This window comes from Rhamphochromis sp. 'chilingali' (genome assembly GCF_963969265.1).
Source record: "Rhamphochromis sp. 'chilingali' genome assembly, chromosome: 13".
Taxonomy (NCBI): domain Eukaryota; kingdom Metazoa; phylum Chordata; class Actinopteri; order Cichliformes; family Cichlidae; genus Rhamphochromis; species Rhamphochromis sp. 'chilingali'.
Window position 1 is genome coordinate 31,135,362 of NC_137940.1, and position 72,089 is coordinate 31,207,450.

Sequence of the window (72,089 nt, forward strand, 5' to 3'; positions counted from 1 at the left end):
AAAACCAAGTATCTATTTCACTACTGATGTACTATACCCCATGTTTCTGGGTTTGTAGCCTCTATAATTACCCACATCCTCACCCAGTAAGACTTACTTACTTTTAACCTTGTGGTTTATATCTTATGGGGACCAGTCTTAAATTCCGGTTAATATTAAATCATTAACCTTTATGATATTGAGTATGGCCATATAAAACTAAAATGTGACTACACCCCCCAGTGGTTGAGTTAAAATACAACATCACTGATACTGATTATTCTTCAAAACACTTTTAACTTGCGTTTTTGTAATGATATCACGAGGACTTACGTTATTGCAAGATGTTTTAAACCTTTTTTTTTTTCATATCTGACTATTTTATTTAATGAGATTAGAAATACAATATTTATAAATATATACTATAAATACTTAAAATTTACTGGTAATTCACAAAAATACCATGTTTAATGGTTTTATATAATAATTGTAATATGTTATAGTTAAAAATCTATGACACATTAAATTTCATCAACACAAACGTAACAGACGCCTCTTATTGAAAAGGGCTTTGTGAAAGCTTTGCTTTAAACACAGGATAGGACCTGGTTGCTTGAATGCAGTTGTTATTGTCGTACAGAGGAAGGAAATTATCAGGAGTTTCCTTCAAAAGAGGAAAGTGCCCCTTTCCTTTCTGGAGAAGCAAACAATTCTGTAGTGAAAGAGTTTGAGCAGTCATGAGGATCATCCCTGTTGGCCATTCATTTTAAAAGATCCTTCCACCATTGGAATGTTGAGGAATATACTTCAAATCAGTTTCTCAGGTAAGAAGAAAGATTACTAAATATTACTGTTTTGTAGATATTTGCTGTAATTTAACTCACACTGTCCCTTTTGCCAGATGATCGTTTTGCCAAACAATATAAACTGAAAGCATAAATTAGTTTAGATGCAAGAAGGGCCAATCATAAACAAGACGTATATTGCAAATATATGTTTTATGAAGTTAAATATATTTGTGATGAACATATGGAAAGGTAAAATATGTGAAGTGAATGTTGAAGAAATGAAATTATTCACAGACTGCCTATTGAAAGACCTTTGTCTTTCCTTTGCCAGACAGAACTAAATACTGTGTTCAAACCTGTCTAATAATTTCCTAAATAGTATGCCATAGTCCATATGTTTGCTATACAGCAGTCTTGTCTGCTTCTTCAGCCATAAAATCACACACTAAACACAATTTTCTGGCTTTCATAGTAAGTTGACAACCGAATTTCCTTTCTACATAAACTGAGTTAAGAATGTAATAGCAAACTATTAGGTAGTCTTCTGTTTTAAAGGTTGAAATCTCTATTGTGTGGAAAATCGAAGTGGCTTTTGGTGTGTGCACGTATAAGTGTACTTTCATGATTGTCATTTGAGTGCTTGTAATGAAGAGAGAACATAGTGTGTTAGTGTGTGTTTTTTTATGTTTTGATGGCATTTTCTTTGATTGGATCTTGGTAGTCTCTGCCCAACAAATCACATCACACATGTTGAGATACAAGCTCGTTCTTACATTTTCAAAATAAATAATTAGCTAGCATTCGTGATACATAATTAGATAGCAACAAACAAAAACAAGCAAACAAAGGAAAAGATCAAGGGATTTCAAGGAAGGCATTACATTAATTTAGTAGTTTGAATTTTTACACAATTTAATGTAATATATATCATTTAAGACATTTGACTGTCTGATCTTAATGTGACTGCTGCTCTAAACCGACCGCTTACATTCAGTGACTGACTAGGCATGCAGCTATGGTATGTGTAGTAGGGAGACAGATGTTGGACGATAATATAGTTGACCACGCCAATCTGGCATCTCACATTTCATGTGTTGTGCAGTGTACAGCTAGACTGTGCCCTTGACTTCTGTGCAAACAAAAGCAATGACCCATTGCGATGTCACTGTGCATTATAGCATACTTGGACTTTCTAATGTATTTTTTCATTAAGAATCCATTCTGTTGTCATGATGCATTATTGGTAGCATTTTGAAAAACTGTTGGATTGGATGTTTTATGAGACTTTTTTTTTCACACAACTGTTTTAATATTCCTTTAACACATCTAGTCAGGATACAATTCCCCACATCTGCACCTTGATTTTAAAAAAAATATCTTATAAAACATTAAATCCAGCTTCTAGACTAAGATGAATTAATATGTGGAGAATATATTTGCAGTGGAAAAGGGAAAATTTAAAGTTTCACTGAGTCCTGTCTAAGCTTCTGCATTCAAATTAGGAGAAAATCACTGTCTGATGTATTCAAGTAAGAAACTGTCTTGGAGAAAGTTGCATAGTGTTTTGAAAGCTTCATCTGTAAGGATATATGGTAGAGGGTGATGAAGAAGAGTGCCGCAGGTAGTTCTAGCTTGCATGCTAGTTCGCTTTCATGTTAAACTGCAAAGGAGAACATTCATTTCCAGCACTGTTTTGCTACTGAAACACACAATTGCACAATGTAGTTTTTGTTGGTACACATCAAAAGTTGTTTTTTCTTATAAAAATGACTCTTGTCTTGTAAAGTACATTAAAGGGTAGTGAAAACCTGGAAATTTGAATATACTGATGCAAATCTGACAACATATTTAAGGAACTTTTAATCCACAAAACCTTAATTTTAACTAGAGATGGACTGATCCGATATTACGTATCGGTATCGGTCCGATACTGACGTAAATGACTGTATCGGATATCGGAGAAAAATAAAAAATGTAATCCGATCCATTAAATATCAAAAAAGCACCTCACAAAACTTTCGACAAGGCGTAACTCTCCTCATAACCGTAGCACGTGGGAGCAGTGTGGTGATAGAGCGGCTACCAATCCGGCATTTCATCTCCGAGGAAGTGATCCCAGAGAGAAGTAAAGCAAGTGTGTAAGTTCATCTCTGAATGTTTGTAAAGCATTCCCGCGTTAAGCTTAACAACCGATATATGGAGCGACTGCCTCTTCTCTCCCCCTCCGTCTTCTGCTGCTACTTCAATCATGAAACTGATCAGTGATCAGCTGATCGGCTTTTCTGTCGCGAGTCCGTCTCTCTTGTTTGTTTATCTCCCAGAAAGAGGACACCAGCGGCTGAATAACAGAAGCACGTTTAAGCTTGATAATCTGTTGCTAGAATTTATTTAATATTACTTTCTAGACCAGGATTCTTTTCTACGTAGCTGACGGCTGGTAACTGTGCAGGGGCGGATCTAGCAAAGTTTAGCCAGGGGGGCCGATAGGGCATTAACAGGGAGAAGGGGGCACAAAGACATACTTTTCTTTCTTATTCTCATTTAAAATGTTGAGCTTTTATTAAATAATTATCTGAATCTTACACCCAAAGTTTTACTCTGATGTAAAATGAATAGAAGTCCATTACTGTATATAGTAACTATTAAGTCTAATATACCCTAGTAAGCTATAGTACTTTTTCCTTTGGGAAGGTACCATCTGTGCAGTCTGCAGTTCTGTTGAAGAACGATGTTGAATCTATTTAATTATTCTTGAAAAATAATTTATTTCTGTGCAATTATTTTCACACTGCATCAAATTAAATTTGATTACTTCGATTAAGCATCATGAGGTGGAGGGTGGGGGGTGGTTCCTTATTTTTTCGTTTTTATTTTTTTTTTGCTGGGAGTTTTAGAGCCCTATTAGTTAGGTTGCTTACTCTTTAAAATACCAGAATAGGGAGGATGGAGTAGGTTTAAGTTTATTAGATTGATCAGTATTGCTGAACTATGAAATATTTTGGGTGCAGTGCATTTTTTGCATACAGGTATAACAGAATAGCTTTAGTGTTTTGTTTTGTTTTTTTGTTGTTGTTTTTTTTAACTTGAGTATGAACTTATACAAAAAGCAGCAAGATATTAAAAAAACAGTTTTATTGATTAAAAAACACACTATATCGGATTCATATCGGTATCGGCCGATATCCAAATTTATGATATCGGTATTGGTATCGGACATAAAAAAGTGGTATTGTGCCATCTCTAATTTTAACAGATGAAAAGGTTTGGAGAAATCATTTTGCAAGTTAACTTTAGTGTATGGCTGTATGTTTGATCAGAGAAAATGCCAAAGCAATTAAGAAAAACTAATACAATATTGTACATGGCAGACCTCTGTTTTGTTTCTGCAATACATGTATTTTCCTTGTAAAGGTACATTTAGCTGTGTGCACTGATGGTAACTGACAGTGGAATTTTATGGTAGATTTAAAGACTCAAAGAGCTTGTTTTGAAATAGACAAAGGAAACAGACTAGAATTCTTAATCCTTTGATAATGTCATTGGCAATGCACAACCTCCTAGAGCAATATATTTAAGCATATTTTAGAGGTAAAAAGAAATTTAATATATGTGCAACTGCCCCAACAAATAACCCATATTTTAGCTCGAGCTGATCAAGGAGGATAAAGGCATTTTGAGAGGGTTTCCTCTCACTTTTTTGAGTGAAGTAAATATTGGGCATAAATACACAAAGACATTGCTGCATTATCATTTTCATCTATTTCACAGTAGTAAAAGTGAAACTTGTTGTAACTTTGTAATACAGCAATAAAATCTGTGAAAATAGTAGTGGGAAGCTAAGGTGCAAAACATTAAATCTGACTGAGCTATTCCATTGCAGAAATACATAAAACATCCTGATCCTATTCAGATAAAAAAAAAGGTGTTATAAAGTATTCACCACTAATTTTCCTAGTTTACAATGGGTAACAAATGAAATAAAAAATCTATAAATGCTGTCCAAACATATACACTGTTGTTCTGTCACTTTTACTTTGAAATATGTTCAAGTATATGTTAGAAAGGAACAGTAAAATATAATGCCTGACTGCGGAAGAAGGTTTGTAATGACCTTGAAGGCTCATCAGTATGTAGTCTTTTCACTTGTAATTATAGGGGGCTTTCAAGACAGTGAAGGGGAATATATTTTTTCTGCATGGGCACCTACATTGACACATTCTCCCATGAGATTCTGTTTGATGTGAAAATGGCAGACTGCATAAATGTGTGTATTAGTGTGAAATTAATTTCTCTGCCATTTAACAGCGTGAGGTGATATGTGGTGCTTATTTGTTTGAGATTAATGTATCTCATATTTTCTGTTTATAGACAAGCATGAATGTGCATCCACGTAGATTAATGTAATAAGAGCCCCTGCAAATGATCCTAGCATGTAGAACTAGTATATAGTAGTTAGCTAGCTTCCTGTGTTCCTCATTCAACAAGCAGTGATTTACTTTGTTATGGTGTGACCTCATCATCTAGGTTCTACGATACCCCACCTCCACCTCACAGCAAGAGCAGCCAGCTCACATACACATACAGAGAACATACTCATGGTCACACACAGAACAGAATCGAAGGGGTCTATGCAGAGCTGGAGAGAAAGAGAGAGAGAGAAAGAGCGAGAGAGAAAGCGAAACAGACGAGGCGAAGGGGAGGGAGTGTGGATCATGCATGTGCATTAACTCAGCACAGCAGCAGCAGCAGCAGCAGCAGCAGCAGCAACAAACAGAAACAGCAGCACAGGAGGAAAAAAGAGAAAGAAAGACAGAGAGGGGGAACTGGAGGGAGGGTTGTAGTCTAAGGCACAAGAACAATAGCTGCAGAGGACTGCTTTCCATCTCCACTAAAAGAACAACGGAGGAGTAATAGAAGGAGGAGGGGGTGGTCATGATAGTAATGAGACAATAACGGAAGAGAAGAGGCACACTGTAGTCAGTGAGGACTGAAACCAAGGCTCTTCTCTTCTCTGCTCTCCATGTTTTTGGGGACTCAACGTTCCCTTGCCTTATTCTCCAAACCCAGAGGAGGATGTCTGTGTCAGGGAAGAAGGAATTTGACGTGAAACAGATCCTCAGGCTTCGCTGGCGCTGGTTCAGCCATTCATCCCAAGGTTCGGCTGGTGGAGGAGGCGGTGGGGTTGGTGGTGGAGGAGGTTACATTCAGCAGGATGGCCTGGACCACAGAGGAACGCCTGTCCAGGGACGACTGAAAAGTCACTCGCGGGAAAGAGGTGTTGGAGGTCTCCGGAAGACTAACAGCCCAGTACACAGCATCTTGGCACCAACGCCAGGCCCCACACCTGTCTATGTCAGAGCAGGTCATCAATCATGGCATCATCAGCAGAGCACCATCCAAGGTTCCCAGGCCAGCGAAGATTCTTCAAAGAACAGTTCTTCTCCCAGTACAACAAGGAAAGATGACACAAACACTGGCCAAGAAGATGTAAAGAGTTCCACAGAAGACCCTGCAGAGCTGGAGGCCAGAGAAAGGTATGACTGTTATTAGGTGTTAGAAATTAGGAGACTGTGTAAAGTGCTATAACGGTCACTTTTGATCATATACTCAGTTAGCAGACACTGGTTATGGGATGCTCTTTTATAAATACATGATTTCTTCAGGTTTCACAGTGAAAATATAGCTACTGAATAAAATAAGCAACTGAAAAAAAAAGAAATATTACACATTAGGCAGTATCCCCTTGATTAAATTTTTAAAAAGTGTTTGTTGTTATCAGTAAAAAAAAGAGAACAACCCAACTTTAAATAATAAAGATATAACAGTCATACTTAAAAATGGCTAAACATTGTGAAACTGCATTTTAACTTAAATATTAGCTGTGCCATTATGCATGTAGATCCTCTAATTATGCAAAGATTAAATGAACTGCACAGCCATCATTTTCCAGTTTACTCAGGCTATTCAGCTTCTACCATGGCTCACCTGGGGACAGCTCACTCTCATTGTCCACAGCATGTTAGGCAGGATGAACCAATAAAACATCCTTTTAATTATTCATTGAACTGAAAGCTGAGGCTTTTCCTGCTCCTCTGACTGTGTTGTGGTCCAGGTTACATGCACAGTATTCCTTTGAAAGAGTGTTTTTGTTTTAACAAGGCACACTATGGCATTCTACTATAGAAATATAAAAGGATAGCCGGAAGGAGTGATTACATCACATAACAAGTACTGGACCTATAAAAAGAAGAAGCAGTGCAATCGCATGAATTATCTAGACTGCCGAGCACAACTACATCCACTTTATGAGCTAAAAGCTATTCAAGCTAGTGGCTGGTATATGATGTTTGATTTATTTTCTAGCAGAATGTTATTACAAATCCTATACTGAAGTGAGTTTTACAGCTATAAATCCTTCCCCCTGCCTTTTCATGTTGTGTTTTTCCTCTGACTTCCATGTGATCCTACAGCTTCTTCCAGGAAGTAAATAGGTTAGAGTTCTATATGTGTGTTGCTGTGTGTGTGTGTGTGTGTGTTTGCACGCGTGCACACACTGTCTGGCAGAAGACTAAAAGCACGTCATATTAAAGATGAAAAGACCAAGTTTCCTTTTATCTCGGCTGTGACATTCTAAGGTGAATTGGTCCTTAAGCATTGCTGATTTCTGTACGCTTTTGTTCTGTACACCTGGTGAGGAAGTGAACAATGAAAGTAAACCTTCCCCTATGTTTTTGTACAGAGCTCAGTGAGAAAAAAGCACCTAATTCCCAATACATAGTCTCTACCTACAGCCAAAAACGTGTCAATATGAATTGAATAGATATCACAGTCAGTGGATGGTTTGGTTCTCGGGGAAGAACATGAATAATTCTCAGCTAAGGTACAGTTTTGGAATCAATTCAACATCCTGCACTGTGTGTTGGCATAATTGGCAGATGTTCATATTTTTTGAGTCCCTATGTGTGAAAAGTGCATGCATAAAAGATGTGACTCACAGTAAAAATGTGTAACGGTCTGGCTCTCGGGGACCTTGAGTTCATGCTGGTCATGTAAAATACAGCACAGTCGTCACATTCACACGATTTTGAAATATTAAAATGGTTCTGTTTTTGTTGGAGCATATACTCTGCTCTTATGTGTTTGATTGTAGCCTTATTCATTTAAGACATTATCATGACTTATTTTACATTTTGTTTTGCCAGCCTAACCTGTGAAAAATCGAAACAGAACACGACTCTTCAGTACTGACAGACATTTCATCATTTCCCATGTTAAAATTCGCCCTGTGAGCAAATGCTTTATATGATGACGAGTCCAATATTTTTTGATCATTCAGTACAATAAATAGTTGGAAAGTAAAATTTAGTCGTGAGCAGTTATTGCAGAAATAAATAGGTGCATTGCATAATGCCACTTTTCAGTCACGGCTGTGCTTAATGGAAATACACCAACTCAATAACTGTGAAGGAGTACTTGCTGGAAATGACTTTGGGATGGATGTACGATGTAGCCTGGTGAATTACACCAGTGGCTGTGTCACACATCATGGCTCACATGTTCATCTGCAGCTAAGCAGATGTATGGATGTCACTGAGATATGCACATTCATTTACTCTACCAGCTGGGTGGCCTTATTATGTCTCACATCATAAATCCTTGACACATAATTTGTGACAATCCCTCAGGCTGAATCTCACAAATGAGTTCTGCTGGCAGTGAAAAACACAAAAGTTTGGCCTTTTGCTACAGCTAGGAAATACCTGTCAGTCATTTTGAGATATATGCCACTCAGTGACTAGTTTTCATTCATATAATGTCTTCGTCCCACCATTTTCTTTCATTCATAGTAGAATTCAACTCAGATTACTGTCAAACTGAATTATCTGGGAAATTCAATGAAAACTGTGCACCTCTTGTGGCTGTATATTTACAAGATTATATGTAATGTTGTTATACCAAAACATATAGAAAGACAAAAAAAACTGACACATGCAATGAGTATTTAGATAATAACACAAAAAGTCAGTGACACATTTATGCTGTGGTTACAAAACATTTGCTGTCCAAGTTACTTCTACATACTGTGTGTGGAAGCTATTGAATCAAATGTAGTGTAGTAAATGGGTTGCTGTTTCCCACACTTGCTCTTAATGCCCCAAATGCTGCATCTACATACTATATATTTGCTCTGTCCTCGTGACTCTCATCCAAATAGCTTCTTTCTACAGTTGACAGAAAATATATGGCAGAAGTTAACCTGAATGGAATGGAAACCCTGACCTTTCCCACATAAACACTAACAGTGGCTTGAGTCAGCGTGCTGTTACTATGAATGATATCTCAATTCCCTCTCCACCACCTTGGAAAAGAAATACCACCACCTTACCCCCTGTCAGCAGCAGTAATTCAGATATTTGTCCAGTTCTTCATAATGGCACAAGGCTTATTAGGTCTATGTGTGACACATCCAGTTGATGCATCCTTAAGATATTTGTAAACTGCAAAACACAAACTTTCTGTTGTAATCTTTAAATTACACCCGGAGGGTTTAGGTGATTGTGTTATTGCCTGTAATAAATTGTGAATGTTGTTTGCCCAATCAGCGTTCTGTATGCCAAAGGCAATCTTAGATGGAAGCTAAAGATGAAGCCAGAATTAACATAAAAAATTTCTTTGTGCTTTGAGCAATACTGAGAAGACACGCATTATGTGCCGCCCACATTTGGTAATTTCTGTTCAAATGAGACATGAATTTTTATGAATTTTCCGTGGATACCATAGAAGGGGCCATGACTTGGTTCAGCAGTTTCACTCATAGCACTTTGCACTGAAATAGATTAAGGAGGTGCAGACTGCGATCAGTTTTATAATTATGACAGACTAAAATATAAATCAATCACAATATGCACAATTACATAGCATTGGTAAGATTTAGGAAAATGCCACGTTTACCACATTTAGTGGCCCCCTTGTAAAGTATAGAAACTTTAAAGTTACAACTATAAACATTATATAACAAGTACCTTTAAATATCCAGTATATACAAGGTTCCATTGAAATGGTAAAATGGTAAATGGTCTGTATTTGTATAGCACTTTACTAGTCCCTAAGGACCCCAAAGCGCTTTACACATCCAGTCATCCACCCATTCACACACACATTCACACACTGGTGATGGCAAGCTACATTGTAGCCACAGCCACCCTGGGGCGCACTGACACTGCTGTAAGATCACTGACTAATTTATTTAGCCACGAACATCAGATTTATATAAATTATGCACAATCCACAATATGACATCCTCATACCTTATGCAAGTTAACCTGCCACCAGCAAAGCAGTAAGGAGATTTCTGCTAAGATCTGCACATTTTTTCACTTACAGGATGCCCCCAGCTCCTAATACACACATGTGCATGTGTTTCTACATTTGTGAGGACACTCATCTCTTACCCTTTTTGTTTTCTCTTGTTTTGCTTTCATGACCTCTGGGATCACTGAAAATATTTAGGGAGACAAAATATTATTGCTGTGCCCCCCCCCCCCCCCCCCCCCCCCCCCCACACACACACACACACACCCACACACCCTTCTGCTAACTGCATTCACCCTGGCCCATTCGACTACAGTCAGAGCAGATTTCACAAGCTATGGTGGTAATGGGTATGCCCACAATAACAATGGCACAGGAAGGAAAAAAAAGACATCACCAAAAAGCTGCAATCTTCAGTGACACGGGGGAAAAAAAGCAGAGAGAAAACTATATTTGTGCAAAAATATCATCTCAGTCTCGATGCCTGGATCAAGTTATTACAGCCAGTGTATAAAATCTTTCCAACATAAAGCCCAGTGGCAGTATACTGACTGTCAGAGTACAGAAAGAAAAGGATCTCATTGAATATATAGAGCTGGCACAAGCTGTATTTGTAGGAATTGTTGGATTTTCCACACAACTCAAGCTACTCAGTAGAATTCTGGGGAAAATGGCTGCTCTAATCCATTTTCAAAGATTCATTTCACATTTGGCACTCACATAGAGAGATGGAGTTGACATCAGTTGGAATAAGAACGAAAATTTCAACAACATATCTGACACATAAATTTATAGCTAAAAAGGTTTAAAAGCTGATGACAAAACTACATAAACAGTCTAACAATCCTTCAGGTATTTTAAATGACCTGCTGTCTATTATTATTTATTCATGTATTGTTTGCATGTATTTATCTGTATCTTGTGGTCAAAAGTTACACAATTGGGCTACAAGTCCTGACAAATGCAATAAATATTGCATTGCCTCTGCCTCACCTGCATAGTGGAATTTTTAAATATGCAGTGTCTCAGAAGCAATTAGTCACACTGTGGTGTGATAGCTCTGAGAGGGTGTGAGGAGCATATGACAAGACTTGGGTTGATATGTGCTCAGTGAAGGAAAACTGATGTAGTATAAGGTGTGATGATAAATAAGGCAGAATCTCCAATTCTGTTCTAGTTTTTCTTATTGTGTTTTGTCTTATTATTTAACTTCTTATAGTTTTGACTTTAAGTAGATGCAAAAAAAAAAAGCTTCAGTTTGTACAGTACAAAAGAAATCTGGATGCTCGCTGACAATGCGGCTTTATGTGGATTGCTTTGTAGTGTGCCTTGTGCAATGTAGAGCATTGTCTGTAGGGCAGCTTCTTTGGAGATGGGTGTTCTAGGGTTTTAGTGCCTCTATAAAAATGGGCTATACCTGTGATGATCCAGCCCACTATTGGAAGTAAAATATACACCTCAGAGCAAATTTACTGCTCCCTAGAATGTGATACCAAAGCAATTAGTGTCGGAGAGATTGGTAGGCATGAAAAATCCTTACAGCATGCCTTGGAGCCAATACAAAGGCAATGCATCTCAGTTTTATGGCCCAACTGTTTATTCAGTCTTGTTTGGTGTTCCTCTCCGAGACTCTGGAGTCAGTGGGGAATATCATGACAGGGCAATAAATTACATTTGAATTTAGCATAAAGTCTCCCAATAAAGCTTAGACCATAGGATATGGTATAACTAGTGTGCTGTATAAACAATGCCTGGATGGAAAATGTTTTAGCTTTTAATAGTGAAAGAGGAGAAAGTCACACGCTCGGCTGAAAATTTTTATGATATTAATCAGGATGTCAATAAAACGCCCTCCATCTTTCCTGCAGTATCAATCCCACTGCATGCCAATATATTGCTCTGCCAAGCTTTACAGGGTTTTCGGTTCATTTGTATTGACAAATCTGTAACTTCACTGGTTTATGCAGCTCTCATATCAGCATATGAGTAGTAATGAGCGGGGGACATAAAGTGTTGCTTAAAATAGCAGTGACATTTTTTTTCTTGAGCACTATCAGTCTTTACACAGTAGAAGCGCCATGAGATGACTGTAAATTCCCCCAGAGAGACGGCTTGGGTGTTTATGTAGCATAACAAACAACTCTAAATGTCATTGAGTAGACTTTTCCTGTGAAGGACACCAAAGCGACTGGGCTGCAATATTTGCCATGAGTGTGAGGGATTACTCGGATGCCTATAAAACAGCATGTAATCTAGCAGCCTATGGGGACGGGGACTCAGCCTTACCACAATGCTGTGAGGAACAGGCTGGTTCACTTGTTAAGTCGCTGTTTTTTTGGAAAACACACATGCACACCCAGATATGCAGAGGCACACAGGAACAGACAAAAAGGCATGCGCGCATTCTCGCTGCAAAGCTGTTGCATTGATTGTGCTGCTGGCTTGTCCCATTGGACTGCAGTGCTTAGTTATCCACTTATGTGTGGAGTTTAGTCCATAAGAGTTTTAATTTCAGCTTAGAGTGGCAAGAAAGATGCAGATTCACTGCAGGGAAAAAAGGATTCAGGAGTGCAATGTGTCCAAATAAGCTCTTTTGTGTCGTTGGTAATTTGCTGTTTATCTTGCTGTGTACAGCTATTTAATTTTGTTTTTAGTTCATATTTGGACAGATAGAGTTAACAGCAAGTGAGAGTAATACACTTTCTTGAATAATTTGTCACAGCGCTGCTAACTTGTGTTTCATGTCTTCTAGAAATGGAGTCGCTGCTCCTACATTGGTATTAGATTTCATAAATGACAAAATCATGCAAAAAAAATAAATAAATAAACAAAAGCAAATAATAAAAAAATCCAGATGAATGGCTGAATTAAACAGATCACAAGCAGATCCAATGAGTGAACACAATGGATCTGCTGATACGTCTATTCAGCAGCATATTTTTTCCCCATTTAAAACTAGTAGATTAATGTTTTTGCTTTGTTCCCTAGGCAGCTTTTGAAATTTAAAAAAAAAGTCTCTTTTAATTTTCTGATGATGGGAAAGGTATACAAACTCTGTGTTCACTGGTTTGCATCCTAATTTCTATTCCACTGTGATCTAATTACACCATTGCCCAGCCGTATTCCTGCATTACAGCTTATTCATGGACAAACCCTGTGATCCATTGCATGATGTTGTCAATATTGGAGCCCTTAGTTGAATGGCTGAATTAAAGAGATCACATGAAATCTCTTGAATGCTAAGAACCATTGTGTTCCCTCAGTGGATCTCCCTGCATATTGTGTCAGTTCATCATAAACAAACAAACAAACAAACAGACAAACATTTAAACATGCCTAGATTCCATACCTATAGGGAGGGGCAAACTATTTTTAATGCTGTGTTAAAAATGCAACATGTTGATTATACCGCACAGACTGTAAAGATACTGCAGTCATACAGTCAGGGTTAATTGTTTTTATATTTTTAAATTACACCACGTCTTTTTTCTTCCTCTCTCTTTGCTCTTCTTCCACAGGTTGGTTCTGAGCACCTTCTCCAGAATGAATACCAATTCCTCAGATGAGTTTTTCCAAGCCACAAACCATGCGGAACAGACATTCCGGAAAATGGAGACCTACCTCCAGCACAAGCAACTGTGTGATGTCCTCTTGATAGCAGGGGACCACAAGATACCGGCTCACAGGTTGGTGTTTGTGCCTCTGTCTGCTTTGATTTCATTAATTACTTACTGCTTTAGATCAGAGTTAAAAAGAAGCTCATCTGGATGCACTTCGTTAAGATAGCAATGCAGGCAGTCAGACTTTGGTCTGGACCACAGTTTGCAATAAATTTGGTCAGTTTGATCTATATGGGGGATAATTGGATGAGCTTTGAAATTCAAAGAAAGTCTCTTCTGATTTTCCGGTGACAAGAAAGGTATGCAAACTCAATGTTCACTGGTTTGCATTCTAATATCTCCTCCGGTGTGATCTAATTACACCATTGCCCAGCCTTATTCCTACATGGACAAATATTGTGATCCACTTCATGGCATCTCTTGACTGCTGAGAACCATTGTGTGGATCTGCTTGTATGTCTATCCACACGGTATATTATGTTAAGGATCTGGTACGTTCCACAGTGCCAGAAAAGAAGTATCTTAGTAACTTAGTTGCCTGAATTTTTATAGCTGGATTTTTAAATTCTACTTTCAGATACAATCATGTAAAGCAAAGTTTAAACCATAAAAATCCATATTAGAAACCGTAAGCGCGTGTGAATGTATGCTGACTGATTTATTCATTCACATTTCCTTCATGAATCCACAAGCTTGTTGCTTGAGCTTGCTAGACAAATTAGTTAACATAATTACAAGTCTGGCCATTGTAGCTATTAACATAACATACTGTATGTGGGATAAAATAATTTATCACAGGCTGACAAAGTGGAATCATACAGTGGTGGAAGGGGGCTATAAATCACTGTAAAATGGAATAAGTACACTGACAGTACATTATGAATATGGTGTATTGAGTCATGTGAGGCATGCTGTTTGTTAGGAAGCAGAGCTTCATTTGGGGGCATTCTTAAAACCACAAGACCATAGATCTCCCACCATGTAACCCAATTCATTGATCTTTTTTCTTTATGGCAGATTGGTCTTAAGTGCTGTGTCGGACTACTTTGCTGCTATGTTCACGAGTGACGTGAGAGAGGCAAAGCAAGAAGAGATAAAGATGGAGGGAGTGGATCCAGAAGCCCTCAGATCCCTGGTTCATTTTGCCTACACTGGTGAGTGCTTATAAAGACATTCACTAGCCCTTGTAAGTAGTTATGAGACTTCTGAAATGCAGCATGATTAAAATGGATCAATAAGACAATTCATCATAGAGCTGGCAGACTGGGCAGGACTTCAACACAAAATTGCTTCTTTTTTTTAAACTGGGCAAATGGCTGTTTGGGAAATATGCTTTAATCAAAATATCCACTTTTTACAGTTTAAAAGTTGTGTGGTAAAAATCATAATAATGGCTATCCTTGTAAAAGATTTTAAGTGATTTCATTATTAATGCTATAATTTAGCTGTTGATGCCTTTTATTTGATTCAAATGTTAATCGCAAAACTGCTTCCATGCAGTTTCGGTCATGTGTTGTTTTTCATGTAGTTTCCATGTTGTGACATTGCAGGTGTCCTTGAGCTGAAAGAGGAGACCATTGAGAGTTTACTGGCAGCAGCTTGTCTCCTCCAGCTTTCACAAGTCATCCAGGTTTGCTGTAACTTTCTGATGAAACAGCTTCATCCCTCCAATTGCCTGGGAATTCGTTCCTTTGCAGATGCCCAGGGCTGTGTGGACCTGCTTAATGTGGCTCATAACTACACCATGGTAGGACTATGAACAGAGCCAGACCACATTTTCGTGGTGGGCTGCATTATTCAGATCATAATAAATAATGGGATTGCACTCATCATTGCGCGCACGCACACACACACACACACACACACACACACACACACACACACACACACACACACACACACACACACACACACACACACACACACACAGGGGATTCTTTAATCATAAAAGACATAACTTTAATACGAATTTTTAAAAAATTTAGTTTCATTACTGTGCACTCACAGGAAGTAATAACCAACCGAGTTCCTGACACCGCTTGTTAGGATTTATTTGTTTAAGATATGCAATTACTCTACATTTCTGTGAGAAATATTCCTGTTGGATTAGGATTCACCCACATGTTCGTCAGATAATTTCTTGCTGGTCATGCAGAACTGACAGCACAAGACAGGCGTTATCTCCTAAAGGACATCTGCTCACTCTGTTTACACAGTCCCCATCCGAGACCAGGAGGTTAATCTAATCATAAAACTGCACAAGAGGCCCAGCTTCCTGTTCAGTAACGTCAGTAATGAGCAGGGATGTTCGGGCTTCCTGGAAGACTATCCTCTATCCCCTCAGCTGAAGATTTTTGTTTTGATAAGCTTGTTTTTTCCCATTGCAGCACGGCAGCTTCTGACACCGTTTTCCTTCATGAAAGAATACTTTAATGTTCAGTATATACACGTTTAATATTATATAGTGTCATATTGCAATATTTTTCCAGCTATAAAATACTTTGATTTCCACACAGGATTTCAATTAATACTTGACAATTTCGGTTTTGTAAATGAATTCTGATCTCAGGAAAGAATAAAGAGCAGTCTTTGTTGCAAACCAGTGCAAATTAAATAGTAATCAAAAGTTTTTGGAAGGTAATTTTCCCAGCCTCGCATTAGTTTAAGTATTAGTTTTTCAATTACTCTTTCAGTTAAATCAGTTAATATCCTGTGCCGCTGGTCTCGTTTTCTGAGGAGTTTACTTGACTGCTGTGAGTCTGCCAGTATCTACAAACACATCCTTTTAAATGGTTATGAAACAAACTTGGCTAAGCTTTCAATTTTGTTGTAAGCTCTTCAGCATTTGCAGTTACAAATTTATTGGTTTAACGCAATGTCAAAGATTGAGCTGGATTGAGTTCCTCCCTTCTCTTTAGCACCAGAGATCAATAGATGTCCCTCATTTCATTAAGGCTCTCCTTGCTAAGCTCTTAAAACCTGCCCTCAAAAGATAGATCGGACTAACACTGCAATGTGTTGCATGTTGATGATCAATAGCATGCTTGTTTCTGGTTTCATGCTTTCTACAGTGAACACTCGATTTGTTAAAGATTATAATGATGAATCCTTTACTGCTTTGTTTAAAGCATAAACAGTGCAGAAAAATGGCCAAATGTTGGACATACCATAGATGCACATATGAGCAGGAATGTTTTATATATCATCTCTAATGGAACTGCCCAGAGACAAAGCCCTTGAAGAGGTAGCCATGCAGTGCTTTAATATTGCCTGGGCTTCTGGCCAATAAATGGAAGATTAATCTTTAGAAAGGCAATAGAAAACAGCTTCCATCAAACTTGGAACTGGACACACCATTGGTGGGATTGTAATGGAGGTTTCCAGAGCCTGTTTTTCATTAAAGACTTATAAAGGCTTATTGGTATCATGTATGATCAGCAGAAAAAATGCCATATTAGCTTAAGAGGAGGCTTTTCGGAGCGAATGCTCTATACCAGATTGATTTGTAGTCTGTTGTTATGTGGATCATTTTATTTACTGAACTAAGTTAAACAGATGATGGCTTCATCTGTTCTTTGGAAAGAAATAATTTGAGAAATGGAGAGCGATTCACTGCGGTTATCGGTTATTGGAGATAAAGACCTTCAAACTGGCACTCTCTATCTCTCTTCACGTTCATTTTTCTTCACCTCTCTGTCCTTGTGCCACTTGGACCTCAGAGATGTAGAAACATACACAGACACACACAAAATGCTGCACCAAGCGTACTCCTCGGCTAATAACTGATGATTATCTGTCTCCTCTGCGTCTCCGCTATGTTCCAGGAACACTTCCTCGAGGTCATTCAGAACCAGGAGTTCCTGCTGCTCCCCACAGCTGAAATTGTTAAGCTGCTCTCCAGCGATGACATCAATGTTCCTGATGAAGAGACGATCTTCCAAGCTTTGATGATGTGGGTGAGGTATGATGTCCAGAATCGACAACAGGACCTTGGGGTGCTTCTTGCCTACATCCGCCTACCCCTACTTCCTCCACAGGTGAGACAGCCGATCAGGACTGTAAGTCGCTTATGCTTGTGTTAGAGCTTGTGACTGATGATTCGGATGGTACAAGTCAGCTTGGCTTCATTACAGAAGGTGTGATTTGTGATCTTTGATACTCTGTCCAGGTTGTAACTCCTCATTTTATAACTTTGTTAACTTAAAATGAATAATGAAATGAATAGAAATAATAACTAACACGAACACAGTTCATGTGATGTAAAATTATGCTGTATTTCTGCAAGTAAGCACTGACTTACAACTTGGTCATCTTGATTTAAATAACCTAACAGGAAACAGATAAGCATTTTTGACAGATATGAAGCATGAACATATCTGTTTTTTTTTAAATGGTATTTTATTTTCACTGACAAATTTGCTTTCCAAAAGTAATTATGCTCAAGTTATTTTTTTTTATTATCAGTATGCAGGAAAGTAACCTGCAGCATTATTGTTTGCAAAATGAAAAATATGTGGAAGATATGATACATAAGGTTTTTCATCCATGGCTTGGGAGATGCCATTTGCTGCGAGGCAAATAAACAACAGAAATGAATCATTGTTTTTTTTCTTCTTCTCAAAACTGGTAAAGTTCTTTTTAAGTCTCGCAGGCATAGCGGTATCAATGAATAAATGCAAAAATATATGAAAGTGAAATGTCTGAGAAAACCCACATAAAAAGCAACTTCACTGCAGTTTCTGTAATGTGCGGAAATGTAAGAGTGCTACTATTTCTCAGAATAGAAAGAAAAGTTTAGCTCTTCTGCAGTGCATTTACAAAAAAGAAGTAAAATCATTAAAATACAGTGTGTTTCATATGTCTTTGCTGTTTTATCTAATTGCAATAATTTATATAGTGACTTCCTTTAAAGTAATAGTTTGATGATAGACAAAGATTAGATAATTTTGTTTTTGCTTTCACCCCATTTTAATTAAAACATATCATAATCTTAATTTTCAATGCTGTTTTGCAGTTATATATATATATGACATCTTTTCCAAAGGGATTTAAAATCTACACATTATATTACAAATACCATTCCACAAGAGAGATTTCTATAAATACCATAAACATTAGAAATTTTCGGCACACATTATAATGCAGCTAATTTTTATTTTCTTGAAATATAGCTCCTTGCAGATCTGGAAAACAACAAGATGTTCTCTGATGATCTGGAATGTCAAAAGCTGCTAATGGAAGCCATGAAGTATCACCTTCTACCTGAAAGACGCCCAATGTTTCAGAGCCCAAGAACAAAACCTAGGAAATCCACTGTTGGTGCACTTTATGCTGTCGGAGGAATGGATGCTACCAAAGGTATCCGACATAGCAACTTACTGAAAAGACTCTGAAGATGGCTTTGCCAGATGTATAAAAAAGAGAGAGCTAGCTTATACACAATTGTTCTAAGTGTATGGCAACACAGGTTATCTAAATTGCGGTATTTTGTTTTATTTCAGGCTCTACCACCATAGAGAAGTATGACTTGCGAACAAACACTTGGGTCCAGGTTGGAGTCATGAATGGGCGCCGGCTGCAGTTTGGTGTGGCAGTGATAGATAATAAGTTGTACGTGGTTGGAGGGAGAGATGGACTGAAGACGTCCAACATGGTGGAGTGCTATAACCCCATCAGCAAAGTGTGGTCCACCATGCCCCCAATGTCAACACACAGACATGGGCTTGGTGAGTGATTGGCATATAACTGGCCAACAGCATATTGTTATTTACATTGGCATTCATGCATTTTTAGTAGCATTATTACTATGTCTGTGTTCTGAAACTTACTTGCCTTTCCATGCACATACATGGAAAGAAAAATGTAGGAAAAACATGCCATACTTCTTTTTCAAATGGAAAGCTATAGGTAGGAAGAGCAGCAGCAAGCCTTCCATACAGAACAGAACAGGAAGCAGTGATAACAGCTCTGATGCTGGTTAAATCAGGCACAGTATAAAAGGAGGACCTAGGGTAGAGGTGGGTTGCAAAGTAGCTTGCAAATGCCCAACAACTGTAGGAAGTTAAAAAAAATATAAATAGCACATTGCATATGAGATTTCCCAAATGAAAGCATTTCATCAGCTGAACTCTTTGCTACTGTAGGCTGGCACTGAGATCATCTTATCTGCAAGGACTGTGGTTGAATTCAACTTTGTGACTTTGTCTTGAATATTATGCTGCCTAATGCCAACTAACTGGAATGATCATTTCATTACAAACTGCAACCCATCAATTTTCAAAAAAAAAAATTCATTAACTGCTTTTATTTCATGATGAAATTTTTTTTTACAAAGACATAACACATATGGTTCTATATGTTTCAGGTTTCAGCTCAGTTAACCAAGCAGATTTTTTGAAACACCAAAGAGGATACATATTTAGTAAGGTCACAATTGGTAGGCTGTTAAGAAATTTTTTTTTTTTTGACATATACCTTTGATATTTTTTCCATCCCACTATCAAAGCTTGGCAAGCTGTGCTGGCCCTGCTCTTCCTTACCCTTCCCTGCCCAATAAATCTCATATCAGAAGCATTTTGATTCACAGTTGAAACACGTCTGGGTAACAGAGGAGGGAGATCTTGTCAAAGCATTCAGCTCACTCACACAGTGTGGTCGGAGGTATCAGCAAGCCCAGGAGATCACACTGTACAGATTACCTGCGCTGTCTTTGATCTTTCACGTACCAAATATCTCTTGGTGCTTTGCTTATCTTGTGCATATTTTCATTCTGAATATGTTTTAACTTAGTGTCTACCAACATCCCCGCATAGCCATTTCCTGCTGTGTGCTTTATGGGTAAAGAAAAGGAAAAAAACGTGTTGTTTTTTATCCCCAACCCACAAGCCAGTAATAAAAAGAAGCCTCACTACAAGACCAGTTTTCATTTGACAGTGTTTATGTCACTCGAGGTTCTCTGAATGCGGTCTTGTCCTCATGTTTCCTCTAAATAATTGAACTCTCACCAAAGGAAATAAGTGTTTTCATATAAAAATCCATTGTGCTAAAGCACCCTCTGCATTGACGCTGGTGGAAATAACCATTCCTATGTGACTGGGGGACGAGGAATAACAAAGCAGTTTTATAGTCTTCCTGTTTTCTGAATAGCTTTGGCCAGCTGGTTGACTCACTCTGCTCTGTTCTAAAATGAGAAACGTATCTCTGCTCAGACTCTCTAAGAATAACATTCACTTGGAAATCTTTGGACTTCTTTCACTGATTATTCTCTTAGATGTTTTAAGGTTTCTGTGTTCGAATACCTTTTTCATGTAATTTTGGCAAAAATGTTTGTTTCATTTAACCTCAGTGAGGTAAACACATGAACATTTGAAACAATATAATTATGCAGACAAAATCACACATGATCAAAACACGCATATAAAATATTAAATATTCTCTTTATTTCGTTATATTTATAGTAGCAAATATTTATAGCGTTTGATTTTTTCATATGCAGTATCTAATGGGACAATTCATCTTATTTATCTTTACAGCATTAATTGTTTGGATAGCATTCATTTCTTATTTCTATTTCTGCAGGTATTGCTGTGCTGGAGGGTCCCATGTATGCCGTAGGAGGCCATGACGGCTGGAGCTATCTCAACACGGTGGAGCGCTGGGACCCACAGGCCAGACAGTGGAACTACGTGGCCAGCATGTCGACACCACGGAGCACTATGGGAGTCACAGCACTTAATGGAAAGTAAGTTGCTATGACCCCCATCTTTGTCTAACCTGTTTGACTATCCCATCATAGCCTTTTAATTAAAATGTGCAACCTTAAACTTTAATGCAAAGTGTGCTATTGTATTTCCGCTTGTCTGCCTCTGAAGCCATTGCCCTCTGCAAATTAGTACTAAGAAGGCAGACATTTGCAGGCAATTCACACTTAAAAAGGAAGTCTAATTGGAGTATGCTCTTTTTTTAGGGTGCTGCCGTCCATAAATTCTACTTTTCTACTTGACTGAAGTAAACTTGCATATAAGGATAGCACAGTTAGTCTTTATTCCTGCACCTCTTAGTCAGTTTTAGCTATTGATTTGCTGGAACAAATGTTTTTGCAGGCAGTAAACTTGCAGCTGGATTTGAGCATGAAATAAAACAAGTATGGTTGTGTAACTCACAGTGCAGTGGTCCAGGAAAAGCTGGAGCACAGTATTAATGCACTATTAGTTCGACAACATTATACTTCCTTTGTGGTCTGCGTCAGATAAACTCCAAGGTGGCTGTGCAACAGTGCAGCTCGGAGCAAAGGCTGCTCTGATTAGTGTGGTAATTTATACAGTATAATCTAGACTCCATAAATGCAAAACACTTGATGTATTTGTATGTATTAAATACCTTACAACACAATTTAAAAGTAAATTAGGCAAATAACAGACCAGCTTTCGGCCTAATTTGAATATGTTTGTGTGCTGAAGTAGAAAAGAAGCTGCTGCTCCTTTGAGCTACAAGCTACATTTAACCCACTGATGTTATCTTTTCTTATCTAAGAAAACTATCTTTGAAAAACGTTCTGCTCAGCACCGTATCATCTACAATCTGTCTTACTATCACTGTTCTGATAATGTTTAGATAACAATTCTGTTTCGAAGCACGCAGCGGCTACTCATTTGTCGAATATTCGTTCATAATTTTGCTTAATTTACTCGAATCTTTCAGACTATTTGCAGTTGGTGGTCGAGATGGAAGCTCCTGTCTTAGGTCGATGGAGTGCTTTGATCCACACACCAACAAGTGGAGCATGTGTGCACCAATGACCAAGAGACGAGGAGGAGTGGGTGTAGCAACATACAACAACTTCCTGTACGCCGTGGGAGGACACGATGCCCCTGCTTCCAACCACTGTTCTAGACTCTCCGATTGTGTTGAGAGGTCAGTAAATGCACGTCCTCATCTCCAGAGTACACAGAAGACAATGGTGTGTTTGGACTGATGTTCATTGAACTCAGTAATGGGTGGGGTCAAGTTAGGAAAATTTCTCAAAGGAACAAAAAGGAATTCCTCTTGATCCCCACCCTGTTCCTGCATTTGGAGACATGTCTGCATTACGCAATACCCTATTGTAGAGACCACTGTTGCTACACATGGTTTTACGTTATAGTATCTGGCACCATCTGGTGGCCACAATATCCTCTTTAGTCCAAACCTGAGGTAAACCCATTGGCGTGATTTAAATACACGTAACTGTTTTTTTTTTGTTTTTTGTTTTTTGTGATAAAATACAGATATCATTTTTTCTAGGACATCACATTTTACTCAGATATTTATATATATATTCCCTCTTGTCATGGTGATGCACTGGTCAGTACTGTATAACTTTAGAGGTTTATACCTACTGGTTGAGTAGGTCCTTTCAAGAGGCTGAAACTCCAGATACACCCCTAGTACAAAGAACAACTTTACTGTTCTACCCACATGTTTCAGCCTGTAGCTGAAACAGCCTGTAGCATTCTGGTATTATGCAGTTCTTCCACGGTGAGTGTGTCTCACAAAGATAAAAGGTTGTGCAAACAGAGTAGAGATGTCTGGCACAACTTTCAAGGTACACAGAGCAGAGCAAAAGTTGAAAGCGGTACAGTGTTGTTCTTCCATGAAGAGCAAGTCTAAAAAAGATAAAATGTTGCAAGGCTACAGGCTGAAATCTGCTGGTCAGGCAATAAAGTTGTTCTTCATACCGCATGTGTTGCTGGAGCTTCAACCTCTTTAAACTTTTGTTCTTTTCTTTGCACCTTATTAGCAGATGAAGTTGTGAGTAGAAGTTTTCAGTCTTCAGTCTTCCTCCTACAGTCCAAACACACATTTGGTAGATTAAGTGGTGATTATGTACTTGTGTATATGGTAGTGTGTAGTTCTCTGTCTCTCTGTGTTAGCCCTGTGACCTGTTCAGGATGTACCTTGCCTCTTTAACTTTGCCAACTGGGATAAGTTGGATGAGCCGTTCGATATACATTGTTACTGATGTACTTTTAACAAGCAGCACACAATACTTAATAATAACAACCACAATTCACACTTTTTTCCCATAGTGGACGGATTTTTAAACATTTGAGTGACTGTTTTGTTCATAAGCATAAAAAGTAAATCAAATGATGCCTCTTAACTTCCAATATGGACAAACAGATGAAAAAAAATCTTTCTGTGGAAAATTCTGTCTGATGAGTCAAGTTCTCCCTGGACCGAGCATCTGCCAGCTGCTTTTGGAAAGACAGCTTTGTCTTTTGCTTTAATGTTTCACTTTAGTTCTCTGTGACCATTCAGACATCTGTGATTAAACAGGAGGAACATAAGGCCGTTCCAATTAGTGGGGATGAGATGCTGTTAGACTGACTGAGTAAATGAACTTTTAGAGAAAATGTTGTTTCGCCATACTGAGTAATGTAATGCAAGGCCAGTTGTTCAACCAAATATTTTAATTACAGGTATGACCCAAAGACGGACACCTGGACCACCGTGGCTCCCCTCAGTGTTCCCCGGGATGCGGTTGGTGTTTGCCTGCTGGGTGACAGACTTTATGCAGTGGGCGGATATGACGGCCAGTCGTATTTGAACACTGTGGAGTCCTACGATGCACAGAACAATGAGTGGACTGAGGTAATTGCATTAACTCAATTTAATGAAACTGCAAAAACAAAGTTATGAAATATATTCCTACTATTTTAGATTAGAAAAAGTATGAAAAAAATCCAGCGGAGAAAAATAAATAGTTTAAAAAGTTATAAAAAGAATAAAACTTTAATAGAACTGCAGATATTTTGCTAGAACAGTTACAACCAACATCACCGCTTCAGTTAAATCTGAAGTGACTGAATCCTATCAATATTTTATAGTTGCTTTTCTTTTTGCATGTTTTTTTGGTTTAAATCTTGACCCTTTGACCTCCTTACCAGCATGAAGTAAAACAGGATTTTTTTAAAAAGCCATCCTTACATGAAAGACTGATGTGTACCTCTCTGTCTTCCTGTAGGAGGTCCCTCTTAACATTGGCAGGGCAGGCGCCTGTGTGGTGGTGGTGAAATTGCCTTGAGCGTTTTGTCTCAAAACAGCATGGGTAACAAATGAGGGAGCAGCAAAGAAGAGTGGACAAACAAAACAACAGATCAAGGACGGTTCCTTTGAGAGTCATGCTTTTATTTTTTCTTACTTTAACTCGCCTCTCCAGAATTTTCAGAGGGAAACACAGACAGAGCCTTGCCCATAAACCAGTGTTGCTATCATTAGTGGACATGCCTGCCCACTGGGAAGGACTTGTTCAGAAACTGGAATGCACTGCACATTCTTCACATTCTCGACCAATCAAGAATTTTCATAGACTCGGCCAAGCTGCGGAGAATCAGCGCCAGGCCTTTGTTGTACGGCTTTGTTATACTAGTTTTATGAAAAGTGATGTGAATGTCTGCAAGATTACATTTAAAACTTACAGTCTGAACAAATAAGCCAAACTCCAGGTTAGTTTACATTTCTACGCAAACATTTCGTACCAGTACCATCTCACACAATATATTTTTGGGATTAAATCTCCATTTATAGCCACTATAATGAAAATTGTTGTAACAAATAGAAATAACTGTACCAGTGTCTTTCCTCATGGGTGGTCAGAATCACTTCTGAAGCATAGGAGACCACTGTGAACACTGAGGGTTGAAGTAAAGCAATGAAATGATCTTTTTTTTCTGAATAAAATATTTAGACGTTTTATTGCTTTTATTTTGCTTTTTTTAAGCCTGTAGCTAAAAAACACCAAAGTCATTTGCTTGTTTTAGATGTCTTGTTACTAGTTACATGTTCTAAAGGTTTACAAATTTGTGAATTACAGAAAAATATATCACATTGATATTTCACATTGCTGTACAGATTTTTGTGAACTTTCTGAAATGACATTTGTGTTTATAGGATCATGCCTAAACCAGCGCCCTCAGATCACTACAGTCATTGCTGTTCATTTGGCTTCCTTCCTGGGCATGCTAGCCGAGTGAATGTTTCGTTTGATTTACATAATATTATATATGACGATCATTACCGTCCTGTCTGTATTTTTAAGGATATAAGACCTTCTGAGTTACATAGATCTTTTTTTTTTTCATCACAAACCCTTGCAGTGGAATCAGGTGCATCTAAACCAGCTATGTGAATCTATGACAGCTTTTATTTTACACGTTACCTGCAGCACTAGGAAACCTGATTGCCACAGCACTTCACTATTGCAAATGTTTCGAATTTTTACATTTGTAGTTGGTATATCTGTTTAGAAAAACGAAACATTACGACCTTCTTCTTAATAATTTGTAACTGTAATTCGAACACGTTCTGGGGCCAAATGCTAATGTTTTTATCATAATTTTGTACAGCATGAGAACCAATAAATAAACTGACTTCAGTCTTCTCTGCATGATCAAATCCATGTTTAGAGTTGTGGCCCCACACCAGGCACATTTTCATTACTCTTGTTGTTCTGCTTCAAGTAAACATAACCGATTCTTTGACTAAACAGGCTTGGAAGCTGCTTTGATGTCTGTCAGCGTTAACCTTAGTTTTGTTTTCGCTGCAGTGCCCTCTTCTTAAATCAAGCAAGCATGTTTGTTGATATTGCTGTGTTTTTTCAATCTCCCATCAACAGAATGAGGACCAAATGCTTTTGCTTGCCTTTGTTTTTTCCCCATTGTTTACCCTTCAAATAGTCCCTTCAACCCACCATCCTCTAGCTTGTTTGGTAAGATTTCAATCACTTTCGCATACATAATATTGGCTTATGTGTCCACGTGTGCACTTTTTTTTTTTTTTTTTTAAATTTTCAGGAACCTGTTGGTGATTTTAAAATACACAGCATATTAGACACATAACAGGAAAAAAATCCCTTTTGCACTTTCCTTTTTTTCACGTAATGTAAAGATTAATCGTCTTCTCTAGCTTTCTATTTTTGTTTATCTGCATCTTTTCCTGCCAGAGCTCATGAGGGAAATCAATAAAAGGATAATAGCTTTGATCTAAACTCACCTCTCAAAGTAAAATGTGGAATTCCTCAGTATATATCTGTACATTAATTTGAGATGCAGTGCTGTGGAAATATGGGGCCATGATGATTAGAATTACTTTATTCAATTTGGTCCTGCGAAGATTGCAACAAGATGCAAATATACAGAATTCTGTATACTCATCTCATAGTTTACCTCAGTATTGCCTAATCTTTAACAGCACCGTCAGACTAAGCTGCTTTACCAAGTCAATCTAGTAATAGGTTAACAGCTGCAGTACACACATGGATACACACTGAATTGGCTACGTGACTGAACTAAGATCCACTGCCTCAAATCAAAATTTAATTCTAGTTTCAAGGGCCCAAGAAAATGTGTTTGTGCCACAACATGTTGCTGAACACCTCTGGAAAAATATATAAAATATTAAGATCCCAATGGGTGGAGTAGCTTGACTGTTTCTGAGCTCAGCCGAGATTCGTGCAGATTTCAATGCAGATTTAAACAATGAAATGTTTAAATTCGCATTCATTTAGCTGAAATGCAATGTTTAGCATTTTCACGCTGCACATTTCCATGCTGACTCTACTCGAATACATGCTTTGTTGCCTGGTTCCTCTGCTTCTGAAGCATTGCGAAAGAGCCGATAAAACATGTATGACTTATAAAATGTACTTAAAGCTCTGAGAAAAAGAAAAGTGGATTGTATGCACCATGAGAAAGCACAGCACAAGGTAGTAATGGGGGATCAGTTTGCAGTGCACATGTTCCAAAAAGCATTTGCAATGCAATATTTAATTCACTGTTTTCTCAATGAGGTTTAGAGACAAAATATGGAATATGCATCCCTTGCTTGAGTTTTGTTCCACCAGTATCTTGCACGCATACTGTAGGCTCTTGTACGGTGAGGTAATTCTATCATAAATTATCAAGAGAGGGTGCTGTTGCACTGCAGAGGATCTACTTACTAAGGCTAATGGCAAATCAAAATCTCCAATACCATTACTGTTCATAATAAATGTCAACCGGCATTAAGGATGCCAAGGACAAATACTTGAGCTAATAACCCTGCATAATTGTTGAGACATGATGATGAAATGTTTGGAAATTGGATGTTAAGGCAACTTGTTCTCTTACCTTCGAATGAGCGTTTTGCTGAGTTTTAAGGGGAGCTTGAAGCTTCTGAACGAGATGAGTTCTGACTTGTCAGGTTTTAAAAGGATTTTGGCTTCACAAAAGTTTGAACAATGTCTCATAATTGTGTGACAAAGCTTGACAGACTGTTCTATTTTTTTCCTTTAGGTCTGTGCCTAGCTTTTGGGGATATATATATATATATATAGTTCTAGGACTGAAGAAGCAGCTTTCCCTCATATTTTATTCTTTTTGTGACAGCAAACAGAGATGGAAAGGGATGGGAGAAAGATGCAACAACACAGCATGAGTTGCAAACATTTTACTATATTGATTGTTGGTTGTGGAGACAGAGTATGTTTACAAAGTTTCTTTCTTATATAATAAGTATTTTTTGGATTTAGGGGACATTCGAGTTCTTGTAAGTCATAAACCACTGCATCACAAACATAAAATCTTACACAGAGAGAACTGTGGATTTCGCCAAACACATTTTTCTCCAGAGAAATAATTTTACTGCATAATTGTTTTCTGTCAAAATATAGTCTGATAACTTCAGAACGAATCAGTTAGCCTAATACTAAATGAAGAATTTCTGGGAAAAAAAGAAAGGATTTTGACGGCTTATATGTCAAAACACAGTGTTCTTAAAAGACTGAGAATGAAAAAAAAAAAACAGCATGCGAGAGATCTTCACCATGGGGACTAAAGACTAGATGGATCCCTCTACAAGTGCCACAACAAACTGTCAACTTAGAATAAGATTGTCCCGTCAAGCGTGCTTAAATAAGCCTGTTAACATGGCACTTTTGACATGTTGCAATGGAGTGCCATGTCAGGCAAAATGGTATGCCTTCTCTTCCCAGGTGATGGCAAATTGATTTTACACTGCAACAATTTTTTGTCAAACGACTGAATTCAGCAAGAGACGATGTATTTAACACATCACACGGGCAGCAGGACAATATCTAACCGCTGAGATGTGTGTTCATTTTCAGATAACAATCCAGGTGAGCTTGAAAAATCACCCGCTCGAGAATGCACGTACGCTACAAACTACAGCCTTTTAGTGACGCTGACAGTGATAAAGTAGTTAGCTGAGCTTTTATGAGTCCAGCACTGATACAGAGAGTGACAGTTGCTTTTCAGGCTGATCAAAGGCAGCAGACAAGTGCTGTAGAACGTTTCTCCCTCTATCCTCCCCCCAAACCCTGTCTCTATCTAATGATAGTTGAATACATTGTCATCTCATTATCTTTGAAGAGGGGAAAGATCCCTCCCGTATGAGTGGGCACTGTGTCTCTTGCCATCAGTCGGGCCCTAAAATTGGTGAAGCGCATTCCCGTCTCATTATGTTGAGTGAGAAATATCAGACACATCCCATCTGCCTAACGCCTTCCACACACATGCTGCCATGCTTTAGCCATACAAGCTGGTACTGTTATGCTATAGTTCTATAATGCAGATATGAGACGGGTTCTCTAAGTGGATTTGGACAGCGCTGTTAAGGAAACCACTGCATGGTTAACTGTCTCAGTCCACCAACTTTCATGGGTGTCTTTTTTTTCTTTTTACAGCAATAACCATCAAAGAGCCCTTGACTCTTCAAAATGCTTCTAGGGTGCATCTCACACCATCACTGATATTGTAGCATTTTGTGTCGTTTACTTCTTAATGGATTTTTTAGTACATGAAAGACAAAACACATTTACCTCCAATAAATAACACTTTTGCCAGTCCCTCCTGCAGGCCCTCCTAATTCAGACACACACACACACACACACACACACACACACACACACACACACACACACACACACACACACACACATATATATATATATATATATATATATATATATATATATATATATATGTATACATGTACATACATATATATATATATATATTAGGGGTGCAACGATATTCGTATCGATATTGAACCGTTCGATACAGTGCTTTCAGTTCGGTACGCATATGTATCAAACAATACAAAATTTTTAATTTATGTTATCAACTGTCCTTCTGACCGATGCTGTCTGTGTTGAGCGCTCAGTGGATCTGCGCTCGACAGTGCAGCCTAGGCGGAGTAGTCGAACGCAGATTCACTGAGCGCAGGGCAAGCTAGTGAGACAGAAGTTAAGCTCTCCTTTCAACATGGCAAATTGAACCTCCCCCACCCTCATTCAGATCTGGCGTTTGGAACTATTTTGGTTTTCATGTGACGTATGACCCTGAAGGTAAGCGCGTCATGGACTAAAGTAAAACAGTATGTTGGATGTGCCACGCAATGCTCAATTACATGGGTGGGAGCTAGTGTGTTAGCGCAGTTAGCTCGTTAACGTGTTGGCCGTCCAGCAAATGTCCTAGTTCTTGGTTCCACTTGTCTCTTACCCGTGACTTCAGTGGAAATTTCAAATTCAGGATCTGACACAGACTGATTCATGTCCTACACAGTTCTTACAAGTTCATAGAAATTTCTGTTCAATTAGAACCAAGTATTTGAGTTGATGATTGTAATTTTTATACAATGTTGTAATTTGTGTTTCAACAATTTTTTGATTAATGTTTTGTTTCCGTTACAATATTATACATTAAAGTATAATATTGTAACGGAAACAAAACAGGAAACAAAACATCAATCAAAAAATTGCTCTCTTTTTTATTCGGGCTACTTAAATTTATTTTGGACACCCAAAAACTGAAGAGTCCCTGCCCGAAGGGCTATCAGGGATTTTGAAATTTTGCAAGCCCTGAGATATTTTTATTTTTTTTATTACTTTTTTGTTTCACAAACATTAAATTTAAAAACTGTACTTTTGAGTTAAAATATATATTTATAATTTTAATAAATGACAAATTAAAAAGGCATGAACATTTTTTTTTGTATCGAAAAAATATCGAACCGTGACACCAAAGTATCGAACCGAACCGATCCGTGAATTTTGTGTATCGTTGCACCCCTAATATATATATATATATATATATATGTGTATAATTGTTGGAGAATTAGGACACAGCGACAAGCTTCATGGACAGATAATGACATCTTCAAATTAAGCAAGTTTTTCAATCAGACCTAGATCGCATACCTTGGTGACTATTGTATAATGAATGAAAGGCACTCAAATCAAAAAGTCAACAATAACTTGACACAAATGCCAAATTGGTCCCAGATTCTCTTGACTGACTCTAACAGATGTCATGGGCCGATTGCCAAAACATCTTATCGTGGACACAGTACAGTGAAACCACAACACTGATCTACATGATGGATGTCAGATCAAAATGAATCCAGCCATGGTTTTACCAGCTTTGAATTCATGCATGGGGAAGCCTGTCAGGGGCGAGAGATGATGTGGACGCTGGCTCTCACTGTTTGTCAAGATTTTACAACCCTCCCCCTCGCTACTCGTTTGAAGCTAGTCATCTGCTGTCTAGCAGCTTGCTGCCAATACGCCTGAGAATCTAGATTCAACATTTACGGACTTCTCACAGGAATGAATGCAATTAGACTGTTTTGTGGGTGTAAAGCATCCCTTTGCATACACCATGCAATCTATCATTTTAATGGGCCTCAACTTTCCCAGGGAACACACTTTAATTTGGTAACTGCACTTGTATATTCCTTATTTTATGTGTCTAATGCAGACAGCAAACTAGTCACCCATCAATGGCACATTTTTTTCACAGCAGTTTTGCTTCTTCGGAAGCTCGTATGGCATAAAGAAATACAAAACCTAACGCAGACCTTTGAAAGTTGAGCATCAAATGGTGTTTTGACATCAAATGGAATAATGAGAAAACATCAAGACCTGAAAAAGATCACATACGCAAGCAGCTCAATTCTTTAAATGAGATGTGTTGTTTGTTTTCTGACAGATACAGACATGAGAACAAAGTTGCTCTGTCCAACTCACTTTCTAAGTCTTTGCAGTAGCCATAATTCAGAGAACATCATGTCCACTTCAATAACACAAGCATAGCTCCTTGAAGGACACACACAATATATATTTTAACAGCTTTTTTCCTTATAAATCCTTGCAATAGGAGAAAAAAACCATCTAGCATTGCTTGTGTGCCACTCTTGTGTCTGCTATGCCTCTTACCCTATATGATCTTTCTCTGCACATTACTGCTGCCCGTGCAACGACCGCTTACGAATTGCCTCCAGAACTAAATCACTTCCTTTGTCAGACACGACTGCCTTTCTTTCCCAGACCCATTGCTTACTGCTATTGTTAGTGAAGATGAACAGCCCACGACAATTAAAGGTGTGGACCATTACTTCTGCTGTACGGAAGGTTAGACCTTATGCTTTACAGCCTGAGGGAGAACATCGGCATATCGTCATCTGTCATCCAGAGCCATAATGGAGAGTCTTGGAATGGATAAAGAGCCAACAAATGTCCAACACCCTGCAGACTTTGGGTCAGGCCTATGTGGGTTTGTCAGAGCTGAAGAATAGAGGGTGAGATTATAACAAAAACTTGACAAAACTCAGTTAAAAACATGTGGCCAACTGCAAACAAAAAACGGAGGTGGCAATTGTGCAGCAATTCTACATGTGCAACACAACAGAAATGTCCATGAATTAAACAGATAAATACTGTATGCTCAGAGTTTAGCTAACAGTCTGTATTTTTGATGCAATCAAAGTCAAAAAAAGAAAAATGTCACTCCCAGAATCTGAATCCCGATCTTAATTCTTAAAACCCCATTATCTTAACTCACATACATTTTACCTACAGCCTTTAGAGTTGTTTGAAGGCATCTTTGTCACTGTTTCCTTGGAGACAAAAGGCAACTAATTTGTTTTCTGTAGAATAATTAGTCAACTACTCTTCAAGTCAGTGATAAGTAATGAGTTATTGATAGGATTTAACCTAAACAACACTGTTGGAAATATGTTTTCTTACTCTAAATTAACTTGCAGCCTTTCTAAACTGGTTTCCCTTAAAATCACATGTTCCTTAATACTCAACACTTATATAGTATGTATTTACCAATTATATTTACAATGTATTATAAGTGAATCTTAAAAATTGCTTCTTTACTGCATGGAGAATAATTTGGAAATGTGCAGCATGCCTTGAACAGACCTCACTGCAAGTATAAAAGAAGAAACTATTAATGATATTAATGCTTGGTTTTAACTCCCATAACATCCACAAAAGGTTTCTGAACATGAACAATTCAAAATGAATATTAATAAAATGCTAAACATTAGTTTTAAAAATAGTAAGTTCTTCACAGATTGTTGTGCTGCTAATACCACCTTCCTATATTTAGAGATATATCAAAGATGAAAAGCTGCTGGGTACAAAAAAACATGCTGTAAACTGAATGCTTCCTGCTTTGCTGCTCGGTCTAAATGGAACCGATATAATTCCTGACATAAATATCACGACAGTAGGGGAAGCGCAAGTTGTAGAAATTCATGTGTGTGGCAACACAGCGAGTCATCTTTGAGAAACAAAAGTTTACAGTGGAAACCTACATGACATATCCAACTTGTTAGTGATGTTTTCTTCTGGTATCATCTTTCTTACCAGCCTGTTGTGTTTTTCTGCAACTCTTCCCAGATATTTTTCTTTGAAGGAGGGTAAGAAATTGGTATAAAAGCTGATGTTGTTTCCCTTCAACAATAGTGGCTAAAGCTGCTGTCTTTGTTTTGCCTTTCCATGGCTCACACACATAGAATCAGACCCATGCAGGCACACAATCAATCAATCAATCAATCAATCAATCAATCAATCAATCAATCAATCAATCAATCAATCAATCAATCAATCAATCAATCAATCAATCAATCAATCAATCTATCTATCTATCTATCTATCTATCTATCTATCTATCTATCTATCTATAAATTAATTAATTTTATTTAAATTATAAATTACATTTTATTTTCACATAAATTGTAACTTTTTTATTTTATTTTATTTATTTTAACAAAGCAACAACAGCACAAGACAAGCACACACAACATGAAAAACAGGACAAGCTGTAAAAGGATAAATGATGGATAGACTGTTTGGCATCAGGATGTAATCAAATAAAATTAAATAAAAATAACATAATAACAGTGATGCATCTTATCCTTATATACATATTATTCTGCACATATATAAACAATACAAACATATTACAGTACAAACATAACACATTATATGGGCACTGAAAAAGACAAATACGTGAAAGTGATACAAGTGTGACAGTTCTAAAGTAACAACACTGTGCAAGTGCTGTAAAGCTATGTTGCAAAGCCCAGTAATTCAGCTGTAGGGAATACTCCTAAGAACCTAGATGGGGTCTGAGCAGAGGCATACCAGGGTTGATTTGATCAATTTTAAAACATTTTGTTTCTTTCTTAACCCAAGGCAATAAGCATCATACTGGTAAAACCCACAGAGCAGTCATATTGCCAGGAGGATTGCCCACGGTGGACAAAAGTTGAACCTTTCTTATCCTCCTATAGCCTGGTGTCTGAATCTGATAGCGTATGTATGCAGATAACAACTTCAAAAGATTAATTCTCTTCTTACTAGACATTTTTCTAACAGGAAAATTTCTTGTTCTCAAAGTAGCTTAAGCCTTTTGTTACATAGCCTTTAGCTTCATAAGAAACTTTCCCTTCAAATTCATCCTGAGGCTCATTCCTGATACCCCTGTTTGAAATGCAGAGGTGTTAAATTATTTAGGGTTGAATCTGTATTTTATTTTAGAATGGGGCTGGAAGGAATACTAACTAATACTTAGTTACCAGCTTTGAAGGCCACTTGGAATGAATGTAATACAAAATATTGTCCTTGTAAACAGTGGGTTTACACACCTGATCATTACATAACTTAATGTTTCCCCTGACTGCCCCTAAGCACAACCTATTTTAGAAAGAGAAAGTGTGAAGAGAGTGAGCGTGTGAGTTGGTTTTTAATAGCTCTAATAGTCAGTGCACATGCCAGATATTTGACAAAAATTGCCAAAAGGGTCAGGATAATATGTCAGTGCATGCATTAGTGTTACAAAAACTAAAAGCAAAAATGTAGTTAACAGGTAAAATAAAAATTCACTGTTGTGTTTAATTTCCCTTGTCCTCTCTTGCAGTGTACTGCATGCTCTGTATGCTTTTTGTCCTGCACTGCATAGGAAACTAGGTATCCCAGCATGCCTCAGCCATTCCAGGATACAGTTGCCAGCGGGATGCAACACTGCAAAAAGTGCTGCCTCTTTAAGTCTCCTGTGTGGCATGTTAAGCAACGGTAATCTGCCGCAGTGCAGACAATAAATTCCACTGCATAACTTAGCGTCACCATGACATCGTACCTGGATGGAATATCATATGGGCAGATGGAGGGCTAGATGGAGAGAGGCCATGCCTCTCGCAGAATAAATATGTGTCCCCAGTGTTGACACAAAAGGGACAAAATCTGAGCAGTAGTCACCACTTGCTCATGCACTGCATTTGAGGGAAACAAAGAGGACTGTGCATTAATTATTTCCTCCAGCTCAGTCCTGGTTTGGTCAACATGCGATTCATCTGTTCAGGGCAACAATGGAGCTCAATGCTATGACAAATCTGAAGGCCTGGGCTGTCTTCCCAGTTCCCAAAAGCTTAATAGTGTGCCATGTGGAATGATGTAATGCTAAAACACTGCAAAACTTCCACGCTCACCAGCTTTAGTCAGGGCAGGGGAAAAAGGGAGAGACAGACTAGAGAGAGAGACAGGGAGAGAGACAGAAGGAGACTCAAAGGGCCTGATTACTGCATATCATCTAGAATACAACTTGTACCATACAAATCTCCAGCGAGATCCCCATACTGTTGGAGTATGATAACAGAAATGAAAAGCTAGTATGTGCTGGGGCTCTCTTAACGCAGCTGCCTCACAGTGTTAAGGAAACTGATGTTCACTGCATGACTTAGACAGCAACTCTGCAGTTATTTGACAAACTGAAAGCCATTTCAGGCTGTTACAAGCAAAATTTGTTTGGAATACCCTGTTGCAAGGACCTATAATCCCCAACAAAGAAATGTCATTATTCACAACAGTGTGAAAAGAGACACACCAAAGCTGCCCCGTACTAAGTATAGGTTTCGCTTTGGGGTTTGATCTTTTTTTTTCCTCATTTTTTCATGAAAGATATTAGACCGGCTTTTTAATTTTTTCATGTCTTTCAACTACAGAAGATTAAAGGTCGGGACTCTATAGCAAGCACAGGAAAACTTGATAACGCCTGAAAAGCATGGATATTGCTTGTTACATATAAAACAGTGCAATTTTTAAATATGTAATGGCGTACACTCAAATATAAAGAGAAATGCTAACTCAGGTGAAATACAATACACATACCAATGTGTGATCACAGCGTGGATTTATATTGTATATTTAGATGCCACACTATATGCAGCTCTTTCTAAAAGTCTGCTACAGTAACATGATCAGTAATAAACTGATGAACACGTTGCTGCCTTAAAGCAAATGGTTAAAGCATTTCTAGAAACAGAACATCTAAGAACAAAATTTTGCTCATACAACTCACATGAGTATGTCATTTATATCTCTTGAAATGAAAATCTGATTATTTTTATCTACCACTGTAGTCTGTGGACATATTTCAGTCTTATCTCATCCGAGCAAAATCCGCACACAGACAACACAGAATACATATCAGCACTCCAACAGAGATTTACAGAGAATAATTGTTGTAAGCCATAATTTTTAGTACATCACCAATCAAATTATATTATATAATTAAGCAGCGTAATTGCAGTTTGCATTTTAAATTATGGTTTTGCAAAAAAATAAAATGAACAAATAAACAAACAAAGAAAAACATTAGATCCAAGGTGTAATGAGGTCTGGTTGTTAAAAGGTCTCATAAGAGTATTTTTCTTCATGGTAAGTCTTTATTATTACACGGCACAAAAATCAATTACAGTTTTATAGAGAATCACGATCCCTTTTGGGGAATTCACCAAGGAGTGCCTTGCATTTTTATAGGGCTCGATGATTTTGACAGCAAAAAAAAAAAAAAGGTTCACTGATGAGATGTGTTTCAAAGTGAAAATAATAATAATAATAATAATAAAAAAAAAGACATCCAACAGTATACGACAAAACACTTTTTCTGTGAAAGTGCTTTGACAAACTTGGTGCCAAACATTCAAGGTTGATTTTCTATTTCTATTCAGATCCCAGACCAATTTGTTGCAGTCCATAGAAACACACTCTTTACTATGCATGGCGTTCTAATACCCTTGGCCCTTTTTGGACAAAAAGCAGAGCAGATAGCCAGGGGCATTTCATTTCATGCTCTACCTCCTCAACCCCAGATGTTCACCTCAAAAACATCTCCACTGATACAGGTAGAAGCTTAATGGCCTGCAAATTGCCCCGAGCTCAGGTAATGAAATGCAACCTCTGTATAATTTTAATTGAGAACCCTGGATGGAAATCAAATGATAATGTGCTCCATGCATGGGAAGTTTTCAAGTAACAGTGAAATTTGTGTCTGGTGTGTAAGTGCAGCGTGGGCTGAGGTAAATGACTTTTTACTTGTGAGCCTCTCTTCATTTTAATTGTGGATTGCACGGTGTAATAAACGAGCTGGTCATGACTTAGCATCTGGTAAATGAAGCAGACGATGTACACACCTTTGAATGCACAATGGTGCTCCATATTTACAATTCAATCCGACAGGGTGCCTATTAGAAGCCATAAACCTGCTCAACTGTTAGATAAGATACCCTCAATAACCCCCTCCTCACCTCCACCCCCTTGCAGTCATACACACTCTTAATTTCTACAGTACACGCTGTTAAGTCGAGGTATGTCCTCATTTGTTTTACATGTTTTCTCCATGTTGTGAATTCCAAGTCTCCTTGATTAAGAGCAATGCCTTTATGTAGATATGCAGTCCTTTTACAGCAGGGTTGGTGCTGCATGAGAATAAAAAAGGGCTGACGGTCCCAAAAATACATCCTCAGGAGCGAATCAAAGTGTCTCCAAAAGTACTTGTCAGAAATACATATTAGCATGCTACTATTTTCAGCTCAGTCAGTCAAGCAGAGAACTCATCATATTCCGGCTTGTTGCCTTTTCAATCTACTCCTCTGCATTTTTTGATGCATGCGATTTAGACATCATGGATAATATTGTAATAGAAAATGTGGAGGGAGTGTCCCAGCATGAACTTGCGCCTGACAGTTCCAAGTTGGGAAATGCAGATATCATTTAGCGTTAAGGAAAACACAAGGTCATTTGTGTTTTCAAGAAGATGAACACAGGCTTTGTGTTCAAGGACAGAAAAACTACGAGGGTCTGTGTGTAGTCTAATAACAATCACAGCATCACAAGCTATGATATAGGGGCGATCGTGGCTCAAGAGTTGGGCGTTCGCCTTGTAATCGGAAGGTTGCCGGTTCGAGCCCCGGCTTGGACAGTCTCGGTCGTTGTGTCCTTGGGCAAGACACTTCACCCGTTGCCTACTGGTGGTGGTCAGAGGGCCCGGTGGCGCCAGTGTCCGGCAGCCTCGCCTCTGTCAGTGCGCCCCAGGGTGGCTGTGGCTACAATGTAGCTTGCCATCACCAGTGTGTGAATGTGTGCGTGAATGGGTGGATGACTGGATATGTAAAGCGCTTTGGGGTCCTTAGGGACTAGAAAAGCGCTATATAAATACAGGCCATTTACCATTTACCATGATACCCACCCACACGCATGAGAAAGAAAACAAAGACAAAATGGGAAAGCCAAAGCCACTATCCCATGTTTATCATTAGATCATGAGTGAGAGATAGACCTCTGATGTATTTCCACATTACTATTTACTAAACAATATAAACCAGACTAGCATGCTTTAACCGCATTAGCCACCATAGCTCTACATGACTAATTAGCGTAGGCAACATTGGCCCATGACTAATTAGCATATATTCTCCGGCAGCTTTGACAATGCTCACCCCGTACATCTGCTGTGCGTCTAGCGTCACTCCGCAGCTTGCGGTTTCACTCTACAAGGTCAACTTTACATTTGGTCCCAACATCTCATTTGATTGGTGTGACAGCTCACCAACAGCATATACAAACAAACAAATGCAAAGACAGACTGTCTAATATCAAGCGTAGTAAACTGAGCTTGCTGTTTTTATGTGCTCAGTTAACAAGCCATTTGAATTAGCCTCAACTCTAATTACAAGAGAAAATGACGTATCTTTTCTAATTTACTGTGAACTTTATGTAAACACTATGTTTTTAAACATCTTAAAAGTAACTACCAAAAACTAAAATTCTCAAATATCCCTGTGACATTTTTCAGTCATCATCCTAATTCTAAATTCTAGACATCACTGTAACATAATTCTGCACAAAGGATGTCAAGACTCAATTGATGATGTTTTGATCATAAATCCTAGCATATTCATTGTACATCTGTATATAAAACATGGATGTAGCTTCCAAGTCTGAAAAGTAAAGCCCACGAAGAAGTGCCTTAAACCTGCGTTCTTTCCATGAAAGAATGGAAAGATGATTATTGAGGTTGCAAAAATAAGTCTTATTATGGGAAAATGACACTCGACGGTCTGCTGAGTTTATGGGCTCAGTCTTATTAATACAAAAGTATTAATAAGTAAATTCTGGTATGCTTGAGACACTAGATTTGAAAAACCTAGGATGGTGATGGCTTTAGCCTGAAGCGTCAAAAACTGGACTTGGCATACCAGTTGATGATGTCAAGGTTGGCTATGTCCAGCTTTATATTGACTCTCTGACCCAGCAAAATGAGTGACATGCTTTGTGTATTGATTGATAGTGACTGCCTAGCAACAGGGAAAAGATGCCTAAAATAAGATTACAGCTTATGACCTCAAAGTCGACATTGTGCTTTCTTATGCCCCCAGCAATACATCGGCCAAGACTTTATGTGGGCTGCACAAATAGACAAAAACACACACATATATGCACATCACATAGACAGACATACAGAGATTCCTGGATTTCTTGGAGGGCTTTATTTCTGTTACCCTTGATTCTAGTCAATAATTATAATTTCAGTTTTTGCTGCTGGAGGGTTATTTTGAGAGACACTAACCAAATGTAAACAGCGACATTTGTGAAAAAGTAAACTACACTGTTTATATGATAGACTTGAGTGAGAGATCTATTTAACAAATTGTGAAATGTACAAGGAATATGAGCGTATGAGTATTACCGATATGTTCCACCCAGGGTCACTGGCAGCTCCAGGTGAAAGGATTATCAGAGGTAATGCAGTCAACACTGTGCACAGTGCATCCTCCTTCTACTCGTTATCCTGTTTTGCTTGGCCATTATATTGAGGATGGGAGGCTTACTGTGCCTCCCTGGGCTGAACTTAACACCTACCAGACATGAGAAGAGAACTGAGGACCTCTGTCAGAAACTATGTCAGATAAAATCTCACAAAGCTGGAAGAAATGATTCATCCAGAGGCCCACACTTTCACTAGCTAACGGGGTATGGCAATAAATGGGTAGCTTTGAAAACATGATCAATAATTGCAAGTATGAAAGTGTTAACATTGTAAGTGTAATTAAAAGCCCAGGTATAGGCTGGGTTGTTATTTGTAGCAAACACACACTGGAGTAAGAAAAACCAGATATTTCCCTAGTACGCCATCAGATCTGTTGCTGTATCACTGGCAGGTTTAGGGAACCACACGGTCACGATCAACCCAGTAAGATGAATACCCGGCCCTTTACAATGATGTAACATAAGAACTGTAATGAGGAAACATGATCGTGTGCTTCTAAGTTCTGGGAAAAGATCAAAATGTGATTTGGACACAAAGACAAATTCATACACCATATCATATACAAACAGGGAACCCAAAATGCTTCAAGGGGTATTTTCCACTCATGCAATTTTGCTGCCATATAGAAAATATGGTGTAGATAACATAGTAATTGCTGTTGCTGTCAGTAGTGCAGTCACAGATGGCAAGGCCTGTTTGTTTATTGAAGACTGGGGCAATGTAACGATACACCTGAGGAACAAAGAAAAGTTGGTCAGGAGAATCTGGCTGGGCCTACTGGTCAGACAAAGCAAGGGCTAGGACAGAGAGCAAATATTGTAATAAAATGGAACAAACACTATAGACATATGGAGTTATATGTCTTGAATTGCACTGGTGACTTTGGTCAATCAAACACCTCTTGGTGGTTAGACATCAGGACTCCAGAAAGCTTACTCAAGAATACTACTGTTGCCCTAAAGGAGGTAGAAAAAGCTTATGGCCCTGCCTTTTCACATACAGAATGATCAAAAACCTGCATAGTTGGAGACACAGCTCTCCACCCGTTGTCTTATCACCTATGTTGTTTGTGATCTCTAAATGCTGCTCTTTTCTGTCTTCCGGCTGCCCCTGCCTGAGCTGGACTCCATCAACGGTCGAGGTCTTCTAAAAATGAGATGTTCCATCCCACTGTTGTAGGGCTATACTTTACAATACAAAGCCAAACACAAAAACTGTGGCATATAAATAAAACGTAATGCAGCAGAATAAAAATGAAACTGACTTGAAGTGAGTGCATCATGGTGTTAGAACAGGTTAGAACGGTAGCATCACAGAAAGAAGGTTTTTGGTTCGAATCAGATGTTTGCCTCGGGCCATTTTTTTTTACCAAGTTTACACAGCCTTCTTGTACATGTGTTCCGGCTTCCTCACACAGTCCAAACTAGGGATGTTTCCTGTGAATAATTTAGTCTAACAGAAAGAAAAGCTTCAGAAACATGTAGAACTGAAAACACATCAAATGGTCAAATTTAACCATCAGCCAACCAAATTCTTCTGTTGTATTTAAGTAACTATATGAAACTGTTAATCATGTTTCTGTCAAGCTAACCGTAGCTGTGCTAGCAGCAGGTTTCCTTTTTCTTGTTTACACATCTCTTCAGTTATCTCTCATCCAAGACCTTTTCAGTTTTAAAAGAACTCAAACCATTGGTTCTCAGAGGCCATCTATGTCCACTGTGAATGACCACTGAACAGAGGTGGTGACTTACAACATCAGCTATTGGCCAGCAACAATGCAGTCTTGAGATCCCTTCCACTTTCAACTCCGACTCACACCTTGCCTCATGTGACCTCAGTGTCTCACAGAGGTTCGAACCATTCACTCCGGTAACAATGACCCATACCCATGCTTTTTTGACACCTTGGATCATGTGACGACTTACATGAGCATTAGTGGGCCAAAGACCCTCACGACAACCTCTAAAGGGGACTGCTCCTACTAAGAGTTAATTACCCAGGACTCTTGGATGAGAGGCGAAACATCTTCACAAACCGAAAAAAGTCCAGTTGCCTTCTTTCAAACAACATCAGCAAGAAAGAGGTGCAGGGTTATGGCTTTCAGGGCTGCAGCTAATGGTAGTGACAGGTAGCCTTGTAACAGCTTTAAACTGGCAAAAGCTGTGATATATTAATGAAATAAAAATAATGCATTTAACCAACTGGCATTTCTGGCATCGACTAGCAAGGGCAGTAATGTTTTAATATACAGTTTACTAGATGTGTACATCCCTAAATGATTCTACACTGACTGTCATATTTATGTTTGAGTGAGTGTGTGATTCTGTCACAAAGTGTTAGCACTGTATTAGACTGGCAAACTGTCAATAGTGTACCCCATTCAAGAGACTCAATCAATCAAGAGACTAAATCAGAGAGGCAAGAAGGTTTATTTACACATTTGGTGAATGTGCAAGGAATGACTCAGCTAAAAGGCAGCCAGGGAGGGAGCTGAAGGTGGGCCAAATGGCTGGATGCATAACTGGCTCTAAGAACTGAGTCTGTGACCTTTTGGAGAGTTGAGGTGCCAGTAAGTTTTTGACTAGCTGTCAAATGTAAGTCACGAAATTTGTCTGGCAGCTGTTTGGTGCTGACCTGGTAAGTTACACAGAGTGTGTCAGAGCTTTTTCACAAAAAAAAAAAAAAAAAAAAATCAGTGTAGTTAAACAGAACTGTAAAAATCTAACTCAATATCTAGCTACTATTATATGCTGCAGACTCAAAATAGATTTTTCTGTTTGTTAAAAACTTAATATTTTCATATTCTTTGTTTAACAGTATAGATAGGTGCCATTATAACCACAGCATGTTCTCTAAACAGAAAATTACTGCCAAAAATAGGTCACAGTCAACAGGTGTCAGCTATGCAGGGACTCGGTGCACTGTAGTGTAAGGTCTTGGAGGACATGTGTCAAGCCATATGTTGTCAAACTGTCCAAATGAGTCCCTGCTATTCTGACAGTTAGTGTTTGGATTCAAGCTTGAGTGACAGTGATATGATTTTAAAATTAAGGCGCATATGTTAAAATATAATTAAAATGATTGAAAAACTGCAGAGATTTAGGCTTGTGTACAGTTTATCCAAAAGCAATTTATATACAGAAAACGATGTGTCTCCTTGATGGTGTCGTATGTCGTGCAGAACCAGAAACCAACTGAAGTGTTGGTATAATCGCCACTCACTATTCCTTATTCGTCATGTGGCTCACCTCTTCCAGATGTTCACGTGAGCTCTAGTGATTGCACTCTCACTGTTTCTCTCTACAGCTTTTTAAGGAAGACGATGAAATTGATACTCTGTCTCAAGTTGACTCTCAGTTATGTTGCACACGTACACAAGCAGACGCATACGCACACATAGATACATACACTTAGGGCATGGATGGACCATATTCAAAGCTTCCTGACAGGCAGCAGGTGATGGCGCCAAGGCCAGCTGCTTCTGCCCCACCTCTGCTCAGCTGTCTGAGCCCAGAGCAGCCTTTGAACAGCCTATTACCCCGACACAGCACCAGGGGAAAGCAATCAGCTCCAGAGGTTCACCACTCTCAGACCAGATGGTGTGGGAGATGAATCGAGCCATTATATTAGTGCTGGATAATTCCTCAGATGAAGCTAATTAAAAAGAAAAATAAGTGCTATCCTCCCTCTTCTTACCTCCTTTGCAATCTGAATAGAAACTCCTCTGACACGCTTTCACTTCATGAAAAATGGAGAGAAAAAAGTTGTTTGTGAGGTTGCTTCAGTGATCTCTCCACTAGGCAAGACGAAAAGTTTCTTTATAGCGTGAGATAGCCGGCGTTTGAAAAACACCTGTTCTATTGAAATGACTGACAGCACAATCTGATGCTTGTCTTTCATACAAGAAAGAAGGATGTTGACAAAGAAGATACGCTTCCAGTGGAACTTTTGTATTTTAATTAAACAAAAAGGGTTTAGTCAGCTCATAACTGCTTTTCTCACCTCAATATGTTTAGAATGCTTTGGGATTTTAACACTTCTCCTGCATGAACAATTGGATTATACAAAGACCTTTTCACGAAGCCACTTAGCATATTAGGAAATAGGAAAATTTTTTTGAAGTGCTTTCTACATCCTCTTCACAGTTAAGATTTTAAAGTAACTACTTTTTGGGTCATTTAAACTAAATGTCAAAGCACTCACTAAACCCAAAACAGAGGCACAGTGTCTTCTTACATGCATCTGACTTATTTTAGTAACTCTTGATGTAGTTGAAGTTTATGTGGCTGGCGGTGAAATTAACTTTGTCCCTGTGATCGTTGAAATCACGCTCCTTGAAAAATACAGCTGAAAAAGTATGTCAAAGAGCTCAGTAAATATGATACCTGCATTGGCTTAAGCCCAGGCAGACAGAGCAGATGGAGACAGGTGACACCAGAATATGAATCTCAGTTAGCTTTAAAGGATTTAGGTAAACTCTGAAACAGTGCTTATTGCTCTCTTATCCACTTTTGTGTTAATGAAAAGCATGTCCTGAATCTGTCAACGGAGATTAGGTGAATATCATTACTATTGTCCTTTTGCCAATGTAGATTCACTGTATCCGCAGGGATTACAGTCCAACCCATTCCAGCTTGTGTTACCTCTCTCCAGCAAGGAAAGTTAAGGAAGGCTGAGCTGATGATAAGGACTAGAACTTGTGTGTCAGATGAAATTCAGACTGCATCAAATTCTGAGAGGTAGATCTTATTTTTGACCACATCAGTTTCTCCCAACTAAAACCCTCAAACACGAGATGGAGGGGAAGACTCTTTGATTATTCTCTGGTTTCACATGAAGCAGTAACCAAACAATTTTAGCTGGATTTTAATTGAATTATTACAGGTGAGTTATAATAAAATGAAAATAATAAAACTAAAGAAAACTAAAGAGTGTTGGAAACTACTGCAATGGACAGTCAACTTGTCCAGAGTGTACCTTGTATCTCTTAGACTGTGAGCTGGGATAGGCTCCGGTTCCCCCCCCCCCCCCCGTGACCCCAGATGGACATGTGGTTGGAAAATGGGAGATTTGAGAAAAAGATTACTGCCATTAATGAAATACGACCAAGAACTGTAACATGAAATGCAAAAAAAAATGGTTATGCGAGTTATTGCTGGTTCGTGAGTCATTATCATTATCTTTGCACCTCTCAGATTTTCTTTGTGCTTTTTACCTTCTTCACTTTGAGGCCGTGCTTCTTGTGCATGTACATGTTCTATGAAACTTAATATTCAGTCATACCCTGCAAAAACGTTGATGCTCTTAGTACTGGGGCAGCACTGCCTCAAAAATATTTGTGATGTTGACATGCCCAGGATGAAAGTTAAGCTTCAGCTCAGCTGAGTATAAATAATATTGCCTTGATACAATTTGGTGGCTTTTAAGAAAACATCAGCACTATAAGACTGCTTTTTGGCATTGGGCCTCTGAGCCGTAGAGAAGGACTTCTGGAACAGCAAAAAAATTGAATTTACCAAAAAAAAAGCTTGTGCAGCTTATTATTGAGGGGTGCCAATAAGATGTTTCAGCACAACACTAAGAAAGCAAGCTTAGCCACAGTGATATTTGCAAAAATCAATGTCTGACGAGACAAGGTGTAACTTGTAATGAATGTGCTAAAGCATTTAAATCACAGGTTGTATTCCTTTTTTCTGCATTAAGCTTAATGTGCCTCTCTTTTAAGTCGACTTAATTAACAAAGTAAATTAAAAAGTAATTTACAAGAGCTTTTTTTGTTGCAATCTACAGGCATCTGAAAGAAACCATGGTGTTATTAGACACTGAGACACTGAGAGATAACATTTACTTTAGGTTAGATAAGTCTCAGGTTTGACCATAGATGGTTCGTGTGCTTTGTTGTTTTCTCAACTTTTATATGGACTTTGAAAATTTTCAATTATTCAGTGCATTTAAATGCAATGTAAAAAGCTTCTTTACGTGGAAGAAGTAATAAATTGTGAGAAGTTGGGAGCGAAACACTCATCACTAGAGCTTAGTCCCAGTAAATCATGCCACAAAAGCCAAAGAACTCTTTGTGCATAACTTTGAAACCCTAGTTCCTTTGATGAAATGGTGGTATTTGCCACCCTAGGAATAAGAACTGTCTGGCTCTTCTGGTCTTCTGTTGCATCAACAATGTGTCACATTCTAGGAATTCAAAGTTATCACAAAACTCTGATGCTGTTAGTGTTCAGGCAGACTTTCAATATCTACACACTTTCAGCTGTTCTGAAAGTTTTAAAAAACAGACTTAGGGCGTTAATGCTTAGTTTAACTTTCATTAATTTTAAACCGATCCAAAATTATTCTTATTAAGAGCTGTGCTGCCTATTTAAATCTTTTATGTCTAGCTCTTGCTGCATGACATTTAAAATCAGGGGCAGGTTCTTTTGCCAGTGCCTCGAGGTAACTTGAGGGCTTTTCACAACAAATTGCAAAAACAGAATTATATTTGAAAATTAACAAATTAAATTGACCATGTGATACTTTGCAGTTAGCAATTATAAAATGTATTATTGGGATGAAACCATATCTAGACTACTTTTTTCTACTGTAGTTTAATATTTATAATCTTATTTATTTCATTTTTTACATTTTCCACAGCTTAAAATGTTGTGATTTATTATACAAAGATTAGATGAAACTTCAAATTTTATAGAAAATACATTATTAATCTTCATCTTCAATAATGAAAGAACTCTTTTCACTGTATCACATGTCAGTTTAGAAGAGTAATTCCCAGCATTCAAAGTTCGTGTTGCATAGCTAAACAGTGTCATTGCAGTGAGTTCGATGTGTAGAGTTGAGGATGTCAAACTGAAATTACAAAAAATGCAAAGCAGCTAATTATGTAGTTTGTGTACGTTGGTCCAAAAATACATCACAATTGTGCTGGTTGCTGTCTGTAAGTTGTTACACTTGCCAAACTTTAATTTAAGGTGCATCTGCAGTGGTCAGCATTTAAAACAATTCAAGAAAAGATTTCACCTCCAGTATGTTATTGAAAAACTACTGTATTCCAATGCCCTTTAAAGCTTGCACCTGCAATTTATAATGCTTCACTTTTCATTTTACTAAACTGGAACAACGTAAAACTAAATCAAACCCTCTGCACTGCCATTTTTCAATTATTGGCAGAAGTGCTACAGCTTTTTTTTACAAATCCATCTCTAGCATTTAATACTTATTAGTCTGAACACAGGGGAGAGCTGACGTAATGAATACAGTGGTCTTATGTGTATGTACAATGCCTACAGAGTGCAGTTTTTTTAAAGCAACAACGAAGGCAGGACAATCTGTGTCCATTATTAAACACATTGCAGATCACCTTTCTGTGGCTCATCAATAGAGAAGTTTTGTAGTACAAATTCAGAGCTTTGGAGAAGACTTAAGGCATAGATGAGAGTGTCAGTGCCACAGGTTACAGGCTATCCCCGAAGCCAAGATGAGCTTAGAAATTCATAGAGTATTGATCCTTACACTTGAGCAAAGTAAAATAGTGCAGGCAGTATTAATCTATACACTACCTGAAGTACAAGGTGCAAGTTCAGAAGACTATATAGCTTATTGCAGGTCCACAAAGATATCAGAAGCTGAAATCATTTAATGATGCAAAGAAAATAATTTCTGCATATCTATCTATCTATCTATCTATCTATCTATCTATCTATCTATCTATCTATCTATCTATCTATATATATAGTATTTTTTAGTTATATTCTTACATTATAGCAGATCTTTCCAGCAATGCTCAATCCTAGAAAAGTATTAATTTGCTCTTCATACTCAAAATAATGGTGTTTTTAAAATCACCTGTCAATGGAATATATCCCAATTGCTCATACCAACCACCAGGTTAATGCATATTGTATTGTTACAACAATATTCAGTCTAATGGTTTCGGTAATAATGCTGGATTCCTCCTGGACTGAAGGAGTATCTGTTTAGGTAGTCATCTAATTATAGGGTAACAGTTAACATTAAAAACACCTTGACTGTAAAAGTTCTTTATAGTTGAGTCACATCTGAAAGATTTTGATTGGAAATAGTGTTAAAGAGAACTGCAATCATCCAACCTTACTTACCAACATACAAACTATATCTTTTTCTTTTTTAAATAAGAAGCTTTTAACAGTCAAAAAAGTGCATTCACGTGGTTTTTTAGTTCAAACAGGAACAATGACATTAGGTCTGTATTTACATGTGTGTTATTTCTATGCACAGAAGCATACAGACTCTGACTTTTGTAGAGAAAAATAACAGCAAAACCAGCTAAGTTTTTGTAAACAAACAGAGATCATTAGTTTACAGAAATATAAATCGTGTTATTATGATTTTTCTTCTAAGGTGCAAAACCCCCCAATCAAACTGGCCGTTTGGTTCACTCTCTACAACTGTAATTTCAGGCTAACGCTTTGCCCTGTTAAGCAATAACAACTAATCATGCAAATGGCATCAAGAGTGCCACTTTGGTCTCTTTTTGAGTGTGTCCGCGCAAAATAAGCATTTACACAAGCAAACACTCTTCTTCACAACTCCAAAAACAAGCTTATAGAGGAACATACATACCACCGAGAAGCATCAGGAAATTTTCATAGAGTTAACATTAACAGCAGTTCCACTGCGTACAAACTGTTGTACACGCGGGACATGATTGGTGTACAATCAGCGGTAAAAATGCCTTGTAAAATAGCTGTGGACTTGTCCAACATATAATTTCCATTTAGAGATGTGATTACATATAGTTGCTGAATAAATTGGAACTGAAGTTATTTGTAATTCTTTTCTCGAGTGACTTTTTTTCATCACTATCATGATACCGCATGATTGCATGATTATTTTTGTTCTTGCATCTTACTTCACAAGTGTCACGTATTGAGGTTTTTTGTGTATTTTGTCCTTTTTTGTCAAAAAAAGGATGTTATTGCTATCTAATGTCCAAGCGCTTTAATGTATAAAATATCAACCCTCTGGCTTTGGTCAGAGATATAGGAAACCATATAAGTGTAAATTAAGAACACATAAAAATAGTACATGCAAAATAGATATGAACATGGTGTAAATACAACCTTGAAATGCTAATATTTTGCTAGTCTCAAGACTTTCCCTGACAGATACTCGGTAGAATAGTTTGATGTTTATGTAAATCATATCTTGCTGACAGATGTAATGCTGTCTTTGGAGGTGCAAACAAAGAAAACAGGGAAGGGGAAAGTAAGCACTGAAGAGCATGTCTATTGTTTCGACAGCTTGTGTCCCCAGCATCTGGCATCAAGCAGGAACAGCATGTCAAGATTAATGAAATGTTACTTTTATTGATCTACTGCATGCAGTATATAAATATATACTTCTTTAGAAAACACACTCACATAGTGCCCAACTGTGAACGCAAGCCCAGTTTGGAAAGTTTCTGAAGTTTTAGGGCCACAAACTCAAAAGACAAGATTTCAGCCATACTGTGCCACAATTTAAAAACAAATGTTCAGTGAACGGTTTAGGGAACAGATAATCTTAATGTCTTCCTTGCTATATTCTGGGGCTTTAAATTCTAATCAATGAAGTGAAATTAAAGACCATGTGAATGACTTTCAGCGCGAGCCGACTGAGCGGACTTGTTAGTGGGAGCAGGGGCACGGTGACAAGAGCATGGCAAAGACTGCTGCCTCACTCTCCTCTCCCCATTTAATTTTCCAATCCACTTCCTCCACATAGTTAGGAGAAGTGAGTTTTGTTCTGGTTTGATACACCATCTAATGAGAGCTACTAAGAGCCTGTTGAAATCATTCCCTAATAACACATTCTGAGGACTGCGGATGAGGAATATTTTTCCTCTATCTCTCCATTCAGGTCTTAATATATTCTTTCAAACACCTCTGTTCTATTTCCTTTCCTCCACTGTGTTTCTCCACTTTCATTAACTGCATTTCTGAAAAAAGAGAAAGAAAAAGAAAAAACTCTTTTTTGCAATCATTACACTTTGACTTCTTGAGGTTTGATGCATTTTGGTTTCGCGCTAGTCCTCGCTGGCTGCAGATATATGAGCACAAAAACACGAAATGCAACACAGGATTTGAAATTTTCTATGCAGACAAATCTCTTATCTCAATAAGCCCACAGAGTTTTCCAAGTAACCTTGAACCTTTGATCCAAAATTGGTCACACATCTACCATGACAGTTTGTTAAGATTATGTTTCAAATTCAAATTCAAATTCAAATTTTATTTGTCACGTACACAGTCATACACAGTACGATATGTAGTGAAATGCTTGGACAACTGCTCGTGACCTAAAGAAAACAAAAAAGGAAAGGCTATGAATAAGATAGGAAATAAATATGAAAAATTAAAAAGGGTAAATTTAACTAGGAAGGAATAAAATATAAATTAAGGTTAAAAATGAAATAACTGTACAACACAAATTAGAATGAAGGGTAAATTTAACTGGGAAGAATAAGATAAAGATAAATATATAAATTAAAGTTGAAAATAAAATAACTGTACAACAAAATACACAATACACAATATAGAACTATATAAGAATGTATGAAGAAATCTAAATATAAATAAATATATACACAATAACAGCAGCTGTACAAGTATTAACCGGAAATGAAGAATATAGTGACCAGTGTTGTGCAAAAACAATGTCCAGAAAGTCCAGTGTGTGTGTAAGAACCATATGTGTGGGTCAGTACTGTGTGGTGGTGTGATTGAGAGACCGTATCGCCTGCGGGAAGAAGCTCCTCCTCAGTCTCTCTGTGTTGGTCTTCAGGGAGCGGAATCGCTTTCCTGACCTCAGCAGAGAGAACAGTCTGTTGTTGGGATGGCTGAGGTCCTTCACGATCTTCCTGGCCTTGGTCCAGCACCGCCTGCTGTAGATTGAGTGCAGGTCAGGGAGCTCGGAGCGGATGGTGCGCTCAGCTGACCGCACAACCCTCTGTAGAGCTCGTCTGTCCTGCATGGTGCTGTTCCCGAACCAGGTTAAGATGTTTCCCGCCAGGATGCTCTCTATGGTGCACGAGTAAAAGTTCCTGAGCACCTTGGAGGGCAGTTGGAAGTCTCTCAAGCGTCTGAGGTGGTAGAGACGCTGTCGGGCCTTTTTCACCACGGTGTTGATGTGACAGGACCATGACAGGTCCTGCGTGATGTGAACTCCGAGGTATTTGAAGCTGTCCACTCTCTCCACTGGGCACTCGTTGATGACGGGGGTCTGGTAGTTCCTCTCAGAACTACCAGACATACTGTATGGACATAAGATGCTTTTGAGAGAAATAATTAATTATTCACACTATGTGTAACAGATGCCCCATTGAACCGAATGGTACATGACAGGATAGCTTGTCCACCCTTAATCCATTTTACTTGCTTGACACACTCCAGCTGTAACAAGAACAAGTGACCTGACCTGTGCTGCTATATGCCGTCTCCTTAAAACTCCTCTGTAGTTTTAATGTTATCTGTTCCAAAGCTAATGCACCCTTCCCTCCTCTTCCTTGGGCAGTGGGTATTAGTTACAGCCGCAACACTGGTTGGTATTCCGCTTTGAATCCTGGAATTGTGTCAGCACCTTGATGTTTGATTGGATCTGTGCAAATACATGTATATGCAAATTTACCAGATATCAGTTCTTGCTTAGGGTGAAATGGGGAAACAGTGGCTGCATTCTGACGAGCCTTCTGCATGGACTTTCCCTCCCTCTTCCCTTAGAGAGCAGCATTTGGTGATCTATAAATTCCCACTAAATCCCAGAGCCTGGGTACCTTCCCTGACATTTCCACGCTTCCACATAGCATATTTTTAAGCAGGTAAAATCCATAATCTGTGTCAATGGTATCACACGGTGTATTCACAGGGGGCCCTGCACGCACTAAACTGGCCAAGGATGCAGTGCATAAGCTCAGAGGAGGTAAAAATGTTTGTTCTTACCTCTGTTGTCATACCCATGCCTTAGGGCCTACACCACAGTTACTCATACCCCAGCAGAGACAATGCAATATTCTGCTTACTATTCTGCAAAGCTTTAAATGCAATCGAAAGAAATGTAACAGTGTTTATAGAAATGATGCAAATATTGGGATGATGAAATTCTCAATATGTCAAATAAGGTAAACTATCATAGATACTATAAACGACACCATAGTTGGGAAAAAAGCACGTTATTGTATCATAGATGGTTGCTTGGCAACATGATATATCATGTATAATTCGAGTTCTCTGTTAATAAATTAGAAGTTACTGTCAGGGAATAAACATTATAAACACAATGCTATAGTGGTGTCATAGTTGCATAGATGCTAGAGTGGGTTATCTTAGCCTGTTGGTATGTTGCTAGGTTAGGTGACGTCATAATATGTGATATCGATGACAATCTTCAGAGGTCTAAGATGTACCTGTGTGTCAGGTTTGTTTGCTCAACACCTGATTATGTAGGAGGAGTTTATGGAAAGCCAGACAGACCAACAGAGATTAACGTAAACTGAATTGGATAGATGACATCTAATGTTTGACCGTTTCACATTCTTCAAGATCACTTTTTTACTCTGTATTGTTATTTCCATCTCTTCCTTTCCAGAGTATCCTGATATAACTATCTTGATATAACTAATATATATATTGTATAACAACATTTTGCCCCAACACAACTCAATACATCAATTACTTTTATGAATATTAGTTATATTTGTTATGCCATACCGGATGTACCCAATGATGATTATATTAAATCAGCTACTACACATGTACTGTATGCTAAGAAAGAAGGTAGTGTAAATCACTTTATGAGTAACTGAACTGAATAAAAAGAGCTTAGAAACACTTTGTCACCAGTGTCCCATTATTCTGCGACAGCGACTGAACACATTCTAATCATTTGCAGTACTTGGATTAGATGCGTTGCTACTTTGATATTCATTCTTGCAGAGAGGAACAGATAATTTTATATGATACACGCTAAAAAGCAATTATGCTGCTGTGTCTGCGCGTCTATGCATTCTGACAGTGGTAATCATTGGTCTTTCAGCAATCTTTGCAATTAATCTATCTTGACATGATAATTTGTGTCTGTTCTATTTGAGGTGTTTTTGTGAACCTTTGCTCGGCAGGGTGGCGCGGCACCGTGCATCTCCAGAAGAAACAAGAAGCAGATGCATTCAGTGTTCCAGCCTGTTTGCACTACACAGAGATTAGAACAGAACAGGCCTTCCAGGTTTTATTGTTTTTGTCATCAGCTAATATGACAAGTGAAGGGAAAAATCGTGTGATTGATTAACAAAGTAATTCTTTACATGTAATTAATACACAGCTAATGGCTGTCCATTTGTCTTGCATGCTGCTAAGTAAAACCTAGGGGAAAGTAGGGCAACATATTCTGATAAAGGCTCCAAACTGAACTCCCTGTGATGTGAGAGATTAGGTTTCCTCCATGAGATTTTGTTACTTAATGGCTTTTTAGGAAGCCATAGGGACAATGTAATGGACCATGTAATGGATAAAGAATGGTATTGATGGGCATTCTTGCCTTAACAAAACTGATCTGGAGAATTTATATTGATAAATGTAAAAGCATTTTACATCATGAAGCTAATGCAGTTTCTGTGATGCTTACAATGAGTAGCACAGAGCTAAAGTGATAATAAGTGATATTTCCTCAGACATAAATGTCTGTTTTAGTACTCATTAACAGTACATAATATTAGGGTAACCTGAGAGCTCTTAGAGTGTTCCAGCCAAAACACCACAAATGTAAGAGGTGAAAGCACAGAAGGCAATGTTTGGGATGTTTTTTTACACTGGTCCCAACATTTGTTTAGAAGAAACTGAGAAAAAACTGAGAACTAACATGCTATAATGAGCGGTGAGAGCATCTAAGCTTTAGTAGACAAAAGGAAAAAAAAGAAAAGAAAATTACATACTAACATTTAAACTTTATAAATGAGAAGAGATAACAGAACTAAGCCCACTCTTTTACTAAAAGGTATCTCCGGGGAGCTTAGTTCAGTAGCACCTCAGCAATAAGCACTGGCACTGAATACAGAGTCAAAGTAAAACAATACAATAAAAGCTACAGTCTTTAAACTTTAAAAGGAGTAACATTACTTTATCAGCTGAAAACACATAGATAGTTGTACAGGTCAATATATCGTAGACATCTGATCAAACTCTTTCAGCATTGCATGATGTTATAGAGGGAAAGAGGGAAAAAGTGAAGAGAATAAGAAGAGAAGAGAGATTCTGATAGATGACACAACATCCAGCATAGTATCATATCTCTGTGGATTAAATGCTCTGGGAAGCTGGCCCCGGAGTGTGCTTGTGCATATCATTAAACCCCATGAAGAGGAGGAGGAGGGCACATTGGAGCTGCTGCCAGGCCAAGTGCATAGACAGGCCACATCTCACAGCTGCCTATTAGACTCGAAAAGCAACCGTATCCAAAGGGGGTTGGATTTTATAACTTGTATATGTTTTTCACAGAGTATTTGAGATGATAAACATTTCATCTGGACAGAGAGAGAGTGAAAAAAAAAATCAAAAGTAGCCCTGCAGGACTCAGTGCTTGTTTGTGTCTGAGAGTGTGCACGATTTTGTACACGTATTCACATCGGCTTTAGCTTGTGTGCAGTTACCTGTGTAAGTTGGTGTGTCATTCTTCCGGAAGGCAGTTTTAAAAACACACTGTGTCAGATATTGGATGACTACTGTATAATTTGACGGGTCCGTGCAGAGGGCGGCTGTGGTATGAGTCATTGATTACACATCAGCTTAGTATGCTGCATTGCAGGCCCCTACATTGGTGGAGAGGCAACCTGAAGCCCCCAATCAATAGCTGCAGCCTTGTGAAGCTTTCCGTCAGGTCCAGAGTGAAGGATTCCGTTCCCCTCCTCTGGGCCCAGGGCTAACCTTTTGCAAAGAGAGGTGATGAAGAAGCTCATCATTTCTAATGAGGAATTAGTGATCGGGCCAGATGAAATGACTGTCAGCAGCACACTGAGGAGTCTAAAAGGTCTTGCAGACTGGGAAGTGCCAAACAGTATTCATTAGGGAGCCGGACATTTCTTTATCAGCTGAAAAGCACAATGATAAAATATATATATATGTGTGAGTTCTTTTCAAATTTTTCATGTTGTGAATTGGGAGAAAAATGAATATTGCTTTAAGATAATCCCCTTGTCTCCTCTGCAGAGGGGAGAACAAAGCAATATCAAGAATTATTAAAGAGACCTATTTTTTAACGACAGAACTTTTAACCCAGAAGACATACTCTAGTGCTCCAAAATCAGAACAAATGCAGTCTTTTTGAAATCACGTGATTCATTTCATGTTTCAGAGATGAATCACTCCAATTGACAGAAACATATTCACAGCTAATTAAAAACGTAATTGTGTGCACTTTAGCCATTTAGTGGAAGATGAATGTGAAATCATTAGGCATCCACTGAAAACCAGATGTTCATTAAATTATGTCTATACAAATGTCATTGTTCAATAGATTGCCCGAATATATGCTTACAGTAAAAAGCTGGGTAATTCATCCCTTAAAGCGCTTTAATTGATTTAAGTCTGCAAAAATAACCCATTGCCTGCACAAATAACCCATCACTGCAGCACAACACTGAAAAACCAGAGCTGCTATGACAGTTCACTGTTATTTTCTCCTTTTCTTTTTGTCGTTCTATAGCTCATCTATTATTAATATCCATTTTAGAATCTAAGATGAATAGTAAATGAATAAGAAGTCTGATTAGTCTTAAGAGAATAATCCAGTTGCCAGGCAGTGTTGCTTTTGAATAAATAATATCTGTAACCTACTAATACTTATGAGTGTAATCTGCTTTTGATGCATGGTAATCACAGAAAAGACAAGGCGACATTCTCCTTCGCCTGGCCTCAGACAAAACCATCTCTGGAGAATGCAGCAATCATGCCCCAGTCTGTCTCTCTCTCAATTAGCCCCCACTGTGCAATTCATTGGGTTTGCTGTAACAGTCCCTTAACAATACTTACCCAGCCTAGTCATTACTCAGTTCTACAAGACAGGGACTGCCATCTGCATATTTGGGGGACATAATGTACGGTCTGATAAAAACGATCCAAATCTGATGGCTTCTGATGAAGAATAAGAGACATAAAATTTTTTCCAAATTCCTCAAGCATGACTGAAAATGGTCTCGTCTCTTGGTGAAACCACCTACATATTATTTCTTTCTTTCTCTTCTTGTCAACTTAAGCTCAAATGTTGGCCAAAAAACACAAAATCTCTGTTTGCACTGCCAAGTGGCAGGGACAGGCTGGAAAATACAAATCATCACAATGTCTTGCTTCTGTCTTCTCCTTTCTTTTTGATTTTCTTCCCTTTTTTTCTGATATAAAAAAGCTCAACTAACCATAAACTAGTTCATACAAATTCTTACATGCATTTTCTTTTCTGAGGAAGGATAAAAAGGCACTGCTTTAGACGAGGGGTAAGAGTTCCACTGGGAGATACAGGGTCTGTGACCTTTCTTATATTGGTGCTCCATTTCACTCCTCCATATTTCCTTCTTTCATTCAACTGCCGAAACCTTCATCTTTGTATTTTGAAAACGATTCAGACACATGAGAAATCCAAATCACTGAGGTTTATGTACCTTTTAAAAGCCATGCTAAGTAATTGAGGGGTTTCACTTTCTCTGAAGACTTAACAACAGCCATTGGCTCTGCTTTCTACATTAGACAACTCATCCACTGGCTGCAGATTGCCCTAATGGCAGTAAATTTCTTGGCATTCTTTGGAAGGAGGAAGAAAAACTGGAAAGTGGAGGAAGGGAGAGCTGAGTGCAGAGGATCATAGATTTGCAGACGTCCATTATTTATTAAATAGAGATGTCTACATCCATAACTTATATTCTGATTAATCTGCAATGACAGAAAAATTACCAGCATTCTGCAGTTTTAATTACTCAAAAACTCTCTGTTCAGTTTTTATAATAACTGGAATGTATCACAAAGAAACCAAGTGTCTGGATTTGTTAGTGATTTATGCAAATCATCATTCACTGTGTCACTGCTACTAAGATCCTAAATGTGTTGCCATCAAAAGAGTCTGTAAAAGACAAGCTTTGACACCTTGCTCAAAGCAGCTGAATCGATCCATCATTCACTTCTCTTGTGGAAAGTGTGGGGACCTTTCGTGAGCCTTCACTAGGTGGCAGTCTAGTAACATTAAACCTACGGACTGACATAAGCCTGCATGCATACATCTAGATAAGAGAGATGAGGCGATAATATGGATTAAGAAGATTTGTCTGTCTTACAGCTGTATCAGAATATATAATTTAAAGTTGTGTTTTTTAAAAAAATTCTATTTTTATCCCGGGTGCTTTAAGTGTGGTGATCAAGTTTCTCTTTTTATAGATCAGCATTTACCGATGTGCCTCTAACGGATGGAGTCTAGGCTGCAGTGGGTGGGGATGGTGGGTCGGGCTTTTTTTTTTTAAGTTTAAGGATCTGTAAATTGTCCAAGCTGTGTTCTTTCCTCTGATACCTATCCACCTGAAACTGCTGTTCCTACACTTCACTGAAGCAATTATAGAGAAGGACTTTGGCAGATCAATGAAATCCCCTTTAGATGAGAGGAGCCATACAGGCATTTTGATCAATTCCAGATCAATTCCACTGTTTTGCCCAAACCTTGGCCAAATAAAAGTACGACTTCTGGTTGAGAACTAACACTTGCCAATAATAATAACAACATCTTTGTCGATGGCTGCCCGTATCGGTTTCCAAGCTTTTGTCTGGCTACAGTATATTGTCTACGCTGCTAGGCTTAGCACACACCTGCTGGTCTCTCAGTCTGTCTGTCTCCCCATCTTCCCTCTTCCGAATGTGAAATAGTGACAGGTGCTTGAATGCAGTCTGAGTTGCCAACTCACATCAAAGCTCACAGTAAATTCAAAAAGTCGTCATTAAAGAGACTCTGCATGGCTAAATCTGACAAGACTAAGTAGTGAGTGTAGTTGAGAAGGCAGAAGATTGAATGATAGAGTGGCTGTAATTTCTCACAAAACTCACTGTCACTGTACAGTATGTTCATTGTCAAAGAATGCCATCAGTGTTACTGTCATGCACTGCCACGATGTGACTGTAATCAGTCACATCACTCCTAAGTTACACAGCCAGTAAGCTGTTTACCATGTTAGACATAACTTATGCTAGACATAAGAGGATTTTTGAAAACTGAAATAAAATCCAAATCTAACCTTTGTACTTTGGACAAAGGTCGACAGCTGTAAAATTTAGTCTGAGCAGTGCAGTCTAGATCAATTTTGCAACTTTTCACACGAAAACCTGCTTTATCCAAGCTATTGCAGAATATACTCGTTGTGCTTTTTGCTGCTGCGACAGCCGCCTTGTTTGCTGACTAAATCCTCATTTTACTGCTGCCATTAAATGTATGTTTTACCCCTATATGTTAACCCTCTGGTCATTTGAATCTCTGCACTCGTCACAGACTTAACATAACAAGTGCGAATGATGATTTCACACACTTGAAATATAAACTCTGCTCTGATCACCACACAGACATGCGAGCATTGCCTCCTCTCCAGTATACAAGGGGAGCACAGGCAATATTTGTAGAGTCAAGCATACTCATCCTGTACTTTGCACCAGAGCAAGTCGGGAGCTGTTAATACAATGTGCCGTTCCAGCTCTCCACAGCTTCATGATAATATATTTCCATCAGCTGAAAACAGGAAAAACACATCTGAGGCCTTTAATAATGTAGACAAGAGATCCACTTTGCCACACCCGCACAATGCATCCAAAAATTAGAGTCAAATGCATGCATCTTCTGAAATAGCTTGACTGCCAAGGCAGACTGAAAAATAAATATGTCAAATGTATTGGCGTTCTGTATGAATAATGGATATTCTAATACATCAGTATGTTGTATTGTATTGCAAAAGAGCCATATGAAATATACATCATCTAATTAGACGATGTTCTCGGACGTGGCACAGCCTCTTTTTGATCAATATGTAATAAGATCTAGTATCAATTAGTAATGGTCGGGGGTAGAGATCTAGCAGCAGAAAAATTGTAACTTAAAAGGTAAATAAAATTGCAGTAAAATCACTGCAGCACCAAGAATAAACAAATCACACAATAAAGATTTAAAAGTACCATTTAGAAAGCACAATATTGAAATCTTTAGATTTATGGCGTCAGCTCGCTGTGGCTCAGCTAAAACCTCTTTATTGATCAAAGGAAGTATAGCTGCCTCGTTTTCTGTTCACATCTTCTGTGCTTAAAGAATTTTCCATATGTAAGAAGATAGCAGCTGAAAAGGTGACGCAAAATGCCAAATGACTGGAGTATAGTGATAAATCCGGTGATTAAATACACTGGATTTATTTACAGTTGGCATTTTATCTTAACTCTGTGAGATTTTTTCAAAATAAAAAACAAAAGAAACAACACAAATAACATTTTTTAAAAAAGCAAGTAAAAGTAAAATGTGATACATTTAATTAGTTGACAAATTTATTCACTTATACGAGGCACATGTGGACTTACACATACACAGTCAAACTCTCTCTCATTTTTTTCTTTTCTTTTTTACTGGAAGATTAATCCTGAGTTATATGCGCATCTGTCAATCCACTCGTAACAACAAGTCAGCCCGGCACAAGGATCTCAGACCGAGGGTATAGTAAAGCGCGATTGTGATCTAACCTGTTCTGCCGCTGGTGGTGGCGGCGGCAGGCAGCCTATCTCTAACACGGGGGCAGTGCGCGTGCCTTGGTATGTGTGTGTTGAGGGAAGTCACTGAAGCAAAGACAGAGCGTGCACTTGAATGATTGAGGTTACCTGGGTGACCTCATAAACCAAAACCCATGGCAGTCTCCCAAGGTGAACGCTGAATTATGCCGTCATTAAAGGACAGGCCCAGTTGCCAAGGTTAGTATGTAAAGTATAATCATCTTCCTCCCCGTTCTTCCAGTCACTCATTAGTCCCCCTCATGGGCCAACGGAGATTATACCTTGAACTTGCTTGACTATCACTATCTGCCCGCTGGGAACGGTCCGCTATGGGCCATTTATATCCCCTCCCACTATCGCCAGTGAGCTAGTCCTACAATTCTGCAGGTGCAGTGTCTGCATGTGCCTGCAAGAGTCTGAGTGTACTTGTGTGTGTCTTCAAGCCCACACTCGGCACACAGATCATCGAGTTTGTCCCATAAAAAATGAGGGATGCTTTGACTTACTGCTGCATTATGTCCCAATTTATAAAAAGAACCACTGGGAAGAAGCCCACTGGCATTACAACAATTTGTTAGAATTAGGATCATTTGTTTTGTTTCCCTGGGCACTCTGTGCTGATTCAAATCCTTTGCCTCCAAAAACGTCTCAGGACCATTTTAAGTGCAACAATACCAACAATATCACATAAATATGTGTCAGCTGTAACTTCCCCTTTCAACTGTAAAAGATGAAAATCTATTAAAAAATAATCACAGTGCATTGCAATCAAGCATAGACACTTTTGGTGCACTTCATCACATTAGTATGCTCAGAGACAGCCAAGTTTAATCAAACCACGTGAAGAACCAATGCTTTTGTTTTTAGAGGTTCTCTGCGAAAAATTAACCTGACCATTCATTAAAATTGATTTCCATTTGTCTGGATGACATTAACTACTAAAAAACAAGTGTCATTCAAAGTCCAAGCAATAACTAAAATTACTAATTTGATTTTAATAATTCCGTTTTCTTTTTCTTCCCGGTGTTGCCTCTTTTTAACATTCAGAGGTATTAGTTTGAGAGAAGTAGTCTTGTTAAATGCTGTAGCACTAATGTGAACAGACTGTTTATGTTTGTATAAAAGCAATAGATAATGTTTATCCACTTTCCCATTTACTCTAGCCAATTGCCTACTAATGTTGGTATCGGACGCTAAGAGAGGGTATTCATTTCGAAATTGGCAGTGACACTAAGCACACTTCAAGCTAAGAGTGCTTTTGGTCGGATGTACAGCTGCTAAAAAGTAACACATTCTGACTCAATTGATGTGTCTCCTTTGAGTTAGTCTTACACTGCCATTCCATTTAGTCAGCATCATTTGCTTTGTGTAAATGGTTTTATAACAACAGAGAGCTTTGTGCATCAGGTAACCATTCTGTTGTCGCTGACAGCGTATTTCAGTCCCTAAGAGAATAAAAATCTTCTTTGTTCATGTAAAGTTGGAAAAAAGCAAGGATGATCAAGATAACCAAGTTTTGTTTTGTTTTTTTCCTTTGCTGGACAGTGACAGGAAGCACCAAAGGAAAAGAAAAGGAAAGGTGTGCCACATCAAATAATACACCGTAACTGTAAAAAACAGAGACGTATTCACTGAAATTTTTCCTTTTGTCTATTTCAAAATGTTTTCTTGTGATGTAATATTAGTTGAAATAGATTAAAGGCAACTGACGGGTGTTGTGAGGCAAAGACTACCCTTTCCATGGTTCCAACAAGCTTTGATATTCTGGTCTTTGAACAAACTGCACATATATGCCTCTGCAATGTGTACTGCTGAACAATGACCATCAAAATGCAAAAGATTACTTGTTCTCTGCATCACAGCTCTTATGTAATCATTAATGTACCGATGGTAGTTCAGTGTTTATTGGTGGGGCAATAGCACCAAGACCCCAACTCATTGATTCTACAGGATTAGGACTCTGGGTCTAGGACTAGGACTTTACTCTTAGAGTAAGGTTTAGTAAGATGCCAAACAACAATATTTCTTTGATTTATTGCTTTTTTTTTGGGGGGGGGGGGGCACCAAATTTGCAAAATGATCATCAGAAGAACAAGGGTGAGCCAAAAAAGGTTATTGGTGAAAAACCTGTTTGTTCACAGAGCGTTGCATCAAAACATTAATGCTGACAAGGAGGGAAAAGGTACACGAGCTACAGGGATGAGGGTGGCCTTGTGTAGACTGTCAAAAAAGGCAATTCAAGGACTTGGGAGAGCATCACGAGGAGTTGATTGAGGCTCTTCCTAAAGCACAGTCTCAGACAGAGCATCAGTACATCTGCAGCTATCTTGGGGAAAGGGATGTAACTGTTGTATTCCAGGTGATGCCAGTGTCTTAACCCTTGTGGTCTTCCACTCTGCTGGACCTGTTTTAATTTATATATAAATGACATTTGTGATGTGCCAAAAATGTTAAATTTTGTTTTGTTTGCAGATGATACAAATTTTTATTGTTCCGGAGAAAGCTTGAAAGAATTGGCTAAAATGATGGTTATTGAAATGAAAATAATAAAAAAAATTGTTTGATGTAAATAAGTTATCGCTGAATTTGGAAAAAACAAAGTTTATGATATTTGGAAACCATGTAAAGGAGGAAGAGATAGTATTATCTATAGAGGGAGTATTAATTGAAAGAGTGACAGAATTCCGTTTTCTGGGTGTAATAGTGGATGACAAGTTAACATGGAAATCACATACTGAACATGTTAAAAAAAGTTGGCTAAAAGTATTTATATCCTGGGTAATGTAAGATATATAATAGATTACAAGACAATGAGAATATTATATTTTTCATTGTTTCTACCCTATCTGAGCTATTGTGTTGAAGTATGGGGGAATACATATGTGACTAATATGAAACCATTATATTTATTACAGAAGAGAGCGATTCGAATTATGCATAATGTTAAATATAGAGAACACACTAATAGTTTGTTTATAAAATTGAAATTATTAAAACTAGAAGACAGTGAAATTACAGACATTAACTATTATGTTTAGGGCAAAAAATAAAACACTACCTCTTAAGTTACAAAGTTTATTTGTATTGTGTTCAGAAAATGGGGACGGCAGAAGGAAGTTTTATTTTAAGCACCGGTTTGCTCGAACCACACAAAGGCAAATGTGTCCAACAGACATAGGCATAAGAAACTGGAATTCTCTCAGTGATCATCTTAAGTGTTGTACAAATGTTTCTCAATTTAAAATCTGCTATAAGAATAAAATGATAAACCAATATGAAGAAGTTGAAAATAATAGAATTTAATTGTAGAAATATGATCCTTTTAGTTTGAGATTTAGTGGTATTGCTCATTGTTGAGTATATTTTTCTGTTTGGTTTGTTTTGTTTTGTTATAAAAAAAAATGGTAAATGGCCTGTATTTATATAGCGCTTTACTAGTCCCTAAGGACCCCAAAGCGCTTTACATATCCAGTCATCCACCCATTCACACACACATTCACACACTGGTGATGGCAGCTACATATATTATGTGCAGAATATTGTCAGAGTGTAATTTTGGTTGCCTACTTGTATTATCACAGATAGGGGGCAGGTGTCAATAAGAATTTATTCTTCTTCCTGCTCTTTTCATGAATGGAAACAGTGTTACTTTAATTGAAAGGAAGGTTGTGTATGGGAAATGAATTACTGCTGTACCATGTGTGAAACAAAAAATAAATAAATAAATAATTGGATAATCCAAATTGCCACTAGGTGTGAATGTGCGAGTGAATGTGAGTGTGAATGGTTGTCTGTCCTTGTTTGTTAGCCCTGCGACAGACTGGCGACCTGTCCAGGGTGTACCCCGCCTCTCGCCCTATGACAGCTGGGATTGGCTCCAGCATCCCCCGCGACCCTGAAAAGGATAAGCAGTAGCGAATGGATGGATGGATGGATAAATAAATGTTTACCAAAAGACAAAATATGAAATTTAATATTGCTTGTTAAGTGATCACATCTCAACCCTGCTTTCAAGTCAAAGCTCCTTCTCCTTTTGCTAAGTTTGTTGTCTTTTAAATGTGTTGTAACAGTTTTGTATTTTGTTTTATTTAATATAAACAAGCCTCTAAAAATAATCCATGTTCTTTGTAGGAGTCTATGGCTTTTTATTAGCACTGTTCAAGTGCATTGCATCTTTAAGCTCACTTTTTAAAACCTTACAATGTAACTACAGCCAATAAGCTCACAGTTTGCCAGACACCAAACATTTGAATGCTTCAAAAAAGAACTAACCACTCTGAGGATAAATAAGATTTGAAAGGGTACACGAAGCTGAGGATCAGCGATTTTTCATAGCAAGCAATCCAAACCATGCAGCAGCATATTAATGACTAACCTCACGTTGTTGATGAATCATCACAGGTGTTCTCTTGACTGAAATTTGGTCCATTTCCATCATGTTTTCCCTGCCATATGATTGCATTCGTCTCTGCCCATTGAGCACCCTCATATTAACTATTATTGAGGCAGAAAAAGTTCATGTTCATTCGCCATCTTCGCTGTGCTAATCTGTTTATATTATCTTAACCATAGCTCTGAAGCTAACCATCAAGTAGCGCTATATATACAGTTATATGTTTTTAGGATTATAACTTCAATAATCCTAAAAACACTGCTGCTGTTTTGTTTTCTGTCTTCATTTATGTCTGAAGTGATAAAGTAAACTGTACTTTTTTTTAAATTATTTTAGAAATCCCTTGGTAAGAACTTGGTATATAATTTTTAGCTAAAAACTAGCGAGCTAACTTCCTGCTAACTTCAAACTCCGTTAAACTCGTAAATCCTCTTTTTCACGGATGCCTGGTCATTAAACTTTATTGTAACAGCTGGGAGAGCAGCCACACAGAACATTTTATTGGAGATGAAAGAATTTGGGCCATTCGAACCTCACAGTTATACCACAGTGTTTATTTGAATTTAGGAATTGAAATGGCTAACGACGTTAGACTTAAGAGCCGGATTATTTAAACCCTCAGACTCCTTGCCTTTGGTTCATTTTCTTTTTTTTTTTACAACTTTATTTATAGTTTTCCAACAAAACAGTCCAGAATTTCTTACAAAAGTTGCGAACCCTACCCCCCACCCCCATCCAGGTGGCATCCCCACAACCAGGAAGCACAATACACACAACACAAAAAAAAAAAAAAAAAAAAAAAAAAAAAGGGGGGAGAAACACTCAAACCAATCTGTGACAGTCATTATAGCACCAACAGCCGGACCCCGGCACATGAGAGAAGAAACAAAGAAGAAAAAGGGATTAAAGAAATCCCAACAGTCAAAGTACGGGCATTGAGGAGACTATGGACAGCAGTCCGAGAAGAGAGCAAGAGCATAAATTACCAACAAGTAAAGAACAATAAATCAGGCAAAAGACAGACTCTTGACATGGGTTATGAACCGTGACCAGGTTTTGTCATATTTACTCTCCAAGCCGCGCACGGTATACCTAATTTTTTCCAGAGCTAATCCCAACATCACCTCTCTAATCCAATGGACGTAGGAAGGAGGGTTCGACGCCTTCCAGCTCAGCAGTATCAGACGGCGGGCATGCAACGAGGCAAAGGCTATTGCGTTTTTGTGGAGGGGAGAGAGTCTCAGCTCTTCCCGAGGTACACCGAAGATAGCTATCAAAGAGTCAGGCCGCAGTGTTTCACCCGATATAGCTGACAGTGATTGAAAAATTGATGTCCAGAAACCATACAGGGAGGGACATGACCAAAACATGTGCCCCAAAGAAACAGGAGAGTAATCACATCTAGGACAATTCGGTGCAACATCAGGGTACAGTTTAGACAGTCTGTCATTAGAATAGTGGAGCCTGTGGACGACCTTAAATTGAATCAGGCCATGTCTAATACAGAGAGAAGACGTATGTATACGCTGTATGGCTTTCTTCCAGATGTCTTCTGAGATGAGTTCTCCAACCTCCCCTTCCCACGCCGCCTTAGGTTTGTCCCATGTATGAGGGCAGCTTTCAAGAATCAATGCATAAATCTTCGATATTGCTCTTTTAGTGGGCTGACTCACATTAAGAACTAGATACAGTAGGTCCTTAGAGGGCAGAGACGGGTACCCTGGGAGAAATTTAGAAGCAAAACTCCGAGCCTGAAGGTATCTGAAGTAGTGAGACTTTGGTAAGTTATGGTCTTCACACAAATGTTTAAATGAGACAAAGCCATCCTCAGTGAAGAGATCTTGAAAGAAAACCAGACCGTTTCTGTGCCAGACTGCAAATGAATGATCTATTTGAGATGGTGTAAAAAGATGGTTGAACATTATCGGAGAAAAGCTACAAGTATTTGTCAAGTTAAAATGTTTCCTGAATTGACCCCAGATCTTAATTGAATTTTGAACCACCAAATTGGAGTTCAGCCCAGATGCTTTGACATTCAGTGGGAGAGGGGCAGTTAAGATCGAAATCGGAGAGATTGGGAGTGTAGCTCTCAGTTCCATATCTGCCCAGACTGGACCCTCCCCATCCGCAAACATGGTTATCCAATATGTCAGCTTGACAATGTTAGCAGCCCAATAATAGAATAAGAAATTAGGTAAGCCCAAACCACCATCAGCTTTAGCTCTCTCCAGGCTTGCTCTCCTTATGCGTGCAGGTTTTTTGTTCCATATGAACAAAGAGACAAAGCGATCCAGCTGGGCAAAATAGGATTTGGGGAGAAAGATGGGGATCATTTGGAATAGATAAAGAAACCTGGGCATTACAGTCATCTTCACCACATTTATCCGTCCTGCCAGCGAAAGTGGAAGTTTTGACCACCTACCCAGATCAGATTTAGTACTGTCCAGAATAGACCTGTAGTTATACTGGAAAATAGTCTTAATCGAGCCAGCTATTTCCAGTCCCAAATATGTGAATTTGTCATTTTCAATTTTAAAAGGCAAATCGTCATAAGTGGTCTGTTTTGCCAGATTGTTCAATGGAAACAGTAAAGATTTTGATAAATTAACCTTATACCCCGATATGTTGCTGAACTCCCGCAGCCAGCGGAAAAGGTGGGGCATACTCCCAATTGGGTCTGATATCTGCAAAAGGAGATCATCAGCATAAAGCAGAGTTTTATGAGTTACCTCACCCCTGGAAATACCTTTAATCCTCTCATCAGATCTGATAGCAATTGCCAGCGGTTCGATCGCAATGTCAAACAGGAAGGGTGACAGGCAACAGCCCTGCCTCGTCCCCCTGTAGAGCGAAAAATATTCCGAAATCAGACCATTTGTCCTGACTGCAGCCATAGGCGTTGAATATAGGACTTTAATCCATCTACAAAAAGTAGGTCCCATGCCGAATTTCTCCAGAACTGTGAAAAGGTAGGACCATTCGATTCTATCAAACGCCTTTTCAGCGTCAAGGCTCAGAATAACTTCCGGTTGTATTGTCGAATGGGGGGAGAATACCACATTAAACAGTCGTCTCACATTAAAAAATGACTGCCGTCCGGGAATGAAGCCCGTTTGGTCCTCATTAATAATGGTGGAAATAATAGGGTCCAACCGTAGTGCAAGAGTTTTGGTTAAAATCCTATAGTCACAGCACAAAAGACTTATTGGCCTGTATGAGCTACACTGTACAGGATCTTTATCTTTCTTTAGTAAGACTGAGATCGTGGCCTGGGTAAGCGTCTGCGGCAGATTGCCAGTAGCAAAAGATTCAGCATAAACTGATTCTAAAATAGGTGTGAGCTTCGAAGAGAATTCCTTGTAAAACTCCATGGGGAAACCGTCCGGACCTGGCGACCTTCCAGTCTGAGATAATTTAATAGCGTTCGTTATCTCTTCAATCGACAACGGCTGTTCCAAAGGCGACTGAGCGTCCGGAGAGAGCTTGGGAAGATCCAGCGAGTCAAGAAACGAGTAGATCTCGGATGAATTACTGCCCACCTCTGATTGATATAGGGTAGAGTAGAAATATTTGAACTGGTCATTAATGACTCGGGGGTCGTGAGATATCGAATCAGCACCTATTTCAATTCCCGAAATCACGCGCTCAGCTGACCGCTGTTTGAGCTGAAGTGCAAGGAGCCTCCCCGCTTTATCTCCATGCTCATAATATACCTGCCTGGATTTAAAAATATTTCTTTCGGCTCTCCATGTCATAAGCGTGTCAAATTCAGTTTGCAACAGTAATTTCTCCTTAAAAAGATCTGGCGTAGGTGAAAGAGCGTAACGCCTATCCATATCCGCAATCTTGTCAGCCAGTTCTTTAAGTTGTTTAGAGCGCTCCTTGTCTCTGTGTGCCACATAAGAAATAACTTGGCCCCTAATATAGGCTTTCATAGACTCCCACAAGACTCCCCTCGACACATCCTGAGTGTCATTAATTTCTAGAAAGAAGTCAATCTGATTGCTGAGAAACGTTTTAAAGCGTTCACATAAAAGTAATAGGGGGTCTAGCCGCCACGTTCGTTGGGGCGCCACATTACCTGGAAAAACCAGACCCATCTGCACAGGGCTATGATCTGACAGCACTATACTGTGGTATTTGGTGCTGGAAATTAAGGGAAGTAGCTGGTTATCGACAATGAAGTAATCAATCCTGGAGTAACTATGATGTACAGGGGAAAAAAAGGAAAATTGCTTCGTAGATGGGTTTGTTGCACGCCAAGGGTCTGATAAGCCGTAAGAACGAAGTAGGGAATTAATAGCCACTGCTGCTGACGAGAGGGTGTTGCTCGACCTTACGCTTGATCGGTCCAGCTGGGGAGAAAGGACACAATTAAAGTCTCCACCTAGAATCAGTTTATAGGAGACAAGGTCCGGGAGAGTCGAAAAAAAATTAAGAAAGAACTGTGCGTTGTCCCAGTTAGGTCCATAAATATTAGCCAGTATTAGTGGTGTGTTAAACAGCTTGCCCACTACAACAACATATCTGCCATTAGGATCTGATATCACTTCAGAGTGTTCAAATGGAACCCCCTTCCTAATTAAGATTGCTGTTCCCCTGGCTTTGTAGTTAAAACGTGAATGATATATTTGTCCAATCCACTTACAACCTAGTCTTTTTTGGGAGTTAGTATTTAAGTGTGTCTCCTGTAGAAACATCACGTCAGGTTTGAGCGATTTCAAATGACTAAATACCTTGCTTCTTTTAACCAAATTATTCAGCCCTTTGACGTTCCAGCTAATGAATGAGACCGATTTCTGTTGATTATTCACATTATCCAGAGTCATAGTGCCACAATCGATAATAGACTGATCCTGCACGTTGGTTATATCTCAGTGTTTCAGTGCCTGTTTGAGCCACAACATAAACCACAGATAAACCCAAAGCAAAACTAACAAAAACAAACAGATAAACATAGATAAACCTCTCACCATCCTGGACCCCTGGGCTGGTCTTCCACAAACCTGAGACTGCCCTGAAAACACTCCTCTCTCTCCTAGGCATATAACACGTTTACACTAGCTTAAACTCTTACATGAACTCAGCAAAGACAGAACAAAGTATAATAGGACCCTTGACTCAGCATCATTATTGCCGCATGCATGTCGGCACCCATCCACTTACAGGCCGGTACGGCTCTGAACACTCACGGTTGGAAAATAATCCCACAAGAAAGGGGTAAAACCCAATAAAAATAATGACACTGGTGATAAGAAAAAGGGGATTAATTAATCAGAATACATCAAAGAGCAAAATAAAAGCACTGTTGGGGTTATGGTGTCGGGCTGGAACTAAAACCAATGAGGATACCGAAGATATTCTGAAATAAAATATTCCCCAGGCCACATGACATCCACAGAAATCCTCAACATCTTATAGCTATACCTTGTCCAATCATAAAGGGCATCCAACCGTAGCGTGGCGACGTTCACCAGTCAATGCACAGCCTGTGCAGACTACCTCAATGGTAGCACGCAGCGTGTGATACTTGTTGTGGTCCGTGAATTAACTGTCACTCTCCCTCCGTCTCCCGTGGGCGCAGATTGGTCTCGACGTAGTGCCTTGCCTTGATCGGATCTTCGAAAGACATCTGTTCGCCAGCCAGGGTCGTGATTTTCAATGTAGCTGGATACAGGAGACCATATTTCACCCCCGTACACCGGCGAAGCAATCTTCTCACCTCGGTAAAGGCCGATCTCTTCTTTCTAACGGTGGCCGAGAAATCTGGGTAGATGTAGAAACGCTTCCCATTACGGGTAATGGGACCTGCCCCCATGGCCTTTCGAAGAACATCCACTTTCTCCTGAAAATAGTGGAACTTGACGATTAGCGGTCTCGGGGCATCTCCATCCTTTGGCCTCGGCTGCAGGCTCCTATGCGCCCGATCGAGCGTCGGCGTATAGTCGAGGGCGAGCGCTTCCTTCAACAATTCAGCCACGGCTTTCTCCGGTCGAATATTTCCGAATCCCTCTTCCACTCCAATTAGTCTGCAGTTATCACGACGTTGCCGGGACTCCAAATCATCGGCCTTGTCTGCCAACCGGACGACTTGGGCAGATAGCGCATCAACTTTAGCTTCCAGTGCTACAACACGGTTAGCCTGGCCATTAGCTTCCTCCTCAAGATCATCAGTGCGGGTCGAGAGCGTGGCGTTTTCTTTCTGCATGTCTTCGATAGCCTTCGCAAACTCTGCGCGCACACTCAGGACCTCTGACCTTAAATCACCCGCCAAGTCGTCTATTTTCTTGTGTAGTTCACCTGCAGCTGCCATCACAGACGAGTCGATCTTGGCTAGCACATTCTGCTCCGTTTGCTTTATGGCAGCCATGATTGTATCGAGATCCGGCCCGGCCCCCACCCCCGCGGCCGGATCCGCACCAGGCAAGTCCGAGGCATCAGGCCCCGGCTTCTGCTTGAGCGATTTAGGCATGTTGAACAGCTTTAGACTACAAAATACAACTGATTCGAAAGATTAGGCACTTGTGAGACGGGTTCGCGCCGGGATGTACTAGAAGGGGAGCGGGAAAATTACGCAAATGGTCAATCTAAGCAGAGCTCGCAAAAACACGTCTTCACATGTCGCTGCTCTCTCCCCTCCCCCCGCCTTTGGTTCATTTTCTGTGAAGAAAACCTAAAACAACATATTTTCAATGTCTTCATATTGTAACCCCTCCCATACACACTGATATTAAACATGTGGTGTTTAGGTCCACTGGACATCTATCTCATTAAATAATGGACATGCTGTGTCCCTTTACTCTGCCCTTCTGCTACAGGCCTTGCTGTTGCCGTGTGAGTAGTGTGTATTTGTTTGCACGTGTGTGTAGGTGTGTTTTGACTTTCTTCTTCTATTTTTTTTCCTGCGCAAGTCTCCAACATTGTTAAATTTCAAGCACCTACACCCGCTTGCTTCCACCGCACATTTTAGTCTTTGTCTTGTGGGAAACACTTTATTTTCTCACTCTCTATCCCAGCTGCAAATCAGTGGTGGACACAGCGAATAAATAGCTTTGCATGTGTGGCTCCTTGTCCATCAGCATGACAAAATGATTCTCTGATTAGAGGACCTCAGTGATTTTAGAAGAGAGAGGACTTTTGGAAGATTTTTCAGAGCATGAGGCCTTTTGCTTTTATTTGATAGAACAGTGCAGACAACAGACAAAGGGTGAAAGTGAGAAGAACAGGCACAGAGGAAATATTATAGGGCAGATTCAAATTAGGCTCAGTAGTGAAGACTTACCTGCTCAACCAGGTGATCTACAGCGGCACCATCAATTTAAAGTCTGGTGGTGCTGAATGCCATTCTCACTACAGCCGCCTCGTGTGACTGCTAATGTGGTGCAACCAGGCCCCCAAAAATGGTGGCGAAGATGAAGTATTAAGTATTTTTATATAAATTGTTATGGTTCATTGATTTGTCCACCACAGGCAGTAAGATTTCCTGAGTAATGAAAATATGAACAGCACACAAGAGTTAAAGAGAAAAAGAACAGCATTGTTGCTCAGTGGTCCAAAGTAAGGAAAGACAACATATTGAAATCTTGCATTTCATTTGGAAGTCAAGATCCTAGAGTTCTGATTTAGTGGAGTAAGAGTCAGGAGGTGCATAATCCAAGGCGTTTGAAGTCCAGTGTGAAGTTTATACAGTCTGTGATGATTTGGAGTAGCATGTTATCTCCTGTGTTGATGGTGGCTAGTCCACTGTGCTTTATTAAGTCCAAAGTCAATGTTCCCAT

General features: G+C 38.8%; 1 protein-coding gene across 4 annotated transcripts; it reads left to right on the forward strand.

Annotated features, from left to right (window-relative positions):
• Nucleotides 1–634: 634 nt before the first annotated feature.
• klhl4 (kelch-like family member 4) lies at nt 635–26,626 on the forward strand (the record flags this gene model as incomplete). Of its 4 annotated transcripts, none has more annotated exons than XM_080900963.1 (12): nt 665–803; nt 5,292–6,301; nt 13,598–13,765; nt 14,717–14,853; nt 15,250–15,446; nt 17,524–17,736; nt 18,871–19,057; nt 19,201–19,425; nt 21,278–21,440; nt 22,400–22,612; nt 24,160–24,331; nt 24,705–26,626. In XM_080900963.1, the coding sequence occupies exons 2-12, from the start codon at nt 5,841–5,843 to the stop codon at nt 24,762–24,764; spliced, it is 2,196 nt and encodes a 731-aa protein (XP_080757089.1). In that variant the 5' UTR covers nt 665–803; nt 5,292–5,840. The 4 variants fall into 4 exon arrangements, with proteins under 4 accessions (XP_080757091.1, XP_080757092.1, XP_080757089.1 ...); XM_080900964.1 differs by having other exon boundaries at nt 5,837–6,301; XM_080900966.1 differs by lacking the exon at nt 5,292–6,301 and having other exon boundaries at nt 660–803; nt 24,705–26,621.
• Nucleotides 26,627–72,089: the final 45,463 nt, after the last annotated feature.